The sequence below is a fragment of the Chamaea fasciata genome, unplaced genomic scaffold (assembly GCF_029207755.1).
Source record: "Chamaea fasciata isolate MVZ Bird 193981 ecotype frontalis unplaced genomic scaffold, bChaFas1.0.hap1 SCAF_1, whole genome shotgun sequence".
In the NCBI taxonomy this organism is placed as follows: Eukaryota; Metazoa; Chordata; class Aves; order Passeriformes; family Sylviidae; genus Chamaea; species Chamaea fasciata.
In genome coordinates, this window is record NW_027094086.1 from 120037627 (window position 1) to 120104761 (window position 67135).

Here is a 67135-nt window from a genome sequence, read left to right on the forward strand (position 1 = left end):
TGTCTGGGGTTACCTTCAGTCATGTACTGTCTGAGGGTTCACAAGTATAGCATATGGAACTGCACCATTAATAGAAAGGTGCCATTTCCAGGTTTTTTCACAAACAGACCTTTGAATTCACTGTGCTCAAAACACTGAGCACACAATTCTCAGGTATCCTATTCTGTTAGAAAAACATCTTAGTCTGGATTTCATGTGCTCTACAATGGGGAAATGGCCCCCACTCCCGGTAAATCATTCTAATGGTCAGTTTCTCTCTGTGTAAACACTTCTGTGTTTATATGATGAAAGGGAGCTTTTGTCATTGACTTTAACTTGTAGCCATTTCCTTCTCCTTCCTACTTCGAGTTTTCTGCTTTCTCATGTCATTTTACTCTCGACTATTGTTTGTCTTCTTTCCCCTCAGCTTTGCTTCCTACCCACCTTCTATTGTTTTTGTTTTCTCAGCCTTTTTGACCCTCCATTCCTTCTCTCTCTGTTTCCTCTTACAACATCCGCTTTTTTCTGAATTTATCTGCTCTGCAGAATTTTACAGTGTCCGAATACAACCATGGCACAAAGCCTGCTGTGATTTAGTCAGCAGCAATCTGTCACTCAACCATAATGAAACCCTGTCACAAACAAAATTCCATCATATGAGAGGAATTTCCTGTATGGAAATTATATTTTTGGATGAGAAGGGCATTTCTCTTGCGGCAACTCTCCCCACAACATCCCATTCTTTGCAGAGCCAAAATTGATTTACTTCGATATAAGAGAATGCCAAACAGAGCCTTTTGGGGAGGGAAGAAGTAGTGCAAACTACTGATAATCAAGATAAATCAAGCCATGACGTAGAACATAAGCACTATGCTCCATTCAATTCAGCTAGGGAGCTCAACTTGTTCAGCACTGTAGGTTATTTTCCATTTGTAATTAGAGCAACAAAGAAACAGCCTTTCCCTGTTCTGCTCCATCAGCACAGCCCAGGCAAACATCCTCATTTTCAATAACTCTTCCCCTTTATCTCACTCTGCCTGATGCCTAATAAGCTGATTGCTATTTACTTTGGACCAACAGCTAATCTGTTAATGATTGATTTTAAATTTTTACAGCCATTTGTCTTTGGCAGGACTTGAGAGTGTGAGCAGCAGTCTTTCTTACCTGATGAATTGGCTTTTCTTTAAAAAAAAAAAAAAGGATTTAAGTCAAAAGTCTTCACTGTTACGTTTTGCTGACAAACAGCTGACAGAAAATGAGCAAAGCTTAGACAAAAGGGTAAATCTTCATCAGAAATTTCGTAAGCCTCTGAAACCACCAGCAAATAATATAAGTGGACATTTTGTTAATAGTTGTAGAGGGGTAAAGAAGTACTTATGAAGTAAAACATAATTGTACTATAAATTCACATGGCTTAAAATTCTTAATTAACAAAATTGATGCTTGTAACAATGGTTAGGTAGGGAATATGAACTAATCCTGCTACTGTGCTCAAAAATGATCTAAATTGTATACCATATGATATATGTATTACCATGATATATGCCTAAAAGTGAATTTCATTTTCCATTAAAGGACTGCCAAATAGACAGTAGTTATTTTAATTGCTACAACACAGCAGTGTGGTGCAATTTAATAGTTGATTCTAAAAATGGAAAAGTGAATAATAACAGCTTAGCCTGTATATTCTGAAAAGAATAGGAAAAATTCTATACCAGGAAGTTATGCATATTTATAAATGTTGTTTCTTCAATGAGCCACTTAGGGATAGGCCCAGCAAGGAAATAAATCATGCTTAGAATGCCTATACTGTGTCTCACCCATAGATCTCAAAGCTCTTTACAAAGCTATGCAAGTTGTGTGATTATCATTTTACAAAGGGGAGAAGCCAAATATCAAAAAGCGATTTCCCTAACATCGAGAAAGTTCCAGATCCAGAGTTTGGTTTAGGACTCACACTGGAAAAGCAATCCCTGTTCAAAAAACCAGGAAAGCCAGTTTGTGCTAAACTATCAGCAAGTTCTAACAATAAATGCCTTTTAATCAGTCAAAAACTGATTTATAAGATGATCTTAAGAGCTGTATAATGTGTATGCATTATACATGCTGTATATACATTATATATGCATCCAGGATCCAGGTACATAATGAGAGATAGTCTGACAGAAACAGAGAGGCAACCTAATAGGTTGTGCAGCTGCTCAGTCCCCTCGTTGACAATGGAATAGCAGAAGAGAAGGTTGTATAATCCTCACGAGTCTCACACCACAGTTCTGGTACCACAGGTAGCCCCTGTCAAGCTTGAATTGTGGAAGCCTAAGAACTCCTGTCAAATAACCCGAAAAGCAGACTGATGTACATGGAAGTTGTGACCCACCATTTCCTTATGTATATTTTGCATAATTTGGCCAGGATTAATAAGATGTAACCAAACATAAACTCTGCATGAACATCCAAACCTCTCAGCTCCAGGCAAAGGTTATTGTCTTCCAAAAATTTTGAACTCATGGCTAGCTTAAAATGCAAACTGGCACTTTCTCATAGAAAATCAACACTGATGTAACCGATTTGGGCAGCACCAGCACAGGCCAGCAACCATTGGTGTGAAGGTTTTGCATTCCATGGACTGGATGCATAATTGCCAAGCTCTGAAAAGGAAGCACTGAACTGTTTGAAGGATGCAAGCTCTAATCTCATTAATATTTTAGATGCCACAAGACATGGAAGCTCCACCTGCTGTCAGCAATATCGTGAAGACAATCAAGGTGACTTGGGAACAGGACTCATGGGCCTCCACAATGGTCTATTGACCTTCTGGTGAAGCAGATACCGTGTGACAGAGATTGCCTATCTCAGCAGGCAGGATGGAAACAGGAGAAAGTGTTAAATATAACCAGGTAGACAGTGATGAATTGACATGCTGAAAAATCGAACGCTTCAGTAATCAGCCTAAGGATCTGATATCAACAACATTTTTCAGTTTTGTCTGAATTCATTGAAAGGTGTAGTTTAGCAAGCTCACTTCTTGTTGGTAAGACCTTTCATCTTTATGCAGGTTTTTTGATTGGATTCTGAGACATCATCACTGGGCTCTGTGTCTTGCTGTTCTTTGCATAGAAAACAGAGAAAACATTTGCATGAGAGTGAAGTGGCCTGAGCAAACCCGGAATTGGAGAAATTACTGGATTTGTGGCATTAAAAAGAGTTACCTTGCTTTATTCACAGGGAGAAGTCAGGGCCAGATTCAGCCCCAGCATTTACACACATGGTTGTGCAAGGCATCCAAGCAATTTCCAAAACATATCTGTGATCCTCATCTGACATGAAGAAAACATCCGACTGAGAAATGAGGGATCTATCTGAGCCTTTGTTGCAAGTTAGACGTGACATTTAGTTGAGGCATGCTCCACAGCAGCCCCCAAAGAGAGGACCTTGGAAGGCTGCAGGGAGTCTAGAGGAGCTGGTCTCCAAAAAATGTTGTTTTATGGGTTATTTACCCAGTTTGACACTCAGAGCTCTCTCACCAGTTTGGTGGTGAATTCCTCCTCCACAGCTCTCAGTTCTTCCCCTGGATGAAAGCTGTTTACTGAAAGCTTGAAACAAGTAAATACTGCATGTGTATTTAGCACTCTGAAGCCTTTGTAGCTATAATTCTAGTTACAGAAGTCTAATGAATGTCTTTATGGCTTCATTAAATCTTTGGGATATTTATATTATCCAAAGAAATAATCTCCATCCATTAAGAGTGCATAAATCCTGAAGCAGAACTTTAGATATTGGTACAGATATGCTTATTTCATTGCAAAACACATATAGAGAATTTAAAGAAATCCATTAATAGGAAGATATACCTTTCTTCTAAAATATATTTTGAACATAATATTTTATTACAGAAGCCTGACTGCTAGCAAAGCAGTGCAGGAGAGGACATTCTAAAGTAATTACTCAGATGGTCAAATGGGCAAATATTATTCACCTAATGTTTGAAAGACCTTTCATACAGGAAAAGTTTGGTATACTTTTCATCTGTATAAAGAAGCCTGGTTCCTTTCATCTCAAAATTAAATACTAAGGGTACAAATGTCAAAATCTGGAAGTTTAGAAAAAAAAAAAAGAAGGGTATTTTTTCAGGGTATATTTATTTCAGGCATGTGCACAGGACTTAAAGGTTCTCAGGACAGCTATAAATTGCACATGCAAAGCACCAGTTTTGCAACAAGATCTGCATTTTATATGGGACTGAATCTGTTACCTAGACAAGGGGGCTGATGTCACCTGAGATGCCCTTGGACAGCTGGGATAGGCTTCAGCTGCCACTACAGATGGGCACAGGTGTCCCACAGACCCTGTGTCATCCCACTCAGCCTGAACAGTCCCCTGAAGTGGCTAAGGACATCTCCAATGGGAGGAGGCAACCATGCACAGATAACTGAGTTTCACCCCATCCATCTTCACACAAATCCCATGCACCTTTATCCCAGAGTGTGTCAGAAGTTGTCCCCAGACCCTGGGGACACCTTCTTTCCAGATACCCACTGAAAAGTGGGTCTTACTATCTGAGGAAAAAAAACTCCAAAAAATCCAACAAAAGCACTTCTGAGACACAGATGGATTTCTTGCATTCTTTCCTTAGTGTCCAATCTTTTCACTTTCTTCCTCACTTCTGTGGATAAATGAGCCTCAGATCCTTCCCCGACCTGACTCTCTCAAATCCACTTATATCCTGATTGCCAAGCTGAAATCAACCAAGAACTTTTCCCTTCATTTCTCTGTCTATTTCCCACCTGGACTTTCCATTCCTCCACATATATCAGGACTGTGGCCATATTCTTTTATTCTTTAACAGCTTGAGAGTCGGGGGTCTAATTTGCAGCATGATTTTGAGCACAGTAGTAACTGGCACTGGTTAGTTTTCTCAAGAAGAGACAGTATAATTATTATTCCAGCCTTTCAGCTTCTGAATGTATCAGATCCATGTTAGGTTTTACACTTTTGCATCATTTCCCATTAATACTGCAAAGAAAAGCAGTATTCTCTCTCAAATTGGCTGAGGTGTGCAGTATATCTAGGAGAAACCTCAGCAGGAGATAGATAGTGGCTGTCCCCAGGGTATCCTGCGGCTACAGATGAGGACAGATTCAGCCCTGTTCAGACATTATATGGTGCTACTGAAAGCATACCAAGCATCTCTGCATGGAACATTTTCAGAAAAATAGGAATTTGCTGTAAAATTGTGTGTGTGTGTGTATTCATAAATCTCTTACTAGGAATAAACTCTCTGGACTATGGCAGAAGGTTAGGGCCATGGCAGATCAGTGTGGAAAGGAAGCAGGTGCTAGGGATGTCATATGTCCTCCTTCTACGTTCAGTCTTCATCTTAACAGAAACAGGTACCATTTGTTGTGCTTTACCCCAGGCCCACTAAACTATAATGATGCCTTGTAGTCCAGTCAGCTTGGGTGAAATTTTTAGCTCGTTTTTATGTACATCAGGGACTGGCAAAAGTGCCTCAGAGCAAGATATGCAAAAGGCTCATTCTGATTAGCGTATCAAAACAATTACACAATTGCTCTTTAAGTAGTAAATACTGTGGGCAGTATTTTTTTTTCTTTTTGATACTGCAATTTCACAATGCACAGATTTACAAGCAAAGGAGTATAGAGGAAGATTGGCTAAAAATGGAGCAAGATTTGTGGAAATAATGTTCTTGAGAAGAAAAAGTCTTTATAATTATCAAAACGGGTGAATTCACAGTATATATACATACAGAGTGTGCTAGGGATGTTTGCTAGTAATAAAGTCACGGTTTGTCACAGCTGGAATCAAGTCCCATGGTTGCTCCTTAAATGCAACAAAACATCACCCCGGTATCTGGCATCCCTGAACATCAGCATGATCATCAACTGTCAGCTGAGATGGGCTTCTTAAGCCTCTATGTGGAGGTAGAAGAAGTTTTGAAAAAGTCAAAGATAGGTGTTATGAAGAGCATAAGAGCAAAGATATATTTCCATTTTTGAAGACTACATGATTCTTCTGTATTCCCAGTACTTCTTTAGGAAGTGTCCCCTTTACTTCTGTCTTCAGCAAACTGTGTGGAGTGCCAGCCCGCAGCCCAAAACAGATCACCCAATACCTTGATTTCCAACTGCATCTTTACTTTGCTGTCCAAGCTGGTGTCCCAGTTGTCACTACCTTAGCACTAAATAACATCTACCAGTTGACTTTCTGTGGCAGAGAGAGAGGTTGGTTGAACAACTGCTTATAACCTCTTCTGTTTTGCATTTCTTGAAATGAGCCATTAGCAAGCTGAATGTTTGCAATAATTTCTGCTTCTCAGCATCTCCACACCTGTCATCAAAAATTATCAGACATTAATGGAAAAGGAACTTCTAGAAATGGGGAGACTGGAGGAGTTTGTGCCTGAAAATCAGCTAGTAATATCCTGAGAAGGGAAACTTTTACCTCATACATTATGAAATAAAGCAATTCATCCTCTTAAACATGATTAAAGTAGTTGCATGGATGCTATAAATAAAGTGGAATCTTCCATTAAATGGTAAACTTAGTGAAATCTGAAATTTCAGGAATATAAACAGTGAAAGCTATTTGGAATTTAAGCTACCAAACACCAGTGTTGATACCTGGACTTTTCACAGTTTTCTTAAGGTGTTTTTTCTCAGTTTTCTCAGTAGCACGTACTTTACCTCTGAAGAAAATGTGAAGGTCAGACTTCACTTTCTGTGAAGGTAAAATTTTGCAGAAGATGGGAATACTTTTAAAATCCTTAATATGTACCTTTATTCCTGACTGTCAGGAGTCAAGAAATTCAAACATTTCAGAAGATGGTTTATTAAAATGAAAATTTTTATAATGAACGTTAGTGGACCTGAAAAGCCAATATAGTGCATCTATAAGTAGCGTTTCATCAAAGGATCCAGTTGTCAATGTATAATGTATTTTTTAATATTGTAATCACAGTCAAAGACTTTCTCCCTTTTTCAATTAAATGCATTCAGAGTATTATCAGTTTCATTTTGCTCGTATATTTAATTTTTTTTTGTTTCAATCCTCCAAAATTGGGGTTTTTAATGTTTTTGACTCTGCCTCTCCTGCTGTTTCATTTGCAACTGGATTTTTTGACATCTTAACTTTTCCCCCATCATAGCAATTCTAAAGCTTGAGTAGCTGAAGGTGAAAATGCTGATCCAGGATGCTGCAAATGTCAGACAATTTCTGGATGACAAACACTTGCTAACACTCTTCTTACCTGTCTCTGTCTTCCTGACTTCTCTCCCATCTCCACAGAAACAGTACAAGGACTAGACAATATTATTTTTATCATGTTAAACCTTTGCTGCTGGGTTTCAGGCAAATTAGAAAAGGTTGTATTTTGGTCATAGTTGCACTGTAGTCACAGGTTTATCACATTAAACTTGTTACTTATCAATATTCCCATTTGTGCAAAGGGAGGTTTACAACTGTTGGAGAGGCATTTTCTGAGATGCAGAAACTCTGAGTAAACAGAGTAACTAGGCATTATTATGGTTTGGGTTCTCATTTCCCCTCCCTATCCAGCTCTCTCTAAAAGAGAACTATGCTCTTTTGCATAGGAAGTCAATCTGTAACTAGAATGACTCTCCCTCAGTTTGGCTCTTGGTACCCTCAATGACAGTGACAAAATTTTAGTGTAACAGTCTGCCTCTCTATGAAGAAAGATTTATGCATATAAAATGTATAAGAGTGCACTTGTCCGCATTTTTTTATATGAACCTGCATATGCATGTACATACACAAGCAGAAACCACCGAGACTACAGAACTGCACCACTGAAGACATTCCTCAGCTGATATGAAGGAAGAGAACTTTGTGAGAACTTTGTCCATGTTCCTGTAGCACCCAAACCAGTCAACATGACTTAAGTGGGACAATTTTAGCTTTTCCGTTAGGAACCACAACTCTGGTCTCAGTGGATCTGCACAAGACACTGTCATTATCACCGGATCATTGACACGATAGACCAAAACAGCTCCAGTCTATCGTGTCAATGTGCACTTAGGGAGCCCTTAATCCATGGATCATTGGCAGACGATGCTGTAAAATCTCTGTAGGAGACGTTATGGTGTAGCGAGTCAATGCACACCTAGGGACTCCTCCATTTGTGAATCATTTACAGTGCATCATGCCAATTTATACTCAGGGAGCCTTTAATCTGCAGGTTGGTGCATTTAGAGTAACCCTGTATACTGGAAATTCTTGTAGGCTAGCTGTTGTACTGTAAACATGAAGTTCACTTTCTTAAATAAATTTTGGGTTCTCCAAAAGGAGCTCCTGAAGGCATATGAATTCCAGTGGCACAATGATGCGTCATGCCATGAAAATTTGTAGCTTGCTGGGGTTCTAGGGAATCTTTCAAATCTCAGTGTAAGAACAAAGGCCAAAAAATGCTGCTGCTGAAACCTTTGTGGTTTTGACCCTCCTGTAAGTTTTTAAAAAATGCTTGAACCAGTCTTTTTAGCACACTGCTTACAAAATAAATTAATCCCAGGGGCCTTCTGTGCTAAAGGATCATTGATCATTTTCATAAGAGCACTGAAAGTATCCTTTTCTGCAAATAATGAATGAGTTGCTGATCCAAAAACGAGACTATTGAGGCAACTAAATATTTACCAGGATGATGAATTTTTTTAATGGTTTTCCGTTTCGCAATGTGTACTTGACAACCTGCAGATGCCTATCTACCTCATGACATCTGCCCATCAAGCATAGAAGCTATGATTTGTGATCACAAGTGGGTCCACTTACTGAAAACAGAGAAAAGACAGCCTTCCTGTTAAGTATCCATTCCCCAAGTCTTCATCCTGGTATAAATCACTGTCATTCCATTGACTTCAGTAGGTTTGCGCCAATTAACACCAGCTGACAGCCTAGCCCCATATTTAGTAAAAGCCTGTTTCCAGGGCTAATGGGGTTGATTCAGACCTTTTGCTTACCAGGCAGCTTTGCCACAGGGAATTTTTAAATTCTTTTCCACCTAAAATGGATGTAAAATTTACCAAAGGCCAGTTCTGACTGCCTTGTTATTTATGATCCTGTGGTTCCTTTCATGAGAATAAGGTATTTCTGCAATGCCCACTGCCAGCATTCCCTGGATACAGATGAACATGAGTGCTGGGTACCACTTGGTTGCCACCTCTCTCCCAGATGCAGGCACAATTTGCACCACGTTCTGCTGCTCCACAGCAAAAGCGTATAGTGGGCACACTAAGCACTAACATGCCGCCTCACTTTGAAAATCGACAGAAATGTGAAACCCTTCCCTTCTGTTTGACCACATCAAAGTGCCCCAGATGTTCAACCTGGGATTAATGTGGTGTCTTGGGAATTTTCCCTGCAATCTTGTCAGGACTGCTGCTGCAGGCTCGCTGCAGGCAGGGTCATGGCGTGACTGTCCAGGCACTTCAGTGAGCCCATGATGTCCCACATGCGTGGGTGTGCATGGGCAGTGTGGGAGGGTGGGCAGCGGTGTGCAGCCAGGCTGAGGCTGCCTGCTCCCTGACTTGGAAACAAAAGCACTTGACAGGGGCAAGGGTGCAAGCACAGTCAGAGCTGGGGAACCAGCGAAGCAGTAATCCAGGGAGTCAGTAGATCAGCTGTGGGGATGGGGGGAGAGCGGGGAGCAGAGGGCGGTGGTGAGGAGAGGGGAGAGCTGGCAGGTCTATTTGAATATCAGGCTCTGCCACACTCGAGGCTCCACTGACAACTTCATTACCTCCACATATAAAAATGACTGCAGGGTAATGCAAATGGCTTTTGCGTTGTACACTCGCCTGCGTTCTGCGTGCCGGCTGCAGGCTGAAAAGACCTGGCAATGGAGCCTGGAGGCAGACGAGCTTTTGTCCAATTTAACAGAATATCTCTTCAAGGCATAATCCTCCCCTCCCACTCCCCATGCATTATGGAGTCCGGTGACCTGGCTCTTCAGGCACGGGGAGAGAAGGGGGGCTGTCTCCAGCTTGACCTCATCTGTCAATCACAGAAGAAAGAAAGTGAGGGAAGAAGGAGGGAGGGATGCCTATCTATCTATAAGAAATTTCTAATGAATGTTAAGCAAATTTCCTACAGCCTGACACGGTGATCTAATTAATATTATAGAAATGTCGACGGAATATCATTCTGCAGATAGGATTTATCACCTTGAACTGCTGTATAACTGATGGTGAAGGAATGGGCACCCCTGTCCCCCCTGATGCTGATTAAATTAGACATAAGCATCAATATGTTACTTATTGGAGACTAGAATTTCATGCTATTACTCTTCAGTTAATCAGAGAGCTGTATCTTTTTTTAAAAGATATCAGACTCCCAGTTCTGCTTGTCTGATAAAACAGATGGACAGCTTGACTATACGACACTCACTGTGTGGGGGAAAAATTCAAAAAGAAATCCTTCGTAAAGCAGGATGAAAGGTCCTGCAATGACTTTGGGAAGGCCCATTCTGAATGCTCATTCATAACCAGAATTCAGGGTGGTGTTGGTTCAAATGAAAGGAGCAGGAACATAGTATTGTTTTTCCTTTATTAAGCATGAAGAGACTATTTAGGAGTAGGTCTGCCATTCACTTGCCCAGGATATTTGGGGATAAATATTTTCCTGCTCTACAAGATGCATCCAAGCCTTATGTCCTGGAGCAAGGACACCTGAGAGTGTCTGAGAGCACTGGGTTGTGGCACAGTTCTGCTGCCTCTTGCCTGAACCAGTCATGACCCACTGGGCTCTAGTATTTACCTACCTACCAAAACCTGGAAATACAGAGTAAGCCTTAAGCTCTTCTTGTAAGGAGCTTTATCCTAGTTATTTGTTGTTAGGGGACTCTCATGTGTGAGTAGGAAACTCCTCTTTCCACAGTAGTACATAACACCTGAAAAGTGGGTGGGGGTTTTTTTCTAGACTTTCTTTTGTTCAGCCTTTATCATCCTTCCTCAAAGGATGTGCGCTGAAAACTTTTCCTCTTGGAGCAACTTTGTTCCATGCAGAATGATCAGGGCACATCAACACTGGCACACACCAATAATGATAACCAGTGGCTGAAAAAATTGACTTTTCCTTTATGGGTTTACTGCCCAGGAATCATTAAAAAAAAAAAAATTAAAAAAAAAAGTGAAGGGAATAGGTAACTGTTATGTTTCGCAAGGATGTGGCTATAAAAGGTAGAGCTGTTCAAGAACATGTAACTACGTAAAAAGGCATGAGCCTAAGCATAGGAAAATTGTGGCAGAATATCAGGAAACATTTCCTCACAGTGAGGCTTTCAATTGTGCAGTGGTCACCCCAGGGAAGTGATAGAAGTCTTGGCACTTGAGTAATTTAAAATTAGAGTGGGTAAAGCACAGGGGAATATACTGTTGGGAACAATCCTGTATTGATAGTTGAATAGACACAGTCACCTAATTGGTCTTTTCAGGCAGAAGTGGGAGTCTGTGATGACTGATCTGTCCCTTAGGCATTAGGTTGCAGAATGACCATTTTGCATCACTAAATGCCTGTTCCTGATTTTCTGGTTGGACAGTTTAATGCATTTCTAAGCTTGGCTAGCAGAGATGAATATTGTTGCATCCTACATGGAGCATAAAAATGTTAAGCTTGAAAGAAGTTCTTACGGCAAATAAGAGGATTTGTGATTCTGATCCAAAATGTTGTGATTAAAATCTAACAGCAGGATACAAAATTTAATGAATGGGTGTCAGCATCCTTTTGCTCCGGGTTCAATTTCACAATCTGTTTAATTTTGCGCCGCCACCAGCAGCAGCAACCCTGCCACCTCACAACATCGGCAATCACTGCCTTCCCATCTTTCTCCCTTGTGCCAGCACTAGCGACAGTGGGGCTGCATGGTCAGCTAGATCTCTAAAAATGAAAAGTTACACTGTGACACCCCCCAAAGACTTGTGCTCAGCCAAATCAGCTCTCAAAGCAGCTGCCTGCTGTGCTGTGTGGATGCTGAGGCCAGCAGAAGTGAGAGATACGGATATAACTATGCAGCTTCAGGTTGGTGGCTCTCAGTGACAGTCCAGGCTTAGGTCAGCCTCTGCTGATCAGCAAATCCAGTCCTCTTTATTTTAATATTTTGGGAAAATAAGGCACAGCCAGCATAAGCACTTTGCTATGGTTGTGTGGTCAGTCTCCCAGAGCTTCAGCTACCTTAGGGTCATCATTTGATGACCTTCCCTTAAAGATCATCAGTAGAAGTCAGATGCAGATGCATAGTGTGGGATTCAGCTCCTCTCATTTAGCAGACTAAAAGTCAGGCTTCCAGTATCAGCTTTCAGCATCCCAAGAACAGAGCTGGAATCTCTAGAGAGTAATTCACCTCCTGTAACTTAGGCTTAGCCTCAAGCACCAGTTTCAGGCTGGGATGAATCTCAATGACTACAAATGGAACCCAGATGACTAATTCAGACTAGATATCTAATTTTCCACAGCAAAAGTGAGCTGGGGTGAATGCCTACCCTTGGATATAGAGAATTAGCCCATGAAGTGCTTGTGATAATGATAAGCTTCAAAATGATATTGAAATATTGTTTTAAATATGCTTTTAGCAATCAAATCTTCTTTCAGAGAGGGAGCTTTGAAAAATACCTTTTGGGATTGAGAAAGATTTTTGTGGTCCCAGAACAACACTTCTCTGTCTCAAACAGGTGTTTCATCTCTCTCACACGTTCTTCTCAGACCCCAGAAGGCGTAAACTCACAGAGTAATTTTGGTTTGTTTTTTATTAACTAGAACCATTTTTCCCTTAATTTGCAAAAAGCAGAAACAACTTGATAGCAAGCTAAGGTGAAGGAGTGGTAAGAGTGACATGGGACATAGCTCCACTTTTAAAGCCTATTAGTCTGGCTCACATGCTCCTGGATTCCGGCACAGCCACACAACTCCTCACTCAGGTCACCGCCCTTGGCAATACATTAAGGTTTGTGTTTGTGTGGACCCGTGGCCCAAAAAATACTCAGATGCACTGCTCCAGTCAAAACAGATGTCTTGTGGTTGTTACACCTGGCTTTATCCTTGGACCTCTAAAAGTTGAGCTTTTCTAGCACATGTATACCCTAGGCAGACATGCATTGTGTGCGGACTGTGTCTGTGTGACTTCTGCTAAGGCAAGACATGACACACAACACGAGCAAACACAGACTGCATCACCCACCATTTTGTGCTGCCTGTGTCCTACCCTCCCGACAAATGGAGGGTCATATTTGTGCTTCTGCATAAGCATTCATTCATCACCTTCAGTCCTAAAATGCCAAGGGATAAATACAGTGCAGTTCGTCCCTTTTAAACACTTGGGAACTCCCATGTCCTAAGGAAAGCGAGAGTGGGGTATAACATTGGCTTTAAACGACACAAGGCTGCAAAACTCCTCTACTTGAATAGCTGTCTGTTTGTAGAGTGACGACAAAGTGCACCTTCCCAGCACAACTTAAAGACTGCTCTTATTATGCATTTAAAACAGAGATGAGGAAAATATATAACGATTTACTAACATTCTGAACTGATGAAATACAGTAGGAGAGGAATGATAACTTTCCTTTTCAGCAACTGCTCTAACCTACACTAATGAGTAGACTGTTAGAAATTTTCTTCACTTAGCATTTCTCATTATTAATAAATTTTGCACTGACAACTACAAAGTGAACACTTTGGATTTATGCACCTAACCTAATTACATATGCTGCATGTACGCATTTCATTATTTACTTGACAGATTCATTCCTTGATACCATAAATAATTAAAGAAGGATCAAATATTAACAATCAGATACATGTTACTTCTCCTCAAATCTGGGGAAACAAACACCTATTTTCTGTTCAATAAAAATGGAATAAAATAAAATGATTTCATTAGATGGATTAAAAAAAATAGGTAAAATTCTTGAGTGTCATTTTTATTTTGCGTAGAGGGAAAATTAAAATGTCCAGCTCCTCTCTAGTCCCTTTACAGGAACACATATAGCAATTTTAATAAGTATAAAAGGTTAGTAATTCCCTTTTGACAGTTTCTAAATGAAGCATTTTGGCTCAGTGTTTGTCAGGCAGTTTGTCAGAGGGAGGTGACTTCCAATGTGAAGTCTGATCCTGTCCCCATGAATGTCAACAATAAATTTGTACTGAACTTCAAGCAGGACAGCATGCATCCCATTTTTCCAGACTGAAAACCTGAGCTTGTCCTCTTCCCCCAAGCACAGTCAGCTGAGCAAGGGCCTGATCTTGCTCACTGGGGAGTCTTGCTGCAAATAAAAGGTGAAATTCTGCTCCTGCGCCTTTCTGCTGCCACATTACATCCTCTCTGGAAGCATCCTATTCTGGGTTTGGTGGGGTTTTCTGTAGAGGGCACTGCACAGCAGGAACCAGGCAAGGTAAGGAACTGTGTGGCCTTTCCTGTGCTGCCAGACAGCCCCAGGAACTGCTCAAGGCCTCCAGAGTTAGGGTTTTTCTCAGAAGAATTACTGCTTAAGCTCTGAGTTATAATTAAATCTGCAGGCGAATTATTTGTGACGGAAAGCTGCTCCCAGTCACAAACCCATACAAACTGTCTTGCCTGCTGTGAAATTTAAATTGATGTTTAAATATTTCTCTACACATTATTCAATATCTCCATTTGATCAAAAATATTCTCCAATTTGAACAAATTTACTTTTGGATATCACATTCTACAATTTTATCATTTTAAAGGTGTTAAAAATTCATAGATTGCCACATTATTCATCATGCAAGATTAATGCCAGCCTGACAGGTTTTGCAAAGATGTGGGGTTTTTTTTCTAAGTGCATATACCATATCTGTATGAGATGTACCATGGTTGTTGAATATTGATTATTCACATCTCCTTTCTTATTTCTGATGCTAAAGAGAGAATATTAGGGTGTGATTGTCAGGGTTAGCGTCTCTCTGACCTACACATGTACTATTAATAATTTATGAGTTGATTTGAAATAGATCTCTGTGAAATGAGCTGGCAATAAGCAGGGCTGTCTAAGATGACAAAGATTCAGAACAGGCCAACTCATGTACATTAGCTTCCTGGTTTCAGTCTGAAAACAAAATGAAACAAAACCTCAGTGTGTCTTACACAGTAGTTAGGGATATATTACTTGAATACACAAAGCAAAATCACTGCTCCATGTTAAAATTTATGTATGGATGATGCCATTAATATATTAGTCAAACTTTCTAAAGTATTACACTTGTTCAGTTATATGAATGTATCTACATGATGCATAAATGAGCAATACAAAGTATTGCAATCTGTTGGTCAAGCCGATGAACATCTGCTTAAAAGTCCAGAGCCAGCTCACAGACTCCTAATTCCAATTAAGAATTGTCTCCCTGAATCCAAAGAAGATAAAAATAACAAAGATCAAGACCTGCAAATGCAGATGCTGGATTGGCTTGAGGTTGCCAGCTTCTAATGGGAGCTCTTCAGAGACTAACATCATGAGGTTTCCTACATTAAAAGTCTTCTTTTCTTTGCACTTTATCCCTTAATTTGGAAAGCAGACCCGCTTATGTCCCACAGACCAACTGAGGATGCCCAGACTGCATTTAAGGCGTGTTCTCAAGAGCAAACCTGGAAAAGGCAGCCTGTCCCCTGACTGCTGATAGCAGGAACACCCTGACAAGGTGCCTCTGGCAGAGCTGCACCCTGCTGGAGCTGCTCATGGAGAGGAAGGTAAGGGGCAAGGGGCAGTAAGACCACAGAGTGTCCTGCTGGAGCGGGGCAGGGGCAGCCACACTCAGGACCTCCCAGCACCAGCTTAGGTGCAATGCCAGCCAGTGAGACACAGCTAAGAAACCATAACAGGGCTGCCCACTGCTTTTCAGAGGACACTCCTAGAAATTTCATATTAACACAGACTTCTGCCAGCTCCCCCAGAAAAAACATTTCTAGTAAACTTCAGGCCTCGTCAGCTAATATTTGGCTTCTCTATGTCTGTGTCCTTCTTTTCTTGACTGCTGGGCTACATGTGTTTGTTACTGATGAGGGATATTTCTGGTTTCCTTGTCACGTGAACTCTTGAGATCCTGAACCCTTAACCTGCATGGAAATATGACATACAAGGTTGTTGTGGTTTTGGTTGTTTGTTTTTTTTTTAAATATGATGCAAAATGAAATGGTAAAAGCAAAAATCTAGCTGACCCTAACAGGAAAGAGACTGTTCTTTAAACAGCAAACAGCCAACAGTTAGGCATAGGGAAACTAGTTAATACCTTGTTACAATTTTAGAATAAAGATGTTCAAACAAGGAAATTACATTGAACTGCACAAGCTAGGGCAGCACAGAGCAGTGTGTCAAGAGTCACAGGGGTGTTGCAGTGACACAGAGACAATGAAATTGGATGATACCAGCTCTTCTTGGTGGGAGGGTTTTCTCTCTCTGTCTCCTGGGAGTTTTGCTGCACATTCTTTGCAGGAAACCTTTCCACCCAAAGTGGCAGCAAGCCTTTTGGAAATCTTATTAATATTCTTCCTCAGTGCTGTGAAGTATGCTGCAGACAGGAGATGACAGTTGCCTTACTGTGAGCAAGGGAAGAGCAGGGGACTAACACCAGCAGTGACGTACTGTAGTAAAATTGCATTGCTGGTATCTCAGAACAAGAAATGAATCAGGAGAGAGAATTGACTCATAATCCCAAGCCCAGCCAGCGGCCAAAGCAGTTATTTATTATTTTTGGTATGGCACACTGAACACATTCTTCCCAGACAAATCGGAGGGCAAGGTCCTTGCCCTGAAGAACATACAATTTATGGAGCTGACCCTGTGAGATGCTGTGGGCCCTCTCAGGAAGAGCGGAGCAATTTCATCTCAGGATGATTTTGGCACATCTTGGGAGGTCTCACCTCTCTTGCTAACACAAATTGTTCTTCTGACCCCAGGGGATGACTTCTGTAAGTGAGGACGGTTTGGTTTTTAATCTGTGACTCACGAGAACTAAAATCTTTTATCTGTCTGTAGAGTTTCTGCATGTGCACAGTATTAATACCTACATAACTGAGAGGGAAGCTTGAACTTCTCAGGTCTATCAGGGGAGCTGCAAACCATCATGCATTCAAGTGACAGAGTTCAGCATACATTACTCAGCAGGCTCCAAAGCACCATTTTCTGGGGGGAGATTTATGCAGGGCAAACCACATAAAAAATCAGGGAGCGAGCAAAAGAGGTGACTCTCCTGCTGCTGACATCCCTGACACTATCCATGGTCCTTGTTGGGTCAAGAGAGCTTTAGCCAGGGGCCCCTTCACGTCCTCCCTGCTATGGCAGACAGAGAAACTAAGAACTGCCAGAGGAACTTTCTGTAGGAAGAGCAATGCACTTTATAAAGGGATATCTTTAAAGTCTCCTTCTTGAGTTGTTCCCACCAGGGAATTTGGGTCCTCTCTTCTAAGAAATTTCAGGGGGTGCTGAGGTTGATGGTTGAATTAGTGCAAGCACATCACCCCACCACTGCCATGACCTGTCTCCCCAAATTATGTTTCACCAAATTTAACATTCAGATCTCTGCTTCCTTGTGTTGCACCCAGAAAAATACCAAGTACTCAGTTCTCAGACCAGCAAAATTCTTTTGGACACCTAAGCCCTGAAGTAGCCCAGAATACTCTTCTTACAGGATGCAATGCATCAGGGAACATTCAGCTCATCAATCCAAGGCATCAATGAGTTGGCCATCTTCAGAAGGAAACATAAGCCTCATCTTTTTACAATGACTCCAACATCATCCAGGAACAAGGAGGGACAAACTAAACCAAGGAATTTCCTAATGGCTCTGTTCTGTGGGAAAGAGGAAAGATAACATTGTACTTCTGGCTTTTTGAAAGGACAAAACCTCTCTTATTTACAGGCAGTGGCCTGCCCTGATAAATGTGTTGTAGGAAGCCACTGTGATTAGTAAGGAACAAAGTGGGAGGGAAGAGCCAGTCAAGCTCCAGGAACAGCACAATGCCCTGTCCTTGGCACAATCTTCATCTCCTGCTCAGAAGTCATCATCCCTTTCTACAAACAATGCAGAATTAGGTATAAGCTTGCAGAGCCTTCTGGTAAAGTGTCTCTGTCACTACCCCAAGAAAAAAAAATCTGGTCAGAAAGCAAAATATGAACCTTAAAAAATTCTGCTTGGATTTAATTAAATGGGCTCTTGTAATCTAGAGAATTACATTTACCTGTAGTGCTTGCATTTTATGTCAATTTTTGAGAATTGTTTTTACTTATGAAAGGCCAGGTCATACATCCCACCAGCAAAATAAACTCATATGGAGAGGAGGTCTGCTGAAATCAGCTGAGCAGGCAACACAACTTTGGAAAAGGAAGTTTGCAGTGCTCACTTACACCAATGGTCTTTGCTCATGCTAGCAGTCCCAAATTGTTTCAATAACTAGTGTCATGGACGGATGAGTACAGACTGAACGATCTGGCCAAAATCAATCTTTCCTATACTTTTTAGTCAACATCAGCTCTGCTTCCTTTACTCCAGATCCAATGATAACACCAACTAACATCAAAAAGACAGCAGCACTTGTGCAAGTGTCCCTCAAAGAAAATCCTGTCAGCCCTGCTTATTTAGCGGGCTAAACAAGGTACCCTAATTACCTCTCTCTTCCCACTTCCTGTTTTTTAATTAGTGAGAAGAGTGAGCAACTCTTTTTTTCCAAAATAGACATAAATCTCTGTTATGAATGCTGCTACCCAAAAGATAATTAGCCCAGAATTTGCAAATGGAATAGATGCCAGAGGGAGTTTGGTTTCCAAGTTCCAGAGTGCATGGTGCTGGGAGGCAAAAAGCACATCCCTATCAGGTGTTTCAAGTCAAACATCAAAAACTGGGACCTCTCTGCTACCTCTTTGGAGTGATTTGTGCTGATAGCTGGGGTGAGATTTTCACAAGGAGCATGACACACCATCTCTCCCAGTAGGTAATGCAGTGGAGCCCAGCAGGAGGAGGAACACCATTCCTCCCTCATCTGAAAGAGATGCCCTGTACATCATTGTGGTCACCTCGCTGTTCCTCAGTTTCCTCAACTGTAAAAAAGTAGATCCTGTTTATTGTAAGGCTGAATTAATTCCTCATTGCAGAAGACTTTGAGACTCTGGACAGGAAATCTGTATCATAAACACAGACAAATTATTAACTTCCTATATCCAGCCCATGAGGTATGGACTCTGGTGCCAAGGTGGATGTTGATTTCCCAGCAAAACTCAAACCATCCAGGAGCCAAACTTGCTTTCAGACTTCTTTTTGTGTGTTGACCAAATTGGCAGCATTTTTATGGACAGACACCTCCTCTCCCCTTGCCTCAGATCATTAGCAGCAGCAAGAGTCTTGAGACTTTTAGAGAGCAGGAAATAGTAATAAAATAGAAGACTCTTATAAACATCACTTAGAGGGCATTTCTTGCCAAAAATTAAGAAGCTATCTTATATAAAGAGGTTACTCTTCCGACAAAGTTGTTTCTTGGGGCTACAAGAATGTCCCAAGGTGAACATTCAAATGGTTACTTTTCTGTCCCAGGATCAGGTCTCCCAAGACTCTTGCACATCAGGGGAGTGATGGGCTTCTTCAGGGAATGAGTCAGAGTAACTAAATTTGTTTAGGAACCAAACTCCCTAGATCAGCATTAGCTTCTAAGAAAAGCTCTCCCCACACTTTTAGTGCCTCAGTCTGATAATTCAACACACAAAGTCCTCAAATGACCATCGAAAGTAAAAAGTATTGCGAAGACACAAATGGGAACGCAGGAACGCTGAACACTGTGGGTGAAGTTCTGTCCCACACTGAGGATTCTAATTGAAGCCCACGTTCATGGGATGAGTGCTGGGTCCAGACCAAGTTCTATGTTACTGCCTGACAGCCATTGCCTTCAAGAACAGTAAGAACTGGGTCAAACCAGCAGGTCCTGGGACTCGGAATCTGCTCTTGGATAGGGACTGCCAGTAAACACTGAAAGTAGACTGCAGGGGCAAGATGGGAATAGCGGGGTGCCTCTCTCCTAGGAGACCTGCCCAGCTCTCAGCCCTACACACAGGGATAAAAACACAAACCCAAAATTTATCAAAAACCAACCAACTCCAAAAAATAATCATGTGTCCAGAAATGCATAGGTCAAAGAATGAGCTGCTAAAATACCTCATCCAGGCATAAATGAGGAGTGTTATGAATAACTCAGGGCTGCATTTTCAGGTTTTTAACATCCTCATCTGACCGAGGCTTTTAAGAGGCTTGGACACCTATAGCTGCTGACTGCCTTTTCCTTCCAGAAACCTTTTAAGAATGTATTGCTTATATAGGAAATAAAACAGAATCAAGATTTCTGACACTTGGCTCAGAGGAGTGACTTCAGAAAAAGCGCAGGTACTCTCTTTCTGAAGCACAAGGAGATACTGTTCTTTTGAAATCGTTTTCATTTACTGTGAAATAACAGGAAATAGGAACTTATGAGAGGTCTTAGAAACTGGAAATATATGGCATTTTGAAAGCATGAACATGAAAAAGGAAAGGATAGACTTTGTAGCCCACTTAATCATCACTACTATTGATCCCACAGGACAAAGGAAATGGCTTTAAACTGAAAGAGGGTGGGTTAAAATTAGATATTAGGAAGATATTCTTTACTGTGAAGTTGGTGAAACACTGGAACAGGTTGCCCAGAGAAGCTGTTGACAACCCATCTGTGGGAGTTTTCAAGGCCAGGTTGAGAGGGGCTTTGAGCAACCTGGTCCAGTGGGAGGTGTCCCTACCCTGGCAGGGGGGTTGAAACTTTAATGTCCCTTCCAACCCAACCCATTCTATGAGTCTATGAAGCCCCAAGACTTAACATAAGTACACCAAAACCAGGAAATAAATCCAGGAGTTCATCCATATATTGTCATTCAGAAACAAACAAACAAAAAAAATCACTGTATTTGAAAATGACTGTTTTAATATGTTCTCCATTTCAAAGCAAACATTTTTCTGTTTTCAGGAAAAAAATTACTACAGCATACTCAAAAAAGCCAGCTACTGGTTCCAAAATAATGTAATTTTTAATTTCAGCGTCATTCAGAAAACAGATCTTTTTAACCCCCACACAAGTAGCACAAAATTTTTACCATTGACTTCAACTGAATCAGGGCTTGATACATCTTAACGACTTTTACTGTGAAATTTGCATTTAGCATTTGCACAAAAAACTAAATCAGTCCTTAGAACCAGTATTGTTCTAAGTAACAAAATATCTGAAGCAATTATATTTTTGTTTAGTAGGCTTACCTGTGTAGCTCTTTTCTGTATATTTTTTTCCTTTCTTTCTGATTAACCATCAAAGAATAAAATAGTGTAAAAATCTGACAAAATATTCATCTCATCTGATGACTGTTTTCTTATCTACAAGCCAAAAAGAAAAAAAAAAAAAAGAAGCAGGCCCTAGAAGTAATTTTGCAAGCACTCAGAATCATGGGTATCACAGGAAAGTTCTACCACTCACACATATTTTAAATATAACCATGGCAAGAAGTCAGAGAACGTGCAAATACTTGTAATTATAGTATCCATTTAAACTTTAAATTTTTTTTATTGCTGTTTGAAATAATTCTAAACTCAGACATATGCTGGCACATTTAACATGTAAATTAGATGTGCCTGATCAACATTTTAACAAGAGGAACATGTAGACAAAACCTACAGTTGCAGCAGTACCTGAGTGGTTTGCTGCTCATGATCATCAGAAAAGCAAAGATAAACTGAGTGAGACAATGGTTGAGCTGGGTGTACTGTCACAAACAATAAATTTTTCCCTACCTTTGGGAAAATATGAGATAGTTGATGTGTGTGAAGATTTTTTAATGTATCAGGAGACAGTAAGACACAATACATTCTTTGAAGGAGAACAATCGAATGGCAATCTATTGGTCTGGGGTTTTTTTATTTTTTATTTTAAATATCAAAAAGATCAGAGCTATGATCAAGATTATTGGTCCAAATTTAGGACTGAATACGCTTTACTGCCAGGTTTCACTAATTATCGCTATACAATGATGGACATCAAGGCCAATATGTATATGGTCAAAGATGTCCAGAGGATAATAGCCACATATGCTTTATTAGCTGTGTTTTATTTTTAAATTGCATTTGACTTTACAGTCTTTGCAAACAATCATCGTTTTACTGCCCATACCCCTGTTTTACGACTTTTCCCTTCTTCTCACAGCAGCAAATGGAGGATCTAAGCAGTTGTGAAGGGGAAATGTTCAACTGCCAAATGGCATAAAGCAAGGAAAAGATGAGAAAAGGAAAAACACTCCTCCATTTCTGCATGGCATTTATCACAAGAGTAGGTAAACACTTAGCATGTAGAAATATTATGAGGCCTCATGAAAACCTTTTAATGTCATTGCTAACAACTGTACTCACTACCAGGGCAGTCATTAACAGGTTGCCAGGAGAGAAAATATAAGCTCCTAGACTGTTTCCATACAGACTGCACTCAATGTTATTACTACCACATCAATGCCAAGAAGTGATAATGGGATGAGGGCACTCCGCAGTCAGGCACCATGAAAAACTGAACTGAGAGGCTGTCACAAAGCAGCAGACAAAGGGACTTCTCTTACTCTTCCTTGTCTTTGTACCGGGGACGTTGAGGCATACATATCATGCGCAGTCACCCTTGGCATGACTGCATGGAGGCCTGTCCTTGGATCCAGCTCTTACCCACCACAAGCATCCTTTTCCCCATGAGTTTCCCTTTTCACAGTCCAGGCTGAAAGACCTCCAAGTCCTGCCTTCCCCAGGATCATGACCCAAACCCTTCTTCTCCTAAGTGCCTCCAGCTCTTGGCAGACCAGACCGTGTTCCCAGAACCTCTGACACTGCAGCACCAAGTGCTCAGTGGCTCCTGGGAGGGTCCATCTGAAGGTCAGCCTGAGAGGCAGCAAGGGCCATGGTGATGGCACAGACCTGTCCTCCAGGCACTTTCTCTTGCCATCACCCCAGGGCTGCCTTTGTGGCATTTTCATTGCCATGGAGGTGGGAAAACTCCGCTCTGCTGCCTGTGCTGTCCAGGATACATCCCTCTTCTCCCTCCTTTGCTCCGCTCCACACATGAATACCTTTCTGCTTTTTTTCCTCTATTTTTTTTTTCTCTTTCCCATTACCCCTTTAATGCAGAGCAGGGCTGCTGATTACAAAAGAGGCAGTTTGACTTGAGCAATAGGTCTTCTTCACTAATCCTCACTGTCATGGAAATTCCAGCTGCTACAAGAATAAGAGGCTCAATCCATATTTGCCAGCTCTAATATGAAATCTGTCAGGGCCCAAATTAATGAGTTCCAAATTCCTTACATCACGATAACAGGTTAAGACTGGTCAATTAATTACATAAATCCTTCCCGATTCATTGTGCATTTTCAGGCGAGATTGTGTCTTACATAACTGGGTGACACAAGGCCTTTTGGCTCTTGCTGTTCCGCAGAAAGGCCTCCATTTCGGAGCAGCCTACCTGCCACCGAGGCCGGCAAATGTCATGCCTGGCCTCTGCGCTGGGCCCTAATTGCCTTTGTATAAAAATACAAATAATTAACAAATAGTAAAATGCACTTCCAAAATACGGCGGAGCCGTGGGGATCGATGGATGGGGGGCGGCGGGGGCCTTCCCGTGGGGCGGCAGGTGTAGCCCCCGCCGCGCCGCCTGCGCCCATCCCCAGCGCGGTGGGCGCCACCTCCCCGTTCTGCCCGGCTGTGGAGCTGCGCGGTTGCGGGAGGGGCTCAGGGATGGAGGGGGAGCCGGTGGGGAGCAGGAAACCCCTGAAATGACCCCAAAACGCTCGACCGCCCCCGCGGAAAGCCGCGGATGCGAAGCGCGCTCTCGGCGCGGGGCCGCGCCCGCTCCGCCCCGGCCCCGCCCCGCCCGGCGGCGCCTCCCGCTGGCGCACAGCGCCCCCTGCCGGGTGCGGCGGGCGCGGCGCGAGGCGGGCGCGGCCCCTCCTTCCGCGGGGGCGGCAGGGAGGGAGGCAGGGAGGGAGAGAGGGAAGGAGGGAGGGAGCGCTGCGGCAGCGTGGGCGGCCGCCCCCGCCCCGGCTCCCCCTCCGCCGTTGCCACGGGCTGCGGTTGCCACGAGTTACCGGATGAAGGCTGGGCGGCCCCGCTCCCCGAGTAGCGGGCGCGGGGCGGAGCGGGGCGGAGAGCGCGGCGGCCCCAGGTAAGGCTCTCGCCCCGCTCCGCTCCGCGGCCCCGGGGCAAGGCAGGGCAGGGAGCGAGGAAGGGCCGGGCCGGGGCGCAGCGGGGAGCGCGATCTGGGATGCTGCCGTCCTTTTCCCTTCCCGCCCCCCCCCGCTGGTTGTTTTGTTCTTTTTTTCCCCCTCTCCTCCTTTTTTAAGTCCTCCCGGCCGCTCGCCGCTCGTTGGGCGGCGGAGCCCCGCGGGCAGCCGGCGCTGCCGGAGCGCTCGGTGGGCGCACGGCACCCACAGCCGCGGAGCGTCCACGGGCGCCCCGCAAGCCAAAAGCGGGCCCCAAGGCCACAGTTCGATTTCTGTTCTACGAGGCCACTTGAATTAATTCCTAAGGAGGTTTTGTCCCAGAAGGCGAAGAAGCTGCTTAACCCGTTATGGCCCAGTTTTAACAGCGAAGCAGAGATTAATTGTGTAATAATTTCCTAAAGCTTTTAGGCCTTTCGTGAAATTTTTGCCACCTTGTTAAAAGCTAGGGAAGAAAAGTAGAGCCCCCGGTCGTTAGCCCTGAGCCTAGTCCTGCAATTAAAGGGAAACGACACAGGACCATACAAGGTTTATTCTTCTTATCCATACCGTGTATAACAGAGCAAGTCACAAACATATTTGTTTAATAATTCATATTAACTATGTAAAATTTAAATATTCATCTGGAAAACAAATTCTGTATGTCACCTGTCAAAAAAAGGCGTGGACACTGAAGTTTGCACTGTTCTACAGTGTGGGATTTAGAGTATAAATTTCTCTCAGTGCTTACCGAAATACATTGTGATGTGAACAACAATTTTCACTCCAAATACACCATCTTTGTGGAGTTTCTTTGCTATTCTTTTTGTAGAAGATGTAAGGAAGTCAAAACCCAAACACAACATATACAGTGTGTATATATACCTACACACACACACATATATGTATGTATACATAAACACACATTACAAAAATAACAGAACAGTAAATTACACATGGTAAGTCAGAAAGTGATTAGGATATTGATATTGAAATAAAGGAAACCTCACTGTCAGGTTTAAACATGAGCTAGAGAGTAATAACTTGTTTTATTTAATTACTTAAAAGCTTTTAAGAAATCATCATAAAAATGAGGATGTAAAGCTATAAGCAAAAGATGAAGAAAAGCTTTTGAATGCAGAATTATTGCAATTAGATATAATGTAATCTGATTACTACTTCTAATTTATAAATTAGGTATTATCCTGCTTTAAAAAAAAAAAAAAAAAGCTAGCAGGAAATGTCAACATTATTCAGAACTAAAAAATAAGAATCAAAATACCAGTGATCAACTCATCAAACTGTATATCAAAATGTTGAAAAATTACCAAATCATTAAAGTAATAAAATACATTAAAATTATTTTTTGTTTAACATTTACATTTGTAAAAGTTGTATTTAAGTTCCAATGAAACAAAATGCCTTAAAGCCTTTATAGGAGATTATATACAGCTGATACATGAAGAAGACATACTAGGGAGCATGGAGTACTTTCCCTCCCCCATTAACAAGAAAAATTTTAGTAACACTAGCTACATAAACAACATTCAAAAGATAAATATTTGAACAAATTTCTGTCAAAGAAGAGAAGAAAGTTATAGTAGTCTTAGATTTTTTTAACAGAATGATGAAGAAAGTAAGAGAATAACAATAGAGCTATTAAAAAACAAATATTTATTTCAGAAACATCTTCATTTGGAAAACACTCACTGGCATACTAATAAGCTCCAAGAATTAAAAAATAAAATCAGCCACAAAGGCTCTCCAAACCTTGTGCTTCTGTAATTTTTGTCAGATACTGGGGATATGTTAGTAAGCCAGAACTGTAAAGTGCTTCAAGAGTTTAGCTCAATCTTTTATACAAAACAAAACCCTACACTGTCTTAAATAAAAATGGTAATATCCTTCTCAACATTACTCCAGTTTCTGTCTTTAAATCCTCCCCACCTTTTAAATAAATTTGCTAAACAATATTTTTGTAATGTGCCATCTTAAAAAATATAGAAAAAAAAATCAAGTAATCAAAATCTCTGACTGGCAGTAACAGGTATTTTTAAGCTACTTTTAGTGATAACTTGTTGCTTTAATTAAACATTATCACTTTTACATTAAAAATAGTGTTGCTGCTAACTCACAGACAAGCTGAGATGGTGAATAGATACATTTGTGCAATTCAGTACGATCCAGCAAAAAGAAAAACAGATATTTATCTTACAGAGTGCTACCATCAACAAAATACGGTGGCTTAAAGTAGTTACCTAAAAGATGTTATTTTCAGGCTATTAAAACCTGTTCCTAAAATTACACAGATTCCCAGCTGGATACCTTTAAAAAGCAAGCCCACACGTTTATGCTACCCCTTACTAGCTGTCTATTTAATAATCTATTGTTTCTGTAATTCACAGGTTTAAAATGCTCCTTTGAAAGTAACCTCAGATTTCTTTAAAAAGGGGAAAAAAAAGGCACGTATTTATATCCATTTCTGGGCCGGTAACTACCGCACTGAAGTTAATGGGAGCTGTGCTGGGGTGATCAGACCCCCTAGCTCTTTTTAATAGCAGTTAAATGTCAAATATAAATACAACACCACAGTGAAACATATTCCTTTGACAGAATCTGGGACAAGACACTACGCAGCTGCTGTGAACAATAAAGAGCAAAACTGACATTTAATCAAAATAAGTGTTGGTGGTTAAGAAGTTGTGTTCAACCCTGCCTTTTGTTTGTGAAAAAGTCAATATTCCAACGTGGTAACTACAGCCACAATGAAATCAGCAGCTCCTCTTACTCACAGAGAGTGGAGAGGGCCACATCCATGCAGGGAGTTAGAGCTATGTGATTATCATCATCTCACAGAGGGAGATACTCCCCAGTTCAGCTGCTGAACTAATACACCTCTACCAGCACCTTCAAATATAGATGCCTGAAGTTAAACATGCTGGGTGAAATCCTGGCCCTAGCGAGGTCAGTGCAAAATTCAGCCATTGGTTTCGATGGACCTCATCCAGGATTTTCAATGGAAATAATTCCCCGGGAGCTGAGAATCTCCAGCAAGCCTAGAAATGATGTAACTTTTATTTATATTTCTCAACTTCTAAGCAACCATGCTCAAGAATTTTTGCCTTCAGTACTTATGCATGATAAAACCAGTCTTTCCATAAACATTACAGAAGGACCAGAGGAAGATGTATTTATATCTCAAATTGTCAGCAGCATATAGTTGGTACGAATGTTGTTTTGCTGATGTTGCTGAGCTACTTTAAAAAGTGAGTACCTTGGTGGGGTGTGTAATTTCATCACCAATGTCAAATGACTTCTAAAGATGAAACTTCCCTGATGCAAATGACTAAAAGATGCTTTGAATATGTTTGATATGATATACCAACTTTTAAGATGAGGAATTAAGTTATCTTTATTTTTCAAATCCGAGACATGCACTCACTGAGGGAATTATTTAAACTGCCACATATATCAGAAGAGCACAAGTCACCCAATACTGGGATTTTAATAGTCACAAAAACATAAATAGGTAGTATGTAGACCTGCACCAAGATACATTAAAAAAAAAAAATCACCAAAAAGATTGTATCAAGGTCTGTTTTGAGTATTTTGTAAGGACATATGGTTGCATTAATGACGGGTCTTTTAGGTACACGTTACCAGACAGCCCTGTTTGTCTGGTACACATAACCAATAAACAAAGCAGAAACTGCTCCGTACTGTCCTTAAGGTAGCAATACAGGAATGATTTTTCATGGTTCTTCAGAAGCTGGGCTTGCTTTACATCCACATGAAATGCTGTCATCACTAGGTCCGAGCCCGGAGGATGAACTGCAGAAAAGGGGAGAGGGGGGGAGAAGAAAAAAAAAAATAAAAGGAGGAAATTGGTTTTCACAACACACTCAAAGCCTGAGTAACAGAGGAGAACTTTAATTATCTCCAGTCACAAAGAGAGACAGGAAATTTGGACTTTTAATTAGCCATTTGGAGTGCAGTTGGATATTTTTTTAGCAAGATAATTTAAACGCGAATAATTCAAGTCTGACTAAATGAAATTCACATAATCAGAATGCAGATAATTGAATTTCTACTGCATTCATTAATTCAGTGTGGAGGTGTGTGTGAAGACTTCTATGATGAGCTGTCACAGCTCAATAAAATCTCAGTCAATTAATTTTTTCATTATCTTAGTATTACATCAACAAAAAAGTGAAGCATGTGCGTGCGTATGTATGGATATATAATCTCAGAAAGTAAGGATATACACAAATCACCTCTCTGAATCAGAGTCTGCATCATTTTTTCCTTTTTTTCTCTCTTCATCTTCTATAGGAAAACGTCTGTTCAGAGAGGCAAAACTGTGAATCGCATCAGCAACAGAGTACTTGGTCTGTCCAGACACACAGGCCTCCATATCTTCTGGGCTTAGCTGAGTCTGTAAGAAGAGGTGAAGCCTACTATCTGAGAGCAATAATGCATCTTGTAGGATCCTGAAAAAGAAAAAAAAGGAAAATGTTTATATATGGCCTGCACACAGACACATAGGTATTCTAAAGTGTTTTCCCAGGACAAATTCTAAATGATGTCCTGCTTTTAAAGTTTTCAGATGAATCCTAAATCAGTAACAGAAGGCAATGAACATATTAAAATGATTAGGTGCATGTTACTTTCTTATTACATTATTTGGAATTTTAGGTGAGTCAAAACATGAAGCTAATAGTTAGACACATCTGCTATTAGAATAACTTCAAGGACATTTCCTCCATTTAACCATCTGCTATTACCACATGGATCAATTAATGATTTTGAGGCATATACTCTTACAAAAATTTGGCCTCTTTTTTTTAATAGCCAAACTGTTTTAAAAATTCCAAGTCACCGATTTGTTTGGTGGAGTAGTGTTTAGAGAGACAGTGCATAGGCAAAACAGACTTCATACATGTGCAACACCAGGACTTTTGGAATACCTGTCAACAACTGAGCCAACACTAGCCAAAATTATTTACACTGTTACAAATATCTGTATATTTAAGCTAGAATGAAAATGCTAATACTGAACGCTGGTTTTAATTTACTTGCAGATAGTTTTCAGGGACTCTAAAATTTTATCTAATTCCAGCTATTATTTTCAAAAATCAGTTTTAAAATTTGGTTCCTATATATTTTTAATTAAGTCTCCAAATAAATTTAGCACAGAGTATTTCCTTAAAACATGTGACAGTAAACAAAATACAATACATTCCAGTAACATAGAAAGTTGTAGAGAGACTTCTTCAAGGTCTGAGGATTAAGAATCATCATCCCTATTTTTTAAAAAAAGATACACAACTTTTCTTCAACATTTCTTTAAAGAAGTTCTTTACTATACGAATCCTAGAGTGATTAACAAGAAATTTCTTCAATTTATGTGTGTCGTTTCAGTCATGTAATAAAGACATCAGAGGCTATCACCATGCCAAAGAATGCTCCACAGAAAATTATTAAAGTATCTTTAAAGAACTCAAAGCTACTCAGAGTCAGTATTTACCTATTTATACCCATTTAGGCTACAGTTTTTACCAAAAAAAGTCATTGCTGTGCAACAGGAAACAAGAGATGACATTAATGTAAGAACTAGTAAGAGCAGAAAGAAATATTGCGTTTTAAAGGTACTCTGACTAAAATGAAAAGTGTAACTGATTAGTTCCTTCTCTTGAATAAGATTAATGGTGTGTTTGGACTGTAACGTTTTAAACACAAATACGTTCTGAAAACTGTTCGCTAAAGCAGCCAACATTACAATAACATCTAATAAACACACAAAAGGATTTCTGGCTTCATTCAAGCCCATAAAAATCTGTCAAATTAAAATAAGTAGTAAGAGATATCTACATGAAACCACAAGATACTTGTGTGCATGCACATTTCATTTGCCTAGGTGAATACACAATCTCAACCAAACAACTCCAACTCTTCCACCTTCCAATGAGGAAATGCCTCCAATGACCCTAATGATCTACCAGGTGTGGGTGAAATTGAGCCTCAGAAAGACCAGATTTCGCTGAAGTTCAAAATAAGCACACTTTCATACACAGAGAAAGCCTTTTTAGTCCAATCCGAATTCTTGCAATTTTAAGAGCAAACAGACATCTGTAAAATCAATGTGTGCAATGTATTAATAGACAGAAAAACTTCTTTGTAGTCTAAAATCCAGCAAAGGCTGTGTAAAAAAGATTCAAAACAGAATTTACAGGTCTACGCACCTTGACAGCAACAGCTTCATGATTACAGTTTGAAAACCCATCATTCAGCAGCCACTAAAAGAGGATTTCAGCCTTGACTCTTGATAGACCCACATTCCAAACAAAGACAAACATGGCAACAAAAAGTAGAGGTATCATTCCAGACAATAAATCCACTTTTATAGTTTATGCAATTGGAAGAGTAAATATGCTCCTTCTATTTCTCTTAAAAAGAAAAAAACGAAAGAAAAATAATGTGCTGGAGTTTCCTGTAGAGTAACTAATACAGTTACTGTTTTTCCCAGGCACGGCGAGGGGATGCACATTTCTGCAATTTTAACATTTGCGTGCCTAATGCCAAGTAACACAGCAAAAAGCCAAGTCATTAAATTCTGTGAATGGCATTTAGTTTCAAAGATTTTCCTCTTGCTGTACCATCAAAAGTTTCCTGCCAACCAGTGAAAACAAGAGTAACTAACTGTTCATGAGATTACACTACACTTACAGCTCTGTTGCTGTTTGAAATGTATTTTATTTTCTTTATAGAATAACGGGTAATCTTTAAAATTGATTTTAGATGGTTTGAGGCATTACACCAGAGAAGTAATGAGCACTAATGTCAATGATATTGGACACAAATTCATTTTAGCTTTATTTCATGTCCAGTACAATTCTGCTAAGCCTTGAACTGCTAAAGCACTGTTATTAACTCGGCAGTAACCTAACACATGGAACAGCAAACAAAAGTGATAAGAGTACAGACTGATCAGGACCTCAAGGCTACTGTCCTTTTTCTGCAGCTATAATTCAATTTCCAATTTTACTTTACATTGGACTCATTATTTCACAGTAATTTTCTTTTCTGCTTCATAGTGCCATCTGGAGGTGAAGGGAGGGAAGGGAAACCAAGGCGCAGCAATGGAAAGATGTTCATGAAGCTAATCACACCTACACTCATATAATCATATATGTAGATATGTGTGTGTTCACTATGTGCTCGCATTGAGACCAAACACTCAATGCATTTTGCAAGTCATTTAAAACTATCCTGAAAGCAACTATACAAGCACCTTTTACCTGGTTGTACCCTTGAAGAATTTGTTTCCTCTTAATTAAAAAATAACTGCTGCTTTTCCCGCCTCCTCTGAACCAACAGGTTAGACTGCTTTTTAACTGCATGCTTCAAGCAATCGAAATGAACAATAGATTCAGCACTGCCCATACGTATTATGCTCTCTTGTTCAAAATACTCTTTCTTCAAGGGAATACCCCTACATTTGTCACCAGATGGTACTGGTATCGTTAAGTGCTGGTGTAGCAGTTGCTCTCTGGCGCTTTTGCTGTCCTGGGGGCTCACTGTGTGAAGGGCTGTACATTTGAAAAGCAGACTTGGCGACAAAGACTTAAAAAATGAAAATTACAAGCTACCACCTAACAAATTAAAAAGGCAAGAGGAAGGGAGGAGTGTCACAACATTAATACTCAGATGTGTCTGCGGAGGCTGGACGCGTGCGCAGTCTCAACACAAGCAGCAGCGCTCCCAGTGCTTCTCCAACACTTTGAGTGCAGCCAGTGCCAGGCAGGGCTGTGCTCGCAGTGATGTAAATCAGCACTCGCTGTTGCTGCGCTACTGGAGGAGTCACGGCTCACCGTAATAATTCCTATAAACTGACGGAGCACATTTAAGAGAACAACAGACCTCCTGTGCACGCCTGCAAGAAGAACGAAAAGGCTAAACCCTGCAAGTCTTGATCCCATCAGTAGTCATTACTTGTCAGAGATTTCACTCCTCTTGGCCAGATTGCTCACATGCATAATGACTACTTACGTGATTAAGGGGGCTGCAGGATAAGGCTCGACGTTAGAATTAGAGATAATAAAATAATTTTTTATTCACAGCCTTGTGAATCTTTCTAAGCTTTCAGTAAATGCTTGTGATCTCTAGACCTTTAAAAAAGCAAGACTGAAAAACATCACAAGCAGAAGAAATAATGTCATTTTTGAGGAAATGCTGGATACTATATGAGGAATATTTCTCTTTTCCTGTGTTATGGCAAAAATATTTACAGAAGAAAAAACATGTGTTTTTTCTTATTTGGACAAGGTCCAAAATCTGGTTTTCTTCAACATGATTTTATTAGGTATATTATACACTGTTCTGCTGGAGAAAAACAACATATGGCTGAACAGTACAACTTAATCCTAACTAAAGATTTCCTGTATCTACTGTAACCTAATACAATGACAGATGCACACTTGAATGTGTGTGGAAGGTTAACACTCCGATTTTGTTTTCGACAAATTTACTCTGCCCATTTACATGAGATCACGGAAAGCAAGGGAAAAACCCAAGGAGCTGAGAGACAGGGGATGACAGCCTGTGCTGTGGTGCCCTCTATTGAGCATCCAGCCCCTCAGCCCCAGCCCACACCAAACAAAGCCCCAGTTTCCTCTTTTAAAAAGCTGTGTTTCCTCCTTCACTTTTTATAAGGGAGGAAATGTTACTGATATCAAGCAACTGTGAAGCAACTGTTGGGTATGTGATAATGCGTGCGGTTACAAGAAGGTTGGGCCACATGTGCCTGCTACACGATTGCCTCACCAGATAGGAAATGGCAGCAAGGCTCCACTGTAGAGAGGCAACTTGCCCAAGGTGGTTCCACCTGCCCTACAACCACCAATGCTCCTGGCCTGAGCCCCTGGAAGAGGCAAGCTGGCATCCATCCCTTTTGGAGCCAGTCTCCCGCTTTCCACATCCCTGAGACAGCACCCAGTGGAGACACCCCCAGAAGAGACCTCTGACCCTGCACCAGCTGCAGCTTGTGGGACTGCAGTGGAAAAGGCAAGGAGGTGGAAGGAAAAGGGCAAAACACCTGACACCTTCAGAAAATGGCTCTGCCTTGGGCAGGTGAATTTTGAGGGGCTTTCTCACTCTAGCACCAAGCAACCCCAATGCATAGCCCTCTGCAGCAGCAACACTGTGGATGCCCTCTCTCGTTCCCTGTGGATCCAAGCATTTCATTTCTCAAAACTCTCAGTCTCTTCCACCCCATCATAAACTGGATGTCTGAAAAGTAATTTAAGAGTAATCCTTCTCCCTAAATCCCATTTTTTGGGATCCGACTATATTCAATAAAAGTCATCAACTGAACTCAACTTCATTCAAAATGGCTTTGTTAATTAGTTTTCTCATGAGCAAACCAAATTGATCTTCTGTGAGGGTAATCTAAATCCCAAAGTTAGACCTGCACAGCTAGAAAGAGATGAAAGCAAAGAAAATCTTACAGAAGCTAAAATTTAAAGATAGTGTTTTAATTTTGGCCTCTAGTTTAAGAATAAACTTTTCCTGTGAATTTACAGGCATCCCTAAAGGATGAGTATACTTACCAGGAAAAACACGTAATTTTCCTTATTCTTACAAAGTAATTCATAATTGAAAAGGGGCTAGCTGACTTCCGTTAATGCAAATGGCCTCTTGAAATATTAAATTATACCCAGACAAGAAGTGAGCTTTATAGCTCTTCATCACTCAGAGATAATAACCTGTAAGATGAGTAGATCTTACCCTGAATTTGTGCAGTAAAACCAAATCAAAATGGGACACCTGTTCCCAGATTTCACCAAAGTCTAGTGCTTAACTTCCCAGCTGTTGGCCTAATTCTTACGCTACTGTGCTCAGCATGGCGAGGCTTCACAAAGGCCCTAAGTACACACTGTGCCCTGTGCTAACTCGCCCTGGAGTGGGAAGTGAGGAAGGACAACAGCACCCTGCAGCCATCCAGCAATCCATATTGCATGTACAGGCAATATGGAAGCGTTCCCAGGGCCAGAAGCTGAGCACTAGAGAGCCTCCAGCTGCTCAGTCCTTGCTCCTCAGGCACATGGCTCCTGCACAGGCAGGCACTACAGCACTCTGATCATACAGGCACAGGGCACAAACCCTCTGGTCATACAGGCACAGGGCACAAACCAAGACTTTGAAAGATCTAAACCCCCTTGTCAGAGATGTTTTGGATCCTGATAACACCTGGGATTCCTGCATCACAGGCAGGCATTTAATAATGTTACCTGTGAACCTCTCCAGAGACAGGCCCACATAGGCTTGAATCCTATTTCTTCCCACTGCCACAAAGAAACACTAGTAGGATTGTGAGCTTGTGCACAGTGACTGCTGTCATTGCTGGGGTGAATAGAGCTCCCAGCTTAGCATTTTTGGGTCAGGGAACCACACTTCTAATGTATCAGAAAGGTCCTGCTTCACCTGGCTTTGCCACCCCACAGAACATGTAGCATCCAGACCCAGAGCTTCAGTAAAGTATGTGTATTATATACAATATCCATTGTATATAATCCATGTATATTGTAATAATAATAATAATAATCCATGTATATATCCATGTATATTGTACATTTAGAACATACAAATATACAGAATATATATGTATACTTTACATATAAATGTATATTATACCTACATATTATACATAGGCCTATATATATATTTTATACTAATTCTCGTTAGGGAGTTCCACAAATTCATGAATTCAATTTCAGAAAAAGAATCATAACCTTTGGTTCAGAGTCATAAAATGGGGGGGAGGGAGGGAGGGGGAAAAGCATCATGGCAGCGTGGCTGAGCCAATAGGAAGATGCCTTCAGTAAGCAGCAGCAGCAGCACAGCGGGGCCAGCCAGCAGAGGGCAACGGTACAATAAGGTGCCAGGCCAGTGCATCTCAACACAACCTCTGTAAATTCCTTCCAATTGCTCCCCAGGGCTCAGAGAAGGTTGACACCTTTCCTGCACTCAAGTTCAAACATTTAAATCATTACATTAGAGTTGAGTTGCCTCTTTTCTCACTCCTGGACTAACAGCAGCATGATGAAATGCTCCACATGCTGTCATTTTCTGCTGTCAGTACTCATTTAAGCTACAGTCATCCACAAAATTGGAGCATGAGGATGTCTTTTAAGATAATCTGCCTTTCTGGTTTGCCTTTTGAAGTGCAGACAGCAGTTGTAAACATTTCTGATGCTGATATACCTTGTTACCAGACTGACCTCTTTGCCATTTTAAAATTACAGTGTATTTTAAAATGCACTACTCCATGGGGCAGCACAGGTAAGACAGAACTGCTCAGACCCAGGAACCTGAGCTACCACACTCTTCATATTATCATTGACATGCTTCTAGGAGCACAGCCCTTCCATTTCACTGCTTTTCTTTCCTGAGGTGTAAAAATACCCTCTAATCCTTTTCTGCTTTCTCTCCCCTGTCTCACGTGCCTTCAGCCAGTATTTATTGGCTGACCTTTTGGCCACAGATCCTATATAACTGCATGCAGAATATTATTCCTGCAGCAGTTAGCTGTCCCTGCCTTCAGCTGCTAAGCCTAACAAATATACCTCGGGACCAATGATTTGTTGTCTGTTATGGAGGCTTATAATACACTGACTGGAAAGAAGATGAATAGTCTCTACTTGCAGCCTTTCACCACGCCCTCACCCCAAGCAGCAGCTAAAGGCAGCCAGCAGAGGTACACACAGCTCCTGCCCCAGCAGCTGTGAGCAGCCTGCTCTCACACCAGCAGTGCCAGGGCACGACAAGAACGGCAGAGAAAAAGCAGAAAATGACACCAACAGGGGCTCAGCCACTGCAGAAGGTGAAGTGGTCACAGCAGTGGGACCGAGGAATGCAGTACTGAAACTCATACACTACTCCCCTGTAATTCAGGTTAGAGTCTAGCTAGACCTGATGAATGATTTTATACAGATTGCAGCTGCACTGAAAATGGTCACAGCTGCTAGATCTTGCTTATGTTAGTGGGACTGGTAAACAAAGTAATTTGCATTATAGGAAAGCTTTGTGTTAGGAGATCTCACTAGAGAATTTTCCCAGGCTCACAGGGGTTTAGCCCACAAAGACACTGATTTTCCATGAACATAATGGGAGGAGGGCTTTCTTCTTTGTACAAAAATATCCAGCTCCTTACTGAAAGCTACAAATAGACATCACAGTGAAAGATCTCCCAAACTTAGTATGCAATTGCAAAGTGACTTAAATGTAAGCCAATTATCTGTAATCAGCGCATTGAAACACAATGGCAAAGCCCCAGCTGAAGTCTCCTTAAAACCAATAGAGCTGAAGTCACGTGTACAAATTATGACAGTGCAAATAAGAATATAACTAAACGTGTAGCATGTACAGATGACCACACGGTGGCTCTCAAGTACCAGAGATGAGCTATTTTAAACCAGAAATAGATGACCTCATAGAAATTCCAACACCTCTGGATAGGCTGTACTCACTTTTCCAGGAATTCTTGCAGACCCTGACGGCGATGGTCCACATGATTGGGATTGTTCATATTGAAAAAAGGTGTTTTGGATGGCAGTTCAGGTAGCTGTCTTTATAAACAGGAAAAAAATACACAGTTAAAACCAAATGTCAAACAGCAGAGAAAAATGCAGTAAGCAAATGCCAACCCCAAGCATGTGAGAATCATGGGTTATGTTCCAGAAACTCTTGAAATCTATTCGGGAACATAAGGCTGAGAAACTGAAGGGCTTTTTACACATCTGAAAGGGGGAAATAAATGAATCTGATTTTTCTGGTCCAGTTGTTAGGCCTGCATCCATGTCTGGCTGGGTCTCTTATGGTGCTTGCAAGACATAAGCACATCAAAGAAGAACGAAGAGGAGGTACAAACACCTACATTAGATTGTTATTTCTGCTACCTGTGCATAGCAAAACAAAATACAGATCAAGTCTCCTTACAAATTAGAGGGGGGCTCACCAAAAAAAGGCTGTAAGTACAAGCCACATTCTTCTGGGTTTAAAGCACATAAAATGCTTTCTACAGAATAAACGTGTGCTAGTAAGAAACACAGGATACTTTCCAGATCTGATTTCTGCAGTTCTCTGAGTTAAGGTGAAACAATCCTTCCCTCCATGACTGACAGATTATTAAACAGCCATCTATAAAGTTGCTCACATAAGCACTGCATTGCTCTGAAGCCTCTGCCGGAGCCAAACGAATTCTCGATAGCGTCGTCTAACACAGGATGTTTTCCTTGTAAAGCATATACTGTTTGTCTGTTGGGAAATAAAAAAACATTTACTTTGCAAATCAGCTTAAGCTAAAGTGCAGGCATGATATTAACAACACATCCAAGATGTTATGCTAATGCTCAAGACACCAATGGAAAGCTTGATATTAATTCACTTTATGTTAAGGACTGTGCTTTACCTCAGGCAGGACTGGTGACAGTTTCTCCTGCTTCTCAGGGAAAAACTTTTCATTGCTTTCTTTTTAAAAGCAAGAGATTTGGATTACAGTACATCTTACAGTAACAGGAAAAACAGACCTCAGGAAAAGGTTTCAGTAGATAATGTCAATCTTTGCAGGGGAAAAAGATCTTTAGCTATTCTAGTTACAATCCTGCAAATAGCTACACAGAATTTTTCCAGTGTGCAGTCCTACTTAAATCAAACCAAAGAAACCAATGAGACTGCTCTCTGCAAGTAGCAGCATTTGGAAATATGCCCACAGAACACTTTTAGTTCACTAGGAAAATGCCAATTCATCAAAAGAGAAACAATTTGTGGAAATTAAATATTTTTTTCAAATTTTTCCCATGGAGCATACATTTAGATGAAATCCCACATACCAGACAGGACTCCATTAGAAAACTGCCTGCAGTCCATCCCACCCTCCCTGCCTGCCAGGAGCCATCACTCCAGACAGCCACAAGGTGCAGACTGTAGAGAGCAAAAAGATGACAGCCTTCTGGAACAGACGAGCACACCCAGGATACTGCACAGTTTAAGAAGATAAATGCTCTAAGAGCTGGGCAGAAGGGGAACCTAGCTGGCCTAAAAGCCAGGCAGACACAATACTTTGAGTCCACTGACTGGATGGTAGGAGTGACCTAGGGACTTGGTCTCCAAAAGCCCTGGCATTGTGGTGGGAAGAAGCTGAGTTGATGATGGCTTCAGAGATGCCCAGTGATAATGGGTCATGTATCGCTGTATGCTGCGTTTGGCTGGGGGAGAGTTAATTTTCTTCACAGGAGCTGGGGCTGTGTTTTGGATCTGTGCGGAAAACGTGCTGGTAACACGGGGATGTTTTAGTTACTGCCAAGCAGTGCTTGCACAGAGCCAAGGCCTTTTCTGCTCCTCACCCCACCCCACCAGTGAGCAGGCTGGGGGTGCATGGGAAACTGGGAGGAAACACAGCTGGGACGGTGGATCCCAACTGACCAAAGGGATATTCCACACCATATGGCATCATGCTCAGCAATAAACTAGGGTGGAGGTTGGCTGGGGACTGCCACTGAGGGACTGGCTGGGCACTGGTTACTTGGTGCTGAGCATACGTTTTCATTTGCATCACTAGTCTTTCTACAGTTTTATCCACTTTTCTTTTTTAATTTTCTTTATTAGTATTGTTACTCTTACTATTTAATACTATTATTACTTAATATTATTAATGATGTTATTACTACATCTCAATTATTAAACTGCTCTTATCTCAACCCATGAGTTTTCTCTTTCACTCCTGCAATTCTCTTCCCTCCATCCTGCTGCTGGGCCAGAGGAGATGTGAGCAAGCAGCTGTGTGGTGCATAGTTGCTGGCTGGAGTTGAATGAAGACACATTGGGTTTAAACATCTCCCTAACTCAGCAGTCACTGAGAAAGCCTTAATACACTTTTATTCAGGGGCACTGATGACTGTGAAACAGTAATACAGCATCCACCCTGCCAAATCTACAGAATTTCTATTTACCAGAAATGAAAAATATAATTGCTTTGCAAGCAGTACCTGAAAAACATTCCAAATTTAAAAGTTTCACAACTCTCACTGCCACACAGAGAAGTACTTGTCACACAGACATTTAATAAGTCATCATTTGACTGCTTGCTCTTGTACACTAACTGCTTAGCTCTTCCACACAGGAAGGAAATGCTTTTGGTCTTGTGCCAAGCATTAACCGTGTCACTTGGTGCTCTCAAATACCTCTATTTTACACTGCAATTAAAATCCTTGGATCTAGATTTGGCAAACTAGGATAATGCCTTCCATATGTCATCCACCAAAGAACAATCAAGAAAACAAAATTATGTTTAGGACAGATTTAAGGCACAAAAGCACCATAATGCCAAGTGCACTTCTATTAACATATGGTTGACTACAATCACAAACCCAAATGCAACTACTTCACACATCCAAGCACCACTAAATTAGCGTAATATGAATGTCAAGGTACACTGAAAACAACCACATTGCAGCAACCAAATAACCTGGCAAAAAGAACTGAGGAGAATTTAAAGTACAAATAACCAGATAATTACTTGAAAAGCAAGTTGTTTTCCCATGAATACCTGAACATCAACATTCTTTTACAACGGTAAGATATCACTGACTGTAACAGTCTCCTAGTTGATAAAAAAGGCTAAGAATTGTCTGTTGCAAGACATTGTGGAATGCACATGTGAACACCTTAGGTTCAACCCTAGCTCTGCCAGACCTACGACACAGCCACTGGCAAACCCACCTTACCTGTTCCACTGCATCCCGGTTGTTAAAAAGAGAATAATAGCCCCCAGCATCCCAGAAGCAGAAATTCCATTTATATCCCTAAGACAACCCCGGCTTGGACAGAAACAGCAATAAGAGCCCTAAGAATCTGTTCTCACATTTTCTGTACTTACATGAATAAATATCTCATAGTCTATGTAAGAATGCCATGAGTCTTCTTTCTGTATCCTGGGGTCTCTCACCAAGACAGTTACAAATTCCTGTAAGTGCATAATAAAAATCAAGCAATTAATTTCAGAAGACAAAGGCAGTCTTAAAGACTCTCTTGACTGTTCTGCTGTTCCACAAACTACTGAGTCAGATTAAAAGCTGAACTGCTGTTTTATTGAATTTTGCAATCCTATAAATGGAGAAGCATAAAGCAATGAATCATCTGAGCTACACCACATGTCTGGGAAAGTCCCTGCCAAACTGCTAGCTGAAAAGGAATATTTCAGATTAAGTAACCCTGTGAAAAGTCATACATGTTTCATGCATGGGAGATGGGATCTTGGTAGTGAAAGAATTAAAAACCTAACATCCAAAGTCACACATGTAAAGGAGAATGAGGCAGGTATTTTAAGCTTTTCCCACATTTGTAATCAACACTGACAAAGAGTATAGCTGAAGATGCCAGCACTAGGGCATTTCTGTTCCAATTGCCCATCAACCTGCCCAAGGAAGCAACACAGCTACACTGCAGAGCAAAATTCCCCCTTTTGAGGGGACAATCATATAGAGTATTTGTTGTAGAAGTTGTCAAGTTATCATTTCTAGCTTACTTCCTTGTAATTTCTACATTTATATAATAATTTAGAGGGATCCCAAAAGAGAGAGAGGGCCTGTGGATGTCACTGTAATGTAATTGGGCATCACTCATGGGACTTGGAAGAGACTGAAGAATTAAACGTTTCTCAATAATCTCAGCTAATGATCAAATTTTTGTTGTAGAAAAAACAAAACCAAACCCCAAAATCCTGATAAATCTGTATATTCATGCTAGGATGGAAAATATTCCTTTAAAATATTAAGGTCAAAAGTGTGCTTAAATTCCTGCTACTTCTGGAGCACACGTACAGGCTGCCCTGCTCCAGCTGCTTAAATAAGCTATTCACCCAAAAAGCTAAGCCAACCACTTAGCAAAGACTTAAAGCAAAGTGTATCACTTTAAGCTGTAGATATATTCCCCCTGAGAGGAAGGCACTGCGCAACATCTCCAGGTACAAGAATCAACTGTGGGAGGAATGACAGTGTCTCTGGTAAAAAACCATCCTTTTTTTAGTACATATTTGCATAAATCAAGAAATCTTGAGCTAGAAAGCTCTTGAAATGTGTCTTCCTATGCCCAAACCAAAGACATCAGAAATAAAAGCTTTACCCTCCAGCCAAGTCTTCTCCCCTAACACACACTTGCATGTACCAGCACTGCAGACCTCCAGTGGAGATACACTGAAGATACACTTTTTCCTTAACAGCCACTGCACTCTAGCAGGGAGACATTCAAGGTCTGGATTAAATAATTTTCCTCCCTTATTTCCAGGTGTTACTGCTTCAGAGATGGGGAGCCTGTGGCCTGATGGCTGGACACAGCTTTTGGTTTTATGTCACTTAGGCCAGCTCCTGGTCCCAGGGGTGTTTTCTGTATAATTGGTGGTTACCCTTCTGGTGAGCATCATGAATACCTTGCCAAAGAACGCACATTTGAAAAGCTCCTGACACCCCTGCTGCTTCTTTCCTCACTGAAGAGCACCAGAGGGCCAATTCTCCCCTGCAGCTTCTTAACCCCATGCCATCATGACACAAGAGGAACAAATGAACACAGCTTTAATCACCTCTACCAGCTGAGGGTCATGCCTTTCCTTTTACAAAAACACTAGTGGGAAATGTGAGGAAGTTATTTCTGCTCCAGAGAAGATATTCAGCAATGTGTTGAACACAGGAGAGGACACCACCTTTTTGTTGTTTTTCCCCACCTGCCTCACTGTCTATAATATCTACCATACATAGGTAGGTAGGTAGGTAGGTAGGTAGGTAGGTAGGTAGGTAGAGCAGACTTTCAGGCCCACTGTACCATCTTTTTATGTTGCAAGTTTTTGTCTTCCCCAAATTCCTATTTCCCTGAGTCCCAATATTCTCTAAAGCTGCAACCATTTCTCAACATATTTTCTTTCCTTTGCTGAGCACTAAATGCATCAGTCTTGCAACTGGAAGAAGAGAAATTATGCAAAGAAGCTTTGAACAGGACACAGCACTCCCCTTCAACTGCAGCAGCACAGGGGTCATAACCTCAAGCAACCTGCTTCTAACCTGACCTGTCTCCTCCCTCTCATCTACTGCTGTATCAGCTTCTTGTCTTTCCTTCTGCTCAAGTTCCCCACATTACCCCATTTCCAAGTAACCTCCTATAACCCTCTCCTTTGCACAGAATCAAATTAGCTTTCAAAGTAAAATACTTCTTTCAAACCTTTATAATACCAAAGTATTGTGACTAAAAGTTGCTATTGGATATGCTGTTGGTTAGTTATGGTTTACCTTGCAAATCATTCCAGACCACAAGATTTACATTGGAAAACTTCTGTACACTTTTAACTTGCAATTAACTAGTCACTGAGTTTCAACACGGAGGAAGTTGAAACCCTTCAGACTCTACCTACCAAAGAAATGACACCTGCTGTATATGCTGTGGCAGGCAGTGTCTAGGCAGGAAAGCCAGGAGGAAAAATGATCTGCAGAACAGCACAGCACCTCAGCAAAATGCAGCCCTCACACACAGTCACTATCAGCTTTGATTTGAAACACTAGGATTTCAACAGAAGACTGGGTGTTCCTTTTTTTCCCCCCTTATTTACCGAAAAAATGACAATACTGAACTTAGAGTGAAGCAAGATAAACAGTAAGCAATTAGAAATGAAAAATAAAAATGTACAGCCTTTCTCAAGATTTAGGGTTACTTCCCCTATTCATTTCTTGAATCCAGGAAGTGTTATTCCCATCACAGATTTTGCTGCTCTCAAACAGTGGCATTGCACATGTAGACTGTTCCTTCTCTTTTGACCTTTAAGTCTTCTCCAGAATACAAGATCCTACTGGGAAAACGGCATTGCTTTAATCAAAGCAGACCTAAACACCTAGTATAAGTGATGATCCACTGCCAGGAAAGGTGCCTATGCTTTTGCACCCCCAGAGTAAAGGCCAGTATTCACACAGAGGCTATGTTACAGTCCAAGGAGAGTTAGGTGGCAGAATGCTCCTCTGCAAGGTTGCTGTTATATACTCAGTCCATCCTTCTTTTGTTGGATATATTTCTGCATAATGCAATGGATTCCTCAGAGGAAAGGATAAGGCAGAGGCCTTATTATATACAATTTGACCACAAAAAATGTGCCTTTCTCAGAAGTCTCTAACGTTTTCCTACCAGGAAAACAGGAAATCTGACATGGAAATATCTATTTTTAATATGAGGGGAAAATCTAGCACGAGAAGGAGGAATAAAAACAATCTCGCATTGGTTGAATATTTGTATTAATCATTTCAGCTGCATTTTGATTCAAATGTCTGTGCTCAGGACTGTATCAGGTGATGAGCTTGTGCTCCTATTACACATCTAATTAGTCGATGACCCCTGAAGAGTAATTTTCCCCAAAGCTTCCAAGAAAAATAGTATATCCCATCAGGTTGCCTGTTAGTAAAAAGATCAGCCATAAAGGACATAGGACTTTTCATGCTGTGAATGTTGGCATCTTCACTCCACACATGCTGTGTAGTAAGGCTAATAAGACACTAAGAGCTGAGACAAAGTAATTTGTTGAAACTTTTAATGCTCATTGGACTGAGCAGAAGAGAACATGCAAGTGGGATTCGTGTGGTCCATGGAGCTGGTAATCAGAGCTCAGAGCCTGACCCAACCATTAGTCCTATAAAACACCTAAAATTGATAAAAAGAAAACTCCATCTAAATCCTTCTCTCCTGTCTCAGTGTCTGAATCCCTTATGCACAGTCACTTACTCTGAATGAACATCTGATTCTTCTATCAGACTTTAACAGAAGGAACTGGCACTGCATCGTTCCAGAATATTCTGTCTCCTGGCAACTAAAAGTATGAGGAATACAACGAACCTTCCCTGATCCATGTGAACCTTAATGAAATTCAATTCACAGCTGCCAAACTTGAATCCTTTTTTATTAAAGCTTAGATACGACTTACCTGTTTTTCATGTTTTGGCGTCATCTTCACTGGTTTGTAGTAAAAAAAATCAACCTGAAAAAAAACCCAGAACAGACATCAGATTGGTATTTAGTGGTTATTTAGAGATCATTATCACTTTTGCTCTTTGTAAGTAGGCAGTGAAAAAAGCCAGGCTTAGTGCCATATATAGCAGAAAACATGTTTGCATTACCTGTATCTCAGAATTTATTAATTTTAAAAAGAATCCCTTTTGAGAAGCACTGGGCTAGTCCCCTTCTCTATATATTTGTCATACTGGACAGTCAAGTGATGCTCATACATCTTTCGAAGTCTCTTCTCTGCTCCAAGAGCCATCTCAGGGTTCATCTGTGTACACACCTCCCAACAGCCCTGCTCAGCCAGCATTCCCAGTGCACAAACATAGCCAAGGCAGTGCTGCCTGTGCCTCACTCCCAGGTGCCCAAGCACGGATCTCTCTGACTGCAGCTGAGGTCCAGAGACTCTAAAACATCTGAGTCAAGAGAATCAAATGCCTGTCTCAACCATTTTCCTGAAACTCAGAGAACTCGAGACACAAACTGCTTGGATCCTGCAAGAGAGCTAAAACTTGGGCTAAATTTCACAGCATCCATGTTGTCAAACCTCCATGTAGGGAAGGCTATAATTACACCAAGTAGAAACATCCTGTCATTAACTTACATTTTAAACCCACTCTTTCACAGAAAATCCCAAATTTTTAACTGCATCTGCAGTCTGATAAGCTGGACAGTTTGCTCAGGACAGGTACCTACATAGGACAGCTTTATTTACTTGCCAGCTTATATACACATCACCTCCTGTTTAGAGATAGGGAGCTTGAAGCTGCTCTTGTTATTATACATCTACATATTTAGGTCAAGCCCAGCCAAGGAGTGCTGAACACCCTACCCCTGCTCAATGCCTCTTAGGAACACTTTCAAATTACAAACTCCACCCGTTTTAATAAAACAGGGTACAAAGATAAGCACACATTAATTTCTTTGACCAGGAAATTATTCTGGAACAAACATTTTGTTGTCAAATTTCTATTGGGTCAGTCATATCAAAATAGGATAGTCTGTTTCCAAATAAAAATGGCCATACATAAGACTTCATCCTAAAGGGTGCAATTGTATAGTTCCCATCCCCGTAAAGATAAGGCCATCATTTCACTGCTATACATATATATATAGCTAGAATGGTACTGATAAAATAGGAATGTCAAAAACTCAAATTTCCATTTTTTTTTAACTCCAGTTATGTATGCTTAACTAACATGTATGCTCCAAGCTGAAGTTATAGAAGAGCTCTCAAACACTTCCTGCTGCACAGGCTCAGCAGTGTCAAGCATCTCTGCAAGGTGGGGGTAAAAATTTGGCTCACCAGTGCTAACTGCTGTTAGTGCAAAAGTATATTAGGAACTTTCCTTTTAGAGAGATAAACGATTTTTACCTCGCAGGAGAGCACAAGCACACATCACAGAGCTTTCATGGAATCGCATAATCATTTAGGTTGTCTCCAAGATCCTCAAGTCCAACCTTTGACTGACCACCACCTTGTGCACTAGACCACGACACTAAGGCCCATGTATAGCTGTTTCCTGAACACCTCCATTGGTGACTCCATCACCAGGCTGGGCAGTCCATTCCAGTGTTTAACAACCCTTTCCATGAAGAAATTCTTCCTGAAGTCCAACCTGAACCTGCCCTGGCACAGCTTGAGGCCATGTCCTCTTGTCCTGCCTGGAGAACAGGCTGATCCCTACTCGGCTACAGCCTCCTTCCAGGCTGTTGTAGAGAGCAATAAGGTCTCTCCTGAGCCTCCTTTTCTCCAGGCTGGACACCCCCAGCTCCCTCAGCTGCTCCTCATAGGACTCACTCTCCAGACCCTTCCCCAGCTCCGCTGCCCTTCTCTGGACTCACTCCAGCACCTCAATGCCCTTCTCCAAGTGAGGAGGTCAGAAATTGACACAGGACTGGATGTGCAGCCTCACAAGTGTGGAGTACAGACAAAAAAACCCCAAAACTGTGTTGGGCTCAGGCTGTTTGAAGAAGATTCTTTCTGCTATCTCTCCCCACTGAGTATAGTTGTAAACCTATTTAGTTTGATGTCATTTCCCCCCCTTTCTGATCTGGCTGAAAGTGTTGTGGCTTTTTTCAAAATGGCAATTCAAATTTGTTTTCCAGTTATGTATCTTAATTCCACCATATTCTGCAGAGTGTTTCTCTCCTGTCTCTAAGCTGATTTAAGTGAGGAATTATGCATGCCCAAAATATCTCATTCCTAACACTGCTACCGAATGACAAGGCTGAAATAGCACGTTTCGTTTTGTCATCTGTTTTTCTAATGACCAAGTTATGTGTTGGTGCAGGTTAGCAAGAACAGCTTAAACTCCAAAGAGCCACCACAATTTTAAATATTTAACGGCAAAAAATTAATATTTCAACACCAAAAAGCTTCCTAAAATATTAAAATTACATCAGTTTTTCATCAAGTAGTTTGGGGGAAAAAATCAATAATGGAAACGCAAACCTCCCAAATCTGCCTTTTTTTGCAGATTTCAGTGAGATTGCTCAGTCATGCTGCAGCCACTTGCAAATATACTGAATGCAACATTCTGTCTGGTAGCAAGGTATATATTTGGGGACTTCTGTTACACATAGAGAAGCCAGTGAAGCAGAACACGCGGTAAAGCCACTGAAACTTCTGCTTAAGAAGTTATCTTATTATCTTGAGAGAAAACTACCCAAAATACCAGTAATGGAGAAACACAGCCATCAGAAGACAAACAGAAAGATTTGGTCTTTTTACTCTAACCAAAAATTCCTCTGACAGGGAAATGAACAAGTGCTGGGAAACAGAATAAAAAAAAACAGTGGTTGATCTGTAGTTTTGATAAAACATTTTCTGTTGAGACTGGGGAAACCCCCCCCACATTGCTTTGAGTATGTTTTTGTTCTGCTTCTGATCCATTATCAGTTTGAAGACTTCTTTTTTCCTTTATTAGTTTTATATACTTACTATATCAGCTGCTTCTTGCAGTACGTATTTTTTATGGTACTTAATTGCATAACCAACAAAACTGCCAGGGAACAGCTCCACAACTGCTAACAACAACCACTCAAAAGCAAGAAGATTACGTAGGATGAATTGCCATACTTCCTGTGCCTAAAAAAGAATCAGGAAGAAGAGGGAGGAAAAAAACCAAGTACTGCAGTGCTTTTCTTAGGGAAAACAGATAAACTGCAGTGGTCTTCTTAAGGGTAATAGATAAATAATATCAAGCATTATACTTTATTTCATATTTTAGACATTAGTTTCTATTTTAAAATCTAAATTAAAACAGATAATCTAACATTACTAGGGAAATATCCTTTAATCATGTAGATGGACTGCTCCTAAAGGAGGAAGTGATTTCCCCCCAGTGCTCCCAAACTGAAAGATGAGAACTCAAGCAGCAGCACAGACAAAAACCATGTCAACTTGCTCAAAGAACAGCATGAACAAATACAAGCCCTCTTGGCTGCCTCACCAGTGGCTGCATTTAGCTGCACTGAAATTTAATGATTTAACTCATTACTGGGCAGTAGCCTATGAAATATCCTTACCTGCTCTGGGAGTGCTCACGCATTCCATGTGGTCAGTGTTTCCTCTCAAGGATAAATGCTGGTAGTCAGCTCATCCATCCATCCATCTTTGGTTATTTCTAATCATATAACTAAATGACCACCTTCAGGCTTTAATGGGGAAGTGTGATTTAGTTTTAGACCTTGGTGATGATTGAAAGTACTATCCAGTCACAAGCAAAGTCCTCAGCTGCACTTTCAAGGTTGCTCCCACCATCAGTATCAAATGAAACATTCATTCAAGGCTTCAATATGACCAAGAGTGAGAGAAAAATTGAATCTATAAATGCTTACAAGTCTTTCCTGCATTTTATGTTTTGCTGACCTTAAGATTCAAACAAAGTCATAAAAATTTTCATTTACAGCCTGTAGAAAGTTCAGCTGCATCCATACATGAAGTTCACTGTCAAAAAAAAAAGGCCAATATGCACGGGCCATACTATGTTCCTGAAAGGCAAGTGATCTATGTGGATTTGTAAGGAAAATACACATGGCAGGGGTGATGGTAGAAGGAGAAGGAATGGGAAGAATAAGTAAGAGAAGCTCTGCAGAGTTAAAAAAAAAAAAAAAAAAAAAAAAAACCACAACAAAAAAACCCTAAACCTATAAAAACACACCATTCTGTGTTGCTAAACTGACCACATCCAAACACAGCTTGGCATTTACAGCAATCAGGTACATGGCTATTGCAGAACTACTGCTCTTGTTGATGGGAAAAATCTTATTCAAATGCTGTTTCTCAGGCAAGGACTTTCAGTCAATCCAGAGTAACTCAAACGCAGCGTAAGCTAATGCCTTCTACTTCACTTGTTCCACCTTGACACCTGGGGTCAACCCAACTGTACTGATCAGAGTCATGAATTCACTTCTGTTCCTCACTGTCCATGAACTGTCCATGGTGAGGACTGAAACTCCAGACTGTGCAGGTCACAGAGCATGTTCCTCCTTTCATCTATCCTGACTGTTATTTGCCTCACCCTCCCTCAGCAAATTACTATAAGGATCTGTTGTTCACAAGTGAAAAGAGTATGAAACATCAGCATTTTCATCTTATCTCTACACCACAGTCAGGAGTCTGCAGCTTGCTTAGTGAAATCAACAAAAAGAAGTACCCCTTGAGCAAATCCTTCTCACTTCCCAGGGTCAAGGTGCCTGCTTCATCAGTGTTCTATCACAGTAGGAGCAGAATCACTTCAGTGCTGAGCGAAAAAAACAAGCACGCTGTGTAAGCTGCTTTTAAAAGAACAAGAGCTTTCCAAACCACTGACAGAATTCACACACCTTCCCTTCCACCACAATGCAATGCAGAAAAGCACTGCCAAATATCATGCCTTTGTGGCTGCACTTGAAATTCCCAGGCACTGTTGCCAAGATGCTTAGTTAACTACTCCTTCCTATGGAATTTCACTCCATTTGGTTTCTAAACACTTGTTTATGGCCACGAGATATAAGACAGCTTCTCTTTAACCATTACATTAGCGTGTCTCCCCAGTCAGCCATTCCCTTGTCCTGCAATCTTCCTGGCTAGTAAGACTTATTTTACCAGAAGAACGAATCTGGATCAATAAAAAAAAGAAGAAGAAAAAAAGACAATATATAAGAAATTTTCATTTGTTTCAGAGGAACTTGAGAATCAAAGAGTTAATGAAAAACACTAATTTCCCTCTACCCTCCAAAATAAATACATCACAAGGATTACAGTGTCAGATGTGGGTCACAGATTTCCAATTACAGTGGTATTATACCACAGTTTGAATTGCTTCAAGTTAATACCGTATTGCTGGACAGCAGCATGACTTATGTGCCAAGCCTTTTTGAAACCTCTAAAAGCCTAAACAAGGAAGAAGTACTAAGAAATCTCAGAGTAGGAGAGAGCATCAGATGTTTCCCCATTCCTCTCTTTGTTGTTGTGGTTGGGTTGGTTTTGGGGGAAGGGGGTTTTGTTTATTTTTTGTTTTTCAGGTTCAAATTGCACACATACACACAACCAAAGGACTTCATGGATATTCTCAAGTTTCAGTGGATTGGTGATCTCAGAGCAACTGTTACTTTGGTTTACTCATAACAGGAACTACTGGTAATGCTAACACTGGCATCTTGGGATTTTAGGCAACAACTACAGAACAGTAATTGTGGGTCAAGTCACCTAAAGAACAGTTAATGCCAGAGCTGGTCATGGTAATAATTTGTTACTCAGCGCTAATACATGGCACTGCTTCTGCAGACAACCAGGGAACCACTCAAAACTTTCCTGCAGCTCAAGCTCCTGTGTTTTCCAGACAGCCTGTAAAGCTGATTTGCCACGTGAGCCTGCCTTTGCTCTCTTTCCAATTCTTACACTGCATAAGATGCAGATGAAACTACGCAAAGTGCTTTTGTGGCACACATAATCACAGGTTTTGTTGCTAGGACATTTTCAGAAGGCTGACAAAGAGATAAGGCAGTCTTTGAAGGAAGCATTGGTGACCTTCAAAGTAAAGTTTCAGGAAGCGAGCTTGCTCCAGAGACCTTTTCAGATCCCTTGAGCTAGGAGAAATCAATTTCAGAAGAAACAGCAACTTTGGCAAGCTGGAAAATTCAACCATCTTTTCAGCTGTACTCAACATGGAAAGCACTGGATAAGGCACTACGGTTCTTACTGATACTTACACAGAACAGGCACACCACTGGCACTGAAACTACCTCTGAGGAGGGAAAGAAGCAAGTGATTTTCAGGCTAAACCACTTGCTGCATAGCACTGTATACTTTGCAAGTGACAGTTCCGTTCAGTTGCAGAAGGGATGAGTGAAGATGTACACACTGTGCACTCACAAACCACACACAGATCTCAGGAGGTGATCCAGCACAGATAAGCCACCCTTGGTATTTCTGACATGATGCAAGTTACAAACAACACATCAGACAGCTGCTACTTTTAGAAACGAACAAGGTAGGGGTTGTAAAGAGAGAATAAATTCTCAGCATTTCAGAGCACAGATTAAATTCCTAAGAAAAATATTAAACGCTGCTTCTGAAGGTTCAGAGAATGTATATGTCTTTCTGTCAAAAATCCATGTTTTTCTCAGGAATTAAGTACTTCATTGCATTAAATCAAGTTAAGTTGCCTTAAAAATAGTATATTTCTCAAGGTATCTCTGTAATAATTAATTTTTACTCATCACAGGGAAAGAGGGGCTGATGGAAGCTGTATCTTTGCTGCTGAGTAAGCAGAGCAAAAGTCAGCAAATACGATGCAGTCTTGTTGCTACATTTCCTTCTCTGTCTCTAAATGCAGAGGCTGCCATCACCTGACCCTTCCCTGGACACTTTGAATCTTATGTGCCAGAAATTTCTCATTTTTTGCTTATTTCAAAATCTTTTAATTTATGACACTGTTTATCTTTTAATTTTGGTCTGCTGCTTGAATTGCTGTTACTTAGCACGGCATGTTTTAGCTTGGCTTTCTTCCTGCTGCGGATTTCCTTACACTATCAAAATATCTATTTTTGTGATGTGCTACCTGCTCCAATTCAGGAAGTGTTAGTGTTTGGCCTTGTGCCCAGAGAGGAAAATAAAGCAAAAGTTATAGTTTTGGCCGAAACCACAGAATTAGAAATCCCAGTCTCATGACACGTGTCTGGGGAGATGGCTGGGGAAGACCCAGCACAGATACAGTAAAAAATAAAATGAACAGCTAAGCAGTAACATCCTGAGACAGACTGATCCTAAGCAGTCTGTATAACTGCAGCTCGAAACAGTGGGTAAGATAGGAAATATTGCAGTCAATACAGTGTGCCCACAAAGCATTTTGATCAACTCTCTTCACACTGTTGTCTCTTGTGTCTTTTAAGTTGACCAAGCCCATGACAGATCATTACAACAGCGCAGCTGGATCAGACGTCCAGTCTGATCACACTATGGCAATTCCCTCTTCTGGCTCTCTTCCCCTGAAGAATGCATCAGATGGCCCATCATTGACACAAAATCTTACTGTTGTCACATTTGTGTAGCTGCATCCACATATTGCACTAGTTTGTCAGCTAATCAACCATCAAATGAACCATTTAAGAATGTATTAATAGTGAAATTTGACTGGGCAGTTCACTTTTTCAACAGTCTTTGTTATCCTTCTAGACTGTGCCAGTGGCACGAAAACAGTATTTTGAAAAAAAATTAGTGCTACTTATTACTAAAACAGGCAATTCTGAGAAACAAACAGCATTTGGCAGGAGAAACTTTTCATGAGACTGACCAGTAAGAAAAACAAGCCAAAAATCAGTAATTCATCTATATACCTGGATTTTATACTTCTCATTTATTTTGTGCCTACTGAGCATTAAGATGTGATTTTGGTTTTTTTCACCCCACTGCTGTACCCTGACTTTTTAAGACTGCCATCAGCTTTTGGCCAACTCCTGGCACATGAGTCTTATCTGTGATGTGGTAAACTTCTTTACCAAGTTGTGAGAGAACAGCAGGAGGCATAGCAAATACAAAAAAATGGGAGGGAAAGAAGAAAAGCAACACTTGGGTTTGACTGCTCTGCCATCACAGCCGAGTCAAAGAAGTTGCTGGTCAGCCTGGAACACTGTTCAAGATAAAGGGATAAGAGAAGCAAAGGAGGAAAACAATGCCTGCAGGACAAGTACGGCTCACAGCTTGCTTTCACAGTGCCCAAACCCATGTGATATTTTTCCAACAATGAATTCAAGTAGAACACTAAGTGGTCTGAAAAACAACTTCTGCCTTCAGTAGGAGAAAGATTTCACTCTCACAGAGAAGGTGCTGCCAAAATGAGCAGAATGCACAGACCTGTATAGCAAACCTACGGGAAAACAGTGGATCGAGAGGAAACTGGTTTATGTTAAATAAAGCTTATTCCAAGTTCACTGAAATATATTTATTTCAGTCCAAAAAAAGCACAATCCAGTCTTAAAACAGAACAAGTGTCAATTGATATAACCACACCTTTAACCAAACCAGCTGAAACCTACACATTATGTATGGACGTATTAGAAGTAATACTCAGCTAAATCCATACTAAATATCCATCACACGGCTGGTAGGATCTGATAACCACCAAGAGATCCTCACCAGCTCTCCTGGTTTGTAGAAACACAGTGATGTTGCACGGGCAGTGGCTTTTCTGCCCAGGGCTTTGTGCAGATCTCAGAAGAAAACCACAACAATCACGGCACCTCAATGAAACCAACAGCCCAGAGGAAGCAGGAGCAGAAGATACCAGTTACCACACACCCCCTGCAGCTGGAAGCCCATGGAGGAAAGCCCCACTGTAGGTATCCAGCCTACTCCTCACTGCCTGTCACTTTCCTGCAGAACTGACACAATTAGGTGACTGAGCACCACTGGAGACGTAAACAACCAATACTGAGGATGCATTTCCTCTTTATAGGTGAGTTTCAAATCCTGCACCACATTATGCACAGCAAGTGTTCTACATACTCAGAAAGCACTCTGTAAAGATAGTGCTGTCCTTGACAGGGTCTGTACTATTGTTCCAGCAGGAGAATAGGAAGGAGAATGGTTAGAGGTTTCAGTCATCTAGACTAAAACCAATTGTGATTGTAAAAGCTAGTTATTAACTGTCCATTGAAATCCAGAATTTCATCTGCATTAAGGAGAGAATAAAGCTATTCAAGGTTGGAAAGTTACCTAGCTTAGCCAAGCTTATGGAGAAAAGACAGCACTCCTTAGAATTAAGCTTTGCTAGAAATCTAGTGAAAGACACAAACCCACTTATGGTTTTTCCACGCTGCTAACAAACTTCTATTTCAGATGTCTAGAACAAGTCACTTACCACCCAAGGCTGGAATGATAGAAGCTCTGGTGATCCTCAAGTGGTCAAAATAATTCTGGAGTGTCAGCTAGTGTCTACACAGTTAAGCCCCAAAGCTTTATTTTTTCAAGCAAACCTATTATGCTAAGAAAAGATATTTAATGTGTACAACTTGCCTTGGTCCAAAGGTTCTGTGACTCTGGAAACCTGTGATTCTGTGACCCTGGAGAAAATGAAAGAATCCTTTTTTGAAAGAAAACCATTGCTTATGCATATATGCCATAGTACAGGATATTGTTCTCCCAGTCTGACTGAAGCCTGAAGATTGCCTTATGTTTTCTTAAAGATAGTCCACAGGACCCCAAATTATCTTTACAGTTATCTTGCATTAGTTACAAGGTTTGGTGCAAATACTGATAGATAGTTTTCCTAAGAAAATCAAGATGCTTTCTTTGCAGGGTGACCTGGACTATTAACACCAACCTACCACAGTTTGCATTAAAGCCCTGCAATTCAGCAATGGAAAGCTCACAAAAAAAGACCTCAGCTGGGAGAGGATCTTGTTTTTCTACTCTAAGGTTTAGCACTGGATTACATACCTACTGTTGACATCTTTTTCCCAGCCAGCAGGCCAAAGAGATCTTCCAACTCGGCATATTCTGTGATTGATCTTCATCTGAATGGACAGGGGGAGACAAAGGGCTTTCTCTCATCTGGAATGAGTGATCTGCCTTCCTGCCTCTCCAGTTCCAACCAATCATACCTGCACCCAGTGGCCAGACAGATCTACCAAATGCCATGTAGTCCTAAATCCTTGGGGAGCACAACAACTCGTGTCTCAGCCATTAAACACCAGTCTTATTATTTCACATGTCTGAAGACATGTGAGGGTGTCTTTGGGCTGTGCAGGAGAGACATGGCTGTTAGACTCAGCTGTTCTCAAAGCATGATTGCAATGACACTACGTGCCAACGTGACTATTTATACATGAGTGCCTGGCACGTCATAGGCTCTGGCATTATCAAGATGTTCTTCAGTGCCTGAGACTTGCAGATATGTCCCTTCTCCCCACAATCACTCCCCAACACCTCCACTGCCACCTCACCTTTTCACACGTCATTAGCAGAAATTAATTTCTTCTGGAGAAAGACACACTGCTCTTGAGAAAACAAAGCCTTCCCCTCTGGGAAGACAACTGAAGACCTCATTAAAACAGAAGCTAAAGTTATGACTAATTTAAAACCACACATCACCATTACACAATTAAAACAATGTGACTATTAGAAGGCAAAACTTATAACCTGGTGACTGCTGCTGTACACAAGAAGCAAGGTAGGTGAGCAGCTAGGGCCTCCCTGAGGGAAAGGAGGAACAGGAACTTGAAGGATGCGTGGGTAGCACACAAACAGAGGTCATGGTAAATTACTCATTGTCAATTCTACAGTAAAATAGATGCTTTATTACAGGAGTAGAACATTTGGCTTTGAAACATAGTTTTAGCTACAAGTGAGTGCATCTTCCTGGACATCTCTGGTAGAGAAGAAAGCGAAAGGAAGAAGTAATTTTCTTACGCCATGAATCCTTTCAATATCAGGAAACAGGAATTCATTCACACCACAAAAAAAAAAAAAACAACCAGGCATGGAGGGTAAATTGCTTCCTCTTTTTATGCACAAGAGAGAAGACCCATAACGAAATTATGGCTGGTTTACCTGTTCTAAAACAAACGGAACTTGCTGGTGTTCATCCTGCCCCTCAGCTCTATGACAATCTGTAGCACCAGGCACACGAAGATGCTGGAGCAAAGAGAAACTCCCTTCAATCCAATCAAGTACTTCCTTTTGGGCTGGGCCCACAGAATGATGCTTTTTGTAATAGTTTTTTCAAGGTTCATATCTATTGATGAATTCACCTGCCATACTGGGAGACAGTTTGACATAAGTTATGCTGAGGTGCCAGAGGGACAATGTGCAGTGCTAGTACACTGTGGACACCTTGAGCAACACCTGCACGGCATGGATCCAGAGACACCCTGTTTAACGCAGACTTTCAGCAAAGCAGAAGAAAACAAGCAAGAACGTAGTATGTTTGTTATTTGTCTCTGTCCCCTAAGTACTGAAGGAGTAAGTGCACTAGGGAGCAAGTCGAGGGCCAGCACAAAGGCTGGCAGACAGTGTGGGCTCCTTTCTCTGTCTAGAACAGGCCCAACAAAGCCAGAAAGGAAACTGAAACCAGGAGCCCTGAGGACATTTAAGGGCTGATTAGGCCTCAAGAAGAAAAATACTAGTTTGAATTTCTCGAAGTTGAAAGAGGATCCCTGGAGGAACACTGTGGGAACTGCAGAACCATTTGTGATTTCATCATTGTATTATGTTCCATTAAAACTCCCACTGTTCTGCCTGGTCTACAGAAATCTGGGCAAGTAGGATTAAGGCAGCTAAACTTATATGTTCAGTGTCTTTGTGAGTTGCTCACAAGGTGTCCTACTTAACTCTTCAGCTGCTGCTCAAGAAGAGGGTGGATCAACTGTAGGTCATGCGCCAGCATGACAAGTGTTTTGGGTCCCTCTAGACAGTCACCTTGAAAGGCACCAGGCACATACATCAGACCCATGCCCAGACTGCTGGATGCTGCACAGGCAGCACTTTGGTGCTATGCACTGCAGACGGATTCCTCAGAAGATCCCGCTCCTTCTACAACATCTCCCACCATGAGTTTGTCTGTGCCAGGGCTGCTGCAAGTGGTTTCAGCTCCATGCTGTCTTTGCAGTCTCTCTGCTTCTTCTTTCCCTCCCACAGACGCCTGATTTTAACAGCACGGAGAGCTGTTGACCAAGCGTGTGATTAGTTGGAGCTTCTGCCAACAAGGAAATCGTGATGGCAGTCCCCTTTCTGTGGGTGGAGAGGTCACACCTGCAGCCACCGATGAAGTGGCATGACAAGCTTTTTATTTTTGCCCTCCTGTCTTTCAACGTCTATATACAAAACATGAATGTTTTGTAAACATACTAATCAAGGATTCTTCTGGGTTTCTTTTTTTCCCCTTCCTGCTGCGGAAGAAGATTGCTTACAAAAGTTGTTTCTATTCTTAAGTTCTGTGTAGAGATTTAGCAAGCAATGATACAAAGATCCAGAGCCAAACACTACACAGCAAACTTGTGCATGTAGCTCCCTGTAGACATGAAGCATGATTAGCTTCTCTCTTCCAAGACTTATTTTACCAAGAAGTTGGGAAATTCCTGTAGGACACACAGCTGTGCTTTTTTCTTTGTATTTTTATCGGAAGAACAAAAAAAATTGCTGAGAGTTTTTTTTTTTTAGGTAACAAAAATATGCAAAATGTTTAATGAGAAGAAAGAAAAACCACAATATCCTAAATTATCGAGATCTCTTTTACTTCCCTGTTTACAAAAGCCAAAACTTTATGCATACTGCACACCACATACATGGAAATAGGACTGGTGTGACACATTGCAGAGATATACCAAAGTTGTCACCTGTCTTATACTACCTACCTACTCCCAGGAAGCAAGAAACAGCCTCAGCAGTCCATGCTGCTGAATAAATGCACACAACCTTTTTGCTTTGTGATTTATCATAGTGTGGGTTTTGCTCTTTTAGGGTTGTTTGTTTTTTGTTCACATTTTCTTTTTAAATCAACCTGCCAGAGAAGCAGGTTGATTTAAACATGCTCTTCTTTCACATGGAGAAATTATAAAATTGCATGATAAAAGCAGAGAAGGTTGCAGTTGCCTAAAATGATGGCAATTAGGAAACATACTGAGCAAAAATTGACTAAAATGAGGCCACAAGACTGAGTCAACACCCTTTATGGTCAGAAAGTCCCCAACTTCTGCATTGGTACCCTTGACAGTATCTCTCATGCCCCAGGAGAAGGGTGGGCAGAGGGGAACACCACTCTGAAGCAAGTGCCTGATCAGCAGGCTCAGCCCAGCAGGCCAAAGGCAAAGCTGCTCTGTGGCAGGGGCAATAAGCTGCCAGGAGAAGGAAGGAGGGAAGCATCAAGGAAAGGTGCTCTAGGATTGCTTAGCCAGGTATGTTCAAACTGATGACTGCTATGGCCTGTGTCTGGGTGGAAAAAGCTATGCTGTAAGAGATCCATGTGCAGCAGCACAATGGATCTAAAATTTCTGTGAACAGATCCTTCACCCTTATGATGTTCTGCTCCTCATCCCTTCAGCGTAGCACTAAACTGCCTTGCACAGGTCACGTCACCAGTCCCGGCCCAACCATGACAGTCCACCAAGGGGTCACTTCACGTTTGCCAGCTGATGGTTTGATTCAGTGCTCCACTTGTTCTTATGCCTGAGAATTACTCAGTTTGACCCAAATCTTCAGTAGTTTTTGCTCAGTATGGCACAGGGCTTGGGAAGGGAAATCTCAGGACACTCGGAGCCTCGGCACAGCAGGGCACCACTCACGTGCAACCTGTATGCTGCACCTATGCTAAAAGCATCTCTACACTGTGGGCATGCAGAGACCACAGAATGAGCTCAAGCAGCTACACCAGGGCTGGCTAACGTCCAGAATAGCTGTTCTTCATTCAGGAGTTAATGCTGAAAAGCACAGCTGTTTTGCAATGGTAGAAGAGCACAAATCCTTAGTGGCAATATTTTCCAAATATTTCCCTCCTTTAAAAAAATAATTAAGTATAATCATTTTCCCAATAAAATTTAAAATCATCATATCTATAATAAAGGTTCAAGTATTTCAACGAAGTACAACCATGGTATCTCAATGCAAGATCTTTAAATTCATTAAAAGGCAAATACTCCTTAGATTCAACATAAAATATACATTATAAACAAGAGATTTCTGGATTTCAAGTTAAGCACCATAAATAACACTCTAGCCTGAGTCAGACATAATTATTATTTGCATCTTCCACACAAAGAAACATTGGTATTACCACTTTTCTGAAGGAAGTCCAGTATTGCATCATTCAGGAAAGCCCTGCCTTGAAATACTTTCAGTTTCAGTTGTCTCTAGCACAAATAAGAAAACCTTTCCCTTCACTTGAGCTATTTCAATATGAGAAGCAGAGAGGGCAATGAAACTCCAGCTGCAGTTTCCCTTGGGTCATGGGTGATGGGAGCACGCGCCAGGTGGGTACCTCAAACACACCGAATGAGCCAGACCCTGATCCTTGGCTCCACATTTCCATCTGCCTTTATCCCCTGGACACCGCGAGCAGAATTATGCAATATTTACTTAGAACTGCCATATCCTTTAAGGGCTGTGAAAACACCCAGCCGGTTGTCCTGATTTGATGCTGACTGTGTCTCCAGGGGTGTGATCCCAGCAAGTATGAGATGAGCAGCAAACACAGGCACCTCAAGGAAAAGCACCGGCAGCTGTCCCCGTGCTTTAGTGCCCAACTCCAGACCATGACCAGGGGCAAACCCAGCAACCCTCAGACACTGGAACTTCCTTTGCTTTATAGATCAGTTAGTTTTAATTGCATACTGTGTTTTCATAGGCTGTCTCCATACGTACCTAAGAATTTCTCACGCAGCTTAACTTAGATAACACAGAATTTAAAAATAACATAAGCAGTCTCCTGACTAACAGAACAGTACATCGAATATAATGCATTTAATATGAAAGCATGCTATGATATACATCATATATTTGTACAGTATATGTATATTGCACATGATGTAATGTATATACACAACAGCCACAATATGTATATGTACACACACAGAGCTTTTGCACATCCCTGTGATCTTTAGATCACAGTTGCCAAAGGCGATGGATTTGCTATAGCAAAACAAAGAGGAGTGGACCAAAACAAGATTAGTAGTAAATCTTCTCCCTGCGGGGCGTTAATCATTGCTGAGGGCAGTCATTTACTGCGCCGTAAACCGCGGCGGAGCCCTCTGTCAAAGATCAGCGGGAAGAACACACTCCAAAGGGCCGGGAGGAGCCGAGCGCCGCCGCCGGGGCAGCCAGGCGACAGGGCTGGCTGCTGGGCCAGGGCTTCCCGAGCCGCCCCTGAAGCGCGGCCGGTGCCGCCGAGCCCGGCAGCGCCCTCCGTGCCCCGCAGCCCGGGGGCCGCCCCTCGCTCCCGGCTCCGCACACACAGCCCCGGCAGCCCGCCCCGCCGGCCCCGCCGCGGCCGCTCCGGCGGCACCCAGCTGTCCGGATGGTCTGACAGCCCCCCATCCTGCTCCTGCTCCCGATCCCGTTCCCGTTCCCGCACAGCTCACCCGCCGGCGCCGCTCCCGCCGCCGCCCAGAGCCGGGAGAAGCCGGCGCGTCACCGAGAGCGGGCGGGGCCGCGCTCCCCGCCCCGCCCGGCCCTGGAGACCCAGAGGTGCCGAGAGCGGCTTTCCTCCAACCGGGGTTTGTCCGTCCCAGTCGCTCGGGAGGGGGAGGAGGCTGAGCCCTGGGACCGCGGCTGTGGAGTGGATCGGGGATGGAGGTGTCCGGATCCGCATCCTGATTAAATCTGCGTCCCGTGATCGAGTCACCTTGGTTGAGTTGCGCTCTTTGGTGTTTACAGCGTGTAACACCTCAGTTGTAGGCGCCCCTTGTGCTTTATGAGATTGCACCCTAAGTACACATCTTGCTCAGACTGAAAAACTACAGGTTTATTGGGAAAAGTCCCAGGTTTACTGGGAGTTTTTTAGAAGCCTTTTAGTTAAGAAGGGGGGAAAAAATAAATTAAAATCATCCCTGGAGTTTTACAATAAATGACTGGACACAGGAGTTAATGTTATGGTCTAGTTGACAAGGTGGTGATACGTCAAAGGTTGAATTTGATTATCTTAGGTGTTTTCCAGCCTAAATGGTTCTATTGTTCTGTGATTGATAAATCCAATTAACTGTTTTTTAAAAGGTGAATAAAAGATCTCCTGAAGATTTATTCTCAGCTTTACTTGGTTTCTCAGGAAATCAATGTTCTAGTACTTTTGTTTACTCACTGGCTAGGTGTTAAAATTTCAAAAGGGATTTGAAATACATGATTAATGTTGTGTGCCATCACTTGGAGATTGTTTTCATAGTAGTGTTTATGCCACAACTTTGAAACCTTGGATTCCAGGGTTTTGGCATCTGTCTTCTGAAAGAGAACTTGGGAAGATGGGGGAGATAATTTATCTGTGACAGTGCTTGTCTCTTGCTGTTGAGGCTTTTCTTTTGTGCTGAAATTTAACACTAATAAATGAAAGCGCCTTGGAAAATATCCACTGATGAGAGTGGAAGAAAAAGAGTTAATTTTCTGTTGCAATGAGAAGGGGTAAGGGTTTCTTTTTCTGAAGAGCTGGAATGGTCTTATCTCAGTACTGATAAGAATCCTTAGTGGATCTTAGCAACTCCTCCTATTTTGAAAAAGAAAAATAATTTTAGTACCATTATACATATTTACTTAATTTCTAAATACTGAAAAGTCTATAATCTTTTCTTAGCTTTTTTTTCTGTAAACTGTGGACTAATTTTTCCCATAATACATCAAAATATGAAGCAGGTTCTAGGATAAAGAGTCTCAAAGAAAATAATTATTAATTTGCCTTGAGTACTCCAAACTTTAGTCTGACAAGAGCTCTTAACCAAAACACTGCAGAGACAGGTAGAGATCAAGATGAACAACTACTGGAACACAGTAATGGAGTACAGAGAATTGTGGGGATGTTACATGAAATGTCTGCATCAGTCTTTTCCACAAAATATCTGGGTGTAGTCAGGGCTCCAAGTGTCACTTGTCCTGTAGTGGCAAATTTTGTGGTAGGATGGTGAAAGCACCTAAAGGCTGAACATCATTTTGCTATTGCTGTTGGATGTTGTGCTGTGTGGTGGCTCTGAGAAACCACCCTATCCAAGAATGGATTCACAAAAGATGGCAAGAATAGGAAAAGGCTGAAATGAAAGGAAAGAATGAGACTAACATAACTAAATAGCTCTCTGTGGGATTGCCAGTATAAACTTATTTTCAAAAATCAATTTTTTTCTTATATTTTAGCATTCAAAAATTAATATCAGTGAGATTTATAAACCTTGGTTATCTCTGTGTAAATGTGAAATAATGCAACCTGTAAGCCACACAATTTTGCCACCAAAATACCCCCCCATAATTAGCTATAGTTAAGTTTAGCAAAAAGGGACTATACAGGCAAGTGTTCTTAATGGAATAAAGAACAATTATGACAGGGAACAGTTTTTTCTTTTGAAGAAGGCCTGTTCGAACTTCCAAACTGCTCATTTGTAGGATTTCAGTCCTTCATTCATTTTCCAGACTTTTTTTGGTTCTGTCCCACTTCAGTGCTGTACTGAATAATCACCCTTCATAAGGCTATGTGGTGCAGATATATTACAGGAAAGAATGGAAAATGGAAGACCTTACTTTCATTTGTAGATGACTGGGATAAGCAGAATAATGAAGATGTGAATGATGCCCCTACAGAAGTTTTCTTCCTTCCTGTTTTTATAGGAAAGCTTGCATCAGGAGGATCAGATGCCAATCCTCATAATATTCACATTTTCTAGTTCTGAAGTGGAAGATCTGTCCAAGCCCTTCTTGATGGATTTCCTCACAGGGGTGAGCTTTTCTTAGTTTGGTCAATGTACCTGGTTTTTATTAGCATGGATAAGATTTTCCTAATCCAAGTCACCTTCATGATGTTTCTTATTTTATGTTCTTCTCTCCATTTATTCATGGAAGATGAGGGCTGTGTACAACTGCTTTTCCTCCTTGCTTTTACCAGAAAACAGGCTCTCAGTTTGCCTTGATCTGTATAAAGCTGTCTGGTGAAAGATTCAGAAGGACCAGTTGGTTACTGCTCAGAGCATCTACCACCAGACCTACTGAAGTGGAAACAGCTTTCAGCTCAACAGCAAACTTAAAGATTATTACAGCTGATAAATAAATAAAAAGTATAACATCCTACAAAAAAAAAAAAAAAAAAAAACAGGAAAGATGAAGGAGAAAAAGATGAAAGGACTGGAAAAAGGAGATTGATTTCCTGAGGAAAGGGATAGAAATCAGGGCAAGGGGGAGTTTTAGGGAACTAGTGTTGCAATTTAATTCTGTTGACAGATGAAAATTTGCGTCAAGGAAATTTCTGTGCATTTTCTGTGAAGTCCTCATGATATTTTTGTCCAGTTTTCTTCTGTCAGTGGCATTGTGTCCTGACATCATATCCAAATGTTTGTCAGGGTGCAGCTGTAGTGCTGAAATGGATGATGGAGCCTGATGCTGGCACTGGCTGACCTGCTGGTCTCAGGGGACTTCTTTCCCTATGCCAAGAACTTGCCTCTCAATGCTATGATAAACTAATATGATAATGCTTCAGGGAGTTGTCAAATCTATATAAAGTATTTTTCCATGCTTCAACAACAACAATAAGAGGGAACTCTATTCCACAACAGCTCTTTCTTAAAATTTGTACAAAAAAAAAGATTTTATTCTGCTATCTTTCCATCAGTTTGATTTATTTCAGATTAAATCTGCCACAGATATGATCATCCATTTATGCATAAGGGTAAACTTAAGTGTGCATTCATCTACACTGACATTTTGTTTTAGGTGAGGTATGTGTTTTTTGAAGCAAATCTCTGGTTGCCCTCCCTTCCTGCTCTTTGGTTCATTTTGTGGAGCAGCCTCAAAAGACACAGTAAGAAATGTTCCACCTGAAACGTAACAAAAAGCTGCACTCTGACCACTGATGGAGCCAGCCTGGAACAAATCTTCCAGAGCACGCAGAGGGAGAAGGTTGCATCCTCCACATAAGCTGGTTTGCACTGCAGAGCTTTTCCTGTGAGAATCCTGCTGCTTGCTAATATAGACCTAGCCTAAGTCACAGAGGGATTACAATGCTGGGTTTGTTACCCCATGTTTATAATCCCTCAATTATTTCATTCGAGTTGAATAAATTTCTGCATCCAGATAATGTTACAGGACTGGATCCTGACTGCTTGATCACATCATGAAAAATTCCAGATAAAAAGGGAGATTCATAAATTTGCAAAATACACTGCTTTGAATGAAATAATTAGAGTTTAGGAGCAAAGAAATGTGGGTTATTATGAACACAAATTAAAACATTATTTCTAAGACTTTCCCATAATTTCCTTTTCATGGCTGAAGAGGAGAAAATCATGCAGCTTTAGGCTGCACTGGGACTCTTAGGCATTACTCTTAGAAAGCATTAATAAAAAATGAGAGGAGTTGTGTCAATGATTGCAATTCTGAAAAACGCTTGGTAAAGATGCTCAGCGTTTTCATCTTGTGGAAGGTGTAAGGATTAAGAAAAGAGTGAGATGAAGAAAAGAAGGAGCTCTGCAAATGTTTCCCCTTACTGGTTTGTGTTCTGTGGTGGAAAACAACAATTGTCCCTCAACTATGGTGTCATTCCTGTCTGGCAAGGAGGAATTTCTTCTTAGCTTATTTGCAATAAAGCATGAAATCAACACGTTTTCCAGCGTCTTGCTACTGATTTGTATCCATTTTCCAACGATGTATGGTAACAAGCAGAGGAACATATTTAAATACTCCCACCTGCAAATACGACGTTCCCTCATGCAGCTTGAGCAAATGTTCTCCTATCTAAAACTGCTGAAGGAATTAAACTCTTGGCTTTAGCTTGCCCATTTAGGTGGCCATGGCTAAGGGAGGACTTTTGGTTAGAACAAGCAAGTTGCCAGGACCCTGGACATTTTAGTGCAATGAGTGCAGTAGCTTTAGACTTGGTTTTGCAAGTGCTGTACTGTCACATTCAGTAGTATCTGCTAAATTGCAGTCTCAAAAGTGCTGGGCTTAGAAGCACACAGTCTGTCCAAGCAAAATTGGGTCAGACTGTGGGAGGAAGAGGATTATTTGGATTTGCATGTAATATGAGAAAAGACTGCTTATTTTGTTTTGCTTTTTTCCTTTTTTTACCGATAAGTAATTCCAGTTTTCCATATTATATCTGATCTGAAGACAAGGTCGAATGGAAGGCCTTGACATTTTTAATGTGAAGAAGAAAAAAATTATCAACCGACAAGAAAAGGATTATTAATGAAATTCCTTTGCCATCTTTTCAACTTGAGCTGAAGCCAAGAGCCTTATTAAAAACTGAAAACCATTAGAAAGAGCTGTGGTTCGTTGCCACACACTTGGTTTTGCATGGCGTTGTCTAGTCAACCTGCTGGACTTGCATGATACTCTGCAAGAAGAAAATAAACAAGGATGAAAGAAACATGAATATTTTTAAAGGGACTCCTCCTTCACATGCTTGATAGAAGCAAAGTAATACAGACTTTCTTTTCCTTTTTCTCCCCTAAATTTGCTTCTTACAAGGTTTTTTTTGTTTCCTCCCTTTCTTTTTAAGCAATTTTTATTCTGCTTAGTTTTATTTCTCAAAGTCTAGTTTAATAAAATAGCATAGAGCAACTGTTTATTTGGATGAATACACCAAACTGACCAGTTAAAATAAACATCCAGGGGAAATTCTAAAGTAACAAAAGATACAGCCCTAAAATTTGGCTTGATATTTATGACTATTTCAGAGAAGGTTATAATAATGTAAAGCAGTGGTTGACTGGAAGAGCCTCATACACTGGTTTTCTATCTGCAGTTTCTTATTGGTCGTGTGCTGGTTTCTTGCAGAATGTGAGACCAGAACAATCTTGTTCTTGAAGGGGGCTCCAGATAAGTGGGTTTTTTCCATCTTTCCCATCTTCCCTTTCTATTTGTGTCCCTTTCTACTGGGATGCAAGGCACAAAAGCCAGGCAGCTGGCTGCCCTATTTTCCCTGCTTATATAGCTTACTTAGATGTTTGTAGTCAAGGCAGATACAAACATCTCCTTCAGACAGTTCAGATTGCCCAGGATTTAATTGGTCCTCTGAAAACACCTGTGTCCTCAGGGTCCAGAGCAGCAGCCGATGGCAATTCTGTACCTCAAGTGGGAGATGTCTGGGTCAGACTCGCTGTAAAATGGTAGCTTTTTCTTTGAGTTTCCAGAGGCTTGGCTGTGAGCTGCCATTTGGTTAGCACAGATAATGTGCATTCATATGAAAGGTGGTGCCTATGTGGATTACTGTGTACTGCCCACTGTTGTCCTGATACAGTCATAAAAAGAAGTTGAATAAGAAGAAGCTTGTGCTATTTTCAGTCCAAATACTCTCAGTTGATACAAACATTTCTAGTTTTTCTTTTGACAAGAAGAAACCAGTAATAAGCTGTCATGTGCCATTTATTCCACATCTGGAAAAAATGAAATAAAAAATTAGCCATTCTTCATAAACTTTAGATGGAGCCCTGCTTTAAGCAGGTTGCACATGTGTATTTCCAAATGAGCATCTCTTTTCTTTGGCAGATTACCCCACAGTTCTCACCACACTCCTGAATCCTTGGAAACTTGCTTATTCTGCTGATGGGATCCCAAACCTGAGGGGCAGGTGGGTCTCACCTGATGAGGTGGGTGAAATTTCTGCAGTTGACTTCTAGACAGTATCTGTGCAATGGCTTGATAAGGTAACTTTTTGTTCCACTCAGGCAGAAGGAAGTTGGAGTACTAGCAATGGGAACCAGGTGTTTGAGTAAAGAGGCTGGGAGGAATTAGTAATTTTCAAAGGTATTTAGACTGATAGTTTTTGTCTGAGATGAGCATGGATGGGAGGGGTCAAGTTAGTGGTGAATATTTTAAGACAAGCTGCAGCCAGGTAACTATCAATGGAGTTAGAAGATCCAGAACAGAGATGCAATTAGGCTTGGAAACAAGAAGGTTTCTGGCATTACTGACAGTGGTTAGGGTACTAGGAATGGACCCCTTTTCCTAACATCCAAAGACATCCTAACATCCCAGTCACACCCAGAACAAGCCTCTCCCATCACCTGAGGGCTTACACCTCTGCTGAAGATGTGGCAGCCAAACAAGTTACTGTGCATCAGCTGAGTTTCAATGATTCTGCTGTTGGTTCATGTAAATCCCACATCATACAATCTCATTTAGCAGGAAACAAGAGAAGTTTAAGCTAAAGGCTAAAGGCTGTCACCTTGCTTTCCCAGTGCTCTGAGGTGCTGCCTGTGGATGGATCTCACCAGGCTGAGGAGTGATGGGAGCTCGTTCCTGTGGTGGATGACTCCTGCCATTACCCAGCTTTGGCCACGTAGGCTGGTTACATCCAGGGTTTGTGCTGGTGTAGGAGCCATTTAGGGCAGTATTTTTTTAATTTTTTTGCCAGAATAAATACAGTGGTACAATTCCTAGTATTAATATATTAGGTTGATTTAAAGGTACGTTACCTCAGTGTAACCTAGTTGCTTCCTCAGCCCAGGCATTAGCATATACCCTCCAAATGCCAATTTAGTAAACTCTTCAAAAAGGCTTTATTTTTAGGCAAACCTTCAAAATTAGACTGAGACTACTCTCATGTGGTGATAAGATTCCCATAGGTAACCTGTACCTACAGCATTTAACATGTCAATGGCTGTTACTTTTAGCTCTATCAATACCTCATTGCTGCGAATAAATTTTACAAGTACATGTG

At 41.3% G+C, this 67135-nt stretch overlaps 1 protein-coding gene across 3 annotated transcripts; it reads right to left on the minus strand.

The window, feature by feature from the left end:
- Positions 1-25892: 25892 nt before the first annotated feature.
- SNX10 (sorting nexin 10) lies at positions 25893-59944 on the minus strand. Of its 3 annotated transcripts, none has more exons than XM_066195437.1 (7): positions 59874-59944; positions 44239-44292; positions 40168-40254; positions 37447-37547; positions 36761-36859; positions 28508-28723; positions 25893-28064 (listed from the first exon to the last, which is right to left on the minus strand). In XM_066195437.1, the coding sequence occupies exons 2-7, from the start codon at positions 44260-44262 to the stop codon at positions 27986-27988; spliced, it is 606 nt and encodes a 201-aa protein (XP_066051534.1). In that variant the 5' UTR covers positions 44263-44292; positions 59874-59944; the 3' UTR covers positions 25893-27985. The 3 variants fall into 3 exon arrangements, with proteins under 3 accessions (XP_066051534.1, XP_066051544.1, XP_066051552.1); XM_066195447.1 differs by lacking the exon at positions 59874-59944 and adding an exon at positions 53818-53858; XM_066195455.1 differs by lacking the exon at positions 59874-59944 and adding an exon at positions 47847-47864.
- Positions 59945-67135: the final 7191 nt, after the last annotated feature.

Coding starts and splice junctions, on each gene's coding strand:
- SNX10 (XM_066195437.1), bottom strand. CDS start 44,262: ATGACGCCAAAACATGAAAAACAG. Junction 40,255..44,238: donor CGCCAAAACATGAAAAACAG/GTAAGTCGTATC, acceptor ATGCACTTACAG/GAATTTGTAACTGTCTTGGT. Junction 28,724..36,760: donor CTGCAAGAATTCCTGGAAAA/GTGAGTACAGCC, acceptor TTTCTTTTTCAG/GATCCTACAAGATGCATTAT.